A 72,089-nucleotide genomic window follows, 5' to 3' on the forward strand; every position below is an offset into this window, starting at 1 on the left:
GTAAGAAACAATTTGTAGTGGCACTATCAACTATAGAGGCAGAATACATGGCAACCACTCATGCAAGCAAGGAAGTAATTTGGTTGCAGAGATTGTTTTCAAGTATGGGGTTAATACAGGGAGCTATAAGGATAGACTGTGATAGACAAAGTGCAATTTTCTTGGCAAAGAACCCTGCATATCTTTCAAAGACAAAGAACATTGATGTTCAGTATCACTTTGTGAGGGATATGATAGAAGCCAAAAAGGTGTTACTGATAAAGGTGGACACTTTGAAGAATACCATAGATGCATTGACAAAATATGTGAGCTTTGAGAAGTTCTCTTGGTGTAGAAAGAAAATGGGCATTTCAGGGCTGGAAAAATGACTAAGCTCTCTTATGGCCCCCTGTGGAAAGAAAACAACAAGTGGGAGAATGTTGGGTTGTGTTATATTCTTTCCATGACTAGCCCACGTAGTTAATTGGGGGGTTAGAGGGGGGGCAGAGCCCTCCTTCATTGCGCTGATTGTGTAGCAGGGGGGGTCACAGGAAAATTTTGGCTTTGGACCCTATGTTAGAATGGGCAGACCCACCTATGGTTTTGTGCATGATTTTCACACATGTTTTTGGACGCGATGGTTTTCGGTCCATGGTATTGGACACAATGGTTTTTGGTCCATGGTATTGGATGCTTCAACATGTATAAATATGTATTGTAACATTGAAAGGAACATAATGAAAAGTCAACCTGGTAGTCTCAGTTTTGGGATCTAGGAGAAAGTCTCTCTGTATATGTGTTTTATGTGTTATGATTGATGAGCCCTGAATTGGGTAACTTATTGGGCTCATTTTGCCTAATTGTTCTTGATCAATCCACCTTTTTTCATAGTTTATGCATGTTTTTTGAGTATGTTTATGTTAGTTGAATGAATGAGGGTGGTCACTTTACCAATATGGCTAATACGTGGTTACTTCAGGTTTTTTGGACAAAGTTTAGAACAAAGCCAAGAAATTATGAGCCAGATGATAGCCAAGCATGAAGGAACAGGGTTGAGGATTCAGAGGGAGGTTGTCTCTTGCATTAAATGGCCCTTCCTTGAAATCTACACCCTCAACTCAGACCTCAGTAGGCCACCAAAATGAATCCTAAAGGCAACCGAGCAGCTTTGTGAAGAGTGACTGTTCACTGGAAGTTTGAATAGCCGAGTCCCTTGAGTTAAGGAGGGCTGTTGAAGACCCTCGTAGGCATAAATAGGAAGGCTTTCAGCCTTCATGGGTTACTCTTTGAACTGTTGTTTTTTCACTATAGTGCTATCATTTTCTTAGCTCATTTTCATAGCTGCTGTTTTATAACTTTCTTATGAACATGGTTATTTTTGAGTAATGTAAAGCAGCTTTATTTGGCATCAGTTCTGAGTTTCGTTAGGGGCCTGCAGCTCTTGGGGTTGGGCCCAACCCAAGTGCCTAGGCTTCTTTTGTGTACTGTTATTTATTTATTTTTTTTATGTCTTTGCAAAATAATTTCTGTTAAGTAGATTAACATCTTGCTGGTTACATAGGTCATGGTTGATGATTAGATAGGATTTTCATGTTCAGATTTAGTTGATAGGTTAATAATAGGGAAGATCTTCATAAAAAGGCTATCAAGCACCTCTGATCTCACCTCTCCCTCAGTGGGATCGTGAGCTGGGACAAAGGTGACATTGCTGCCAACAAAAACACTGTCTTTGCTCCCCATGCAATCATTAGTGTTAGATTTTCATTTGTAGAAATCGCTACCAATTGTGGTTATGTGTTTAGGTTCATGATCACTCAGTTGCATAGCTATTTCATGTGATTTCATTGCAATTAAACTTCTGTTCATTTCCTCTGTTGTTTCTTAGGTCATATTAGAATGAAGTATCTAGGTCATTGGTTTTCCAAGTCGTTTTTTGCTCAATTTGAGAAATAACTTGCAGAGCGCCTGTAATACCTATCCAGCTACCTGTAATCCATCAATCCCATCTGCTTCATCCCCTAACTTAGATTCTTGCTTCTCATTTGGTACGTTTTCACACTCTGCCCTAGTTCCTATACTCTCACACAACATTGCTTCTCTTATCTTTGAACCAACCCAATCGCCTTAGCCACTCTTCAGCCTCATTCACCAAGTCCTGGACATCCTCACACCCCTATCTCACCTCCATACCCACTCCTTCATCTTTCTTCCTCCATCCATCCTTCGAAATCCCATTTCTGAACATCCTGTAGAAAATTACAGACATCCTGTAGAATTTCCAGAACATCCTGTAGAACCCCTGCAGACTTCCTGTAGAAGCTTGCAAATGAGGTTTCTTGATAGCCAAACTCTGTGAAACTCTCTGGAAGGGTGTTAGGGACCCCTTAGGCCCTCTCTAAACCTTCTCGGCCTCCTCCAAGCATTTCCACTCGCCAATCCACCTCTGCACAGTCAAAATCAGTTAAATCGCATGCATGATAATTCTGACAACTTATTCAAAAATACAAAAAGATGTTTTTTTTCTTCAGATTTTACCATAGAATTAGCTTAGACACATGCATTTTACCTTCTTAGAAGACAATGGCATCTCTCCCAGTAGCTTGCATCCTCTTTCTTGCATCAGTAGGGCTAGTTGGTAAAATTAGGGTTTGCTAGGGTTTGTGTTTCCTTTCAGCTTTTCAGTTTCTTTCCGCAATCAGATTAGCTTCCTTCTAGTTAGCTTCCATCCATCGGTTAAAAAGCTTCTTCTAAGAACTCATAGAAGTTGGCTTGAGCCCCTAGCTGACTTGTGCTAGCTGACCAAGTGACAGCTGCGGCAAGAGCTAGTACTTGTGCATACAACATCGTCGCTTCCAAGTTTGTTACGAACTACCGGGTTGATAAGAGTAAAGAAGGGAGTCCCAGGAGTTGCAGCATTATTGCTGCAATACTAGAGCCCACCATCTTTTTGGCGCCGTTGCCGGGGAAGCGTCAGAGTATTTGTGATTGCTGCTTTTCTTCTATTTTTCTACTCCAACCTTCTGCTAAGTAGTTTATTTTAGTTCCATTTTGCAATTTCATTTCTGCAAAAGTAGATTAGACATTTCCTGCTTTAATAGATTAGCCTTTCAATTCTACAAGCATAGCCTAGCATTTCATTCCTGCAATTTTATTTCAGCAAAATAGATTAGTCCTTTCCTGCTTTCATTTCAATTCCGCATTTTCATTTCAGCAAGATAGCTTTTAGTTAGTTGCAACTCAATCTATTTTAGTTTTGTAGGTACAAGCAGAGGAAAAAAAACAATAGCAAGCAAAAATATTTCATTTCATGCCTCATAGGAATAGAGACAATACCAGAAAAATTTCTACCCAACACCCCCACCACATCACTGAGTCACCCTTCTCTCTTCTTTGGTGATAGTGATCCAGAAGAACCTATAGGTGAACCTCTTGAGATACACGAAGATCCTATAACAGAAGAAGAGCAAGAAAACATTCCTTTGGAGACCATGGATGAAACCAGAAATGGTAGATTAAATGAGGAGAGAATAGAAGGTGCCTTTCCCATCCGAGAGACCAACGAGGACATGAAGATGAGAAACATAAGTCCCTCAGCCTTACCTCACTTTCATGGATTGACCACTGAAGACCCTGATACCTTCCTGTTTGAGTTTGCTGTCCTTTGCCGAACTTATGACTATGCAGAAGACGAGAAAAAGTTGAAACTCTTTCCTTCTACCCTCAAGGATGCAGCACTACGCTGGTTCATGGGGCTACCTGGAAACAGTATCACCACTTGGGCTCAGATGTAGCAAGCCTTTAAAAACAAATACCGGGACTACTGTAGGTAAAAGGAAACAAAGGGAGAAATCTTTCGGATGACCATGGGAAGTGATGAGTCTTTAGAAGACTACGAGGAAAGGTTACAACTTAGTTATAAACGGGCCAGGTCCACACTTGACCCTGATTCTCTGAAGTTGGTTCTACTCCGAGGAGTCCCTGAAGACCTTTTAGATACCCTTCATTTGCTAGCTGGAGGGGACATCTACTAACTACCTTATGAGGATATAAAGATTGTGTTTAGAAACGATTCTAGGGCAGCCCGGAAAAGAGGTAGGGGGAATCCACTTTCAGCTAGTTCCACCTTCTCCAACCATGAGTTTGCTAACCAAATGGAAGACCTCAAGAGTGAGATGAGACACAACATTGCCATGCAACTGGATACCTTCCGAATCCAATAGAAGAAAGAGGAAGCTGAGAGGGCTTTGGCCATTTTTTGTCCCAGATGTACAAGGAAACATCCTCAGAATGAGTGTCCATTACACATAGTGGAGGTATGTTTCATTTGTGAGGAAGACCACCCCACAAACCAGTGCCAAACCTTACCTGGACTTAAAGCCATGTACCAAGGGACTGAAAGGGCCACTGAGCCACTCTACTTCCTTAACCAAAGGAGACCGCATGGATCTAGACCTTACCAGCAGGGGATGCAAGGGACATCCCAAACCTATTACAACCCCAACCAATCTGCTCATATGCCTTCTTGGGGCCCCCCCTGCTCATCCTTCCTGGTCTGCCCCTCCCCCATGGTCTTATTCACCTCAATACCATACTCAACCTACTGCTCATTCGTTTCACTCACATGTACAGCCACAACCTCAGTGGAATTCATCTTAACCAGGGTGGAGGCCCTAATACAACTCTCCTCCCACTATTTTGCCTCCACCTCCTACTCAACCACAACCATTGCCTCTTGCTCCTCCAAGACAACCCCAGATGCCTGCTCAACCGAACCCGATCCCCAACAATAGACAGGCCCAATAGCTATACATTGGGAGACAACATGCCCTACCTATGCTATGGAGATCTAGGAGATCAACCTGCGATCTGGTAAGGTCCTTCGAGAATGCCAACCTCCTCCCCCAGAGGATGAGGAAGAGAAATAGGAAAGTGAACCCAAAGCCATTCTACCTTTTCCTGAGCGACTAACAGTAACCACACAACCAAACCCAGAGGAGACTGAACCTCTGGGAGAACTTAAACAGTTGTGTGTGAAAATACCACTTCTCCAGGCCATAAAAGATGTACCAATATACAACAAATTTATTAAGGAGAAGTGTTTCAGGAACCCAAGCAAGCAAAAGAGTGATGCCTCAACTATCAATGTCATAGGACAATTGTCCGATCTAATGCTGGGGCAAGTAATCTGTCCAAAGTATTTGAACCCTGGGAGCCCTGTAGTTGATGTCCACATCAATGGCACCATAATCCCCCATACTTTGATTGATCTAGGGGCTGCCATTAATGTGATGACCAGGGACAATATGCTTAAACTCAACCTTCATAGTTCCTTAAGAAAGACCTCGATAGTATTTCAGTTAGTAGACCGCTCCACCGTGACTCCCGAAGGGATTGTGGAAGATGTCCTGGTCTCTGTTGACTCTTGGGAGTACCCTGCAAACTTCTTGGTCCTTCAGCTAGAGGAAAAACTCACTAGATACCCCCCCATCTTGGGAAGGCCTTGGTTAGCTACTGCAGATGCTTACATCAGTTGTCGAGCTAGGAGCATGACCATCAAGAATTGGCCTATGTCCAAACAGCTAGTCCTATACCCTCATGCCCAACCTCTACTAGAACATGACTTACCACTTTGGTTGGAAGAGGGAGATGAGGGTGAGGTCTACTCTGCACCATTGTGCATAGTAGAAGCCATGAGGGGAGGCCCTCAAACTGAGGATGACTTGATTGAGAATTTGATTCAAAATCCACCTCCCAGTGCGCTGTCATTAGAGGAGTTGGTGGAAGATACCCAAGTCAGTGCTTTGGTGGACCTCTACATGATTGATCCAACCTCTCCCAGAGTTAAGAATGTGGAATTTGGCTGTGAAATAACTCTGAAGATTAGCTCCTCCCTATCTCCCTCCTAGGAGAAGGAGCTGTGTAGCTTATTGAAAAATCATTTGGATGCTTTTGCTTGGAGCTATAAGGAGATGAAAGGAGTCCACCCTTCAGTATGTACCCATCACATTTACATTAAGGAGGATTATAAACCAGTCAGGTAGCCTCAGAGGAGAATGAATCCAGCCCTTAAGGAAAACGTTAAAGAAGAGTTGCAAAAGTTGTTGGATGCAGGATTCATCTACCCCATCTCAGGCAGCGAATGGGTTTCTCCTCTGGTGCTTGTACCCAAGAAAAATGGGAAGTGGATAATCTATGTAGATTATTAAGAACTTAACAAAGCCACCAAGAAAGACCATTTCCCTTTGCCTTTCATAGATCAAGTGTTGGATGGACTGGCTGGGAAGAAGTTCTTCTCTTTCCTAGATGGGTTCATCGAGTATAATTAGATCCAAATCAGCCCGGAGGACCAAGATAAGACTACCTTCACTTGTCCATGGGGTACCATTTCCTATAAAGTCCTTCCCTTTGGGCTATGCAACGCTCCTGCCACTTTCCAGAGAGCAATATTGAGCATATTTTCTGAGTTGGTTCACAATTCAGTGGAAATTTATATGGATGACTTTACTCCTTATGGGTCCAACTTCTAAGAAGCATTGACTAATCTGGGAAAAGTTTTGAACAAGTGTATTGAGATGAACCTATCCCTTAGTCTTGAAAAATGTGAATTCCTGATGACTGAAGGGACCGTGTTAGGTCATACCATTTCTCAGCAAGGATTACAGGTGGATCCTAATAAAATTGCTATCATCCAAAAGGTTCCACCTCCACAAAAGGTAAGAGATGTTTGGAGTTTTCTAGGCTTAGCAGGATATTATAGAAGATTCATCAAAGATTTCAGTAAGCTAGCCTTGCCATTGTTTGGCCTCTTAGGGAAAGATGTTGAGTTTAAATGGGCTGATGGCTGTCAAGGGGCTCTGGATGAGTTGAAAGATAAGCTGGTGTCCACCCCGATCTTGAGAGGTCCAAACTGGGCCCTACCTTTCCACATCCACACCAATGCCTCGAACAAAGCCATAGGGGCAGCCTTAGGACAAGTTGAGGAGAAACTTCCCTATGCCATATACTTTGTCAGCAAAAACTTGTCCAAGGCAGGGATGAACTATATTGTAACCGAGAAAGAGTTCATTGCTGTAGTCCATTCCCTAAACAAGTTTAGACACTACATCACTGGTTATCAAACATTTGTACACACTGATCATGCTGCGATTAGATATTTAATGAATAAGCCTGATGTAAATGCCCATATCATTAGATGGTTACTTTTGTTGCAACAATTCGATTTGACTATTGTCGACAACCAGGTAAGGAAAATGTTGTTGCTGACTTTTTGTCTAGATTGGATTTGCCTGCAGGTGAAGAAGGAACAGTGGATGACCAGATGCCAGACGAACACCTATTTTCTATTTCAGTACTCTCTCCATGGTTTGCTGATATAGCAAATTACTTGGTCTCAACACAGTTCCCTCCGCATCTATCCTCAAAGGAGAAGAGCAGAATTGTGAGGAAGAGTGCCCCATTCACTTGGATCAAGGGAAACCTGTTTAAACTTGGCCTAGATCAGATCTTAAGGCGTTGTGTTAGGGAGGAGGAAGTCTTTGACATCCTCCTAACCTGTCACGATGGACCCTGTAGAGGCACTTTGCAGCAAAGAGGACTGCCTTCAAAATTCTACAGGCAGGCTACTATTGGCCCACTCTCCATCAAGATGTTAGAAGATACATCAGCCAATGTGACCGATGTCAAAGGATGGGGAAACCGACTCCAAGGGATGAAATGCCCCTCCAACCTCAAGTGACCTTCGAGCCATTTAAGAAGTGGGGCATGGATTTTGTGGGTCCTATCAACCCTCATTCAAAGCAAAGGTCTTATATCATTGTGTACACAACTACCTGACAAAGTGGGCAGAAACAAAGGAAATCAAGGCAGTGACAGAAGAAAAGGTGGCTGAGTTCTTAAGGGAAAATATTTTCTACAAGTTTGGCTATCCAAGAGAGTTAGTCACTGATCAAGGAAGCCAATTCACCTCTAACCTAATTGAAGACCTGCTCGCTCATCACAAGATCAAGCACAGAACTTCCACCCCTTATCATCCGCAAGCTAATGGGCAGGTGGAAGTCACTAATAGAGCATTGGAAGGGATTTTGACTAAGGTGGTGAGCAGCAGCGGAAAGGATTGGGCAGATCGCCTGGTTGAGGCCACATGGGCCTACAACAAAACTTGGAAAACTACAACAGGTTTCACACCTTATGAGCTAGTCTACGAGAAGAAGGCTCTGCTATCCATAGAGTTCAAGTACAACACATTGAGGATGACAAATCATCTGGACCTAGATCTCAGCCATGCACAACGGGAAAGATTACTGCAGCTGAATGGATTAGATTGACAGAGAATGCAGGCCCTCCTCCACTCAGAAGTAGTTCAACTCCAGAGGAAGATATGGCACGACCGATACCTTAATGAAAAGCAATTCCAGCCAGGAGATTGGGTGCTGCTGTATGACTCAAGATACAAGGATTTCAAAGGGATGCTGAAGACAAGATGGTTAGGACCATATACAGTGGAGAAATGTAATGACAATGGTTCAGTCCTTATCAGGACCATTGATGAAGAAGCCATCCCCATGCTCGTCAATGGGCATCGATTGAAAATCTACAGGAAACCCTTTTCGAGGCAGGAGTTCATCGAAACTTTGGAAAAATCAGTGCTGGTAGTGGAGCAGGGCTCTTCCTCTATTCCACCCACACCTTGATCATCATCCAAAAAAAAAAAGGAATAAAAAGATCCTTGGGTGAAAACCTCTCTAAGGTGCCCAGGGCAAATAGCGAGGGTGAAAACCTCATGGAGGCACCCCGGTTGTCTCTCAAAAAAAAAAAAAGAGAGAGAAAAGAAAAAGAAACAAGACTAATCTCTGTAAAATAATTGCGGGTTGCAGGGAATACATGGCAGGTAAAGAGGAGCACGCAAAACGGGGACAGGGGTCTGTACCAGGCTACAGGACATCCTTACAGACACTCCCTCCATGGCCACTCGCCTTTCCTAAGATTTGAACACATTCGGGTCGAGATTCCACCCCCTACAGGAAGTTTTGGTCTTTCTACAGGAAGTTCTGTATTTCTACAGGAAACATCCTGTAGGACCTTCGGGTGAGCTAAATTTGATTTTAAAGGGGAATCTAAAAACTGGAGTTTTTTTGTTAGGTCTGTGGCCACCCCTCTATTCCATCCATCACCGTATGTCACCCTTTTTTCATCTCTTTCCACCTCCATTACATCCACCTGGTTATGTATTCCTGCACAGTCATACAAATAGCCCTGCTTTCCTCAGATTGAATTTTTTTTTTCCAAGTGACAAATCAAGCACACAAAGGCTCACACACTCTACCTATCAAAGCTCCATTAGGACTATTCACCAACGAATAAAACCTTGCTCGTTTAGCCTGCATCCCAGGAGGAGAAGCAGCTACAGGATATCCTACAGGAATCCTGTAGCAGCTGATCCGTCTGGAGCACAAACTGCAGAGTCAGTGGCAGCTGAAATCGACACAGAGGACATGTAAAAAGCTCCGCTTGGACGTGAACACATCCTCGACAGCTGAAACCAGACAGAACCTGTGCATGAAGTGTTTACAACCAAAGGATCGGGTTCCAAAGTCGTGCATACAACATCAGTGAATGAAAGAATGAATTCTAGCACCCGTGCAGGAGGCAGCAGCAAGCGAAGCAGTGATTCCAGGTCCCGAAGTCTAAATAAATGCGTCCACGGCCACGTAGGTAAGTGTCTAACCTCACTTGTCAATTGCATAAACAATATTTCGAAAACTGCATGTCTGTGAAAATGGTTTGGATTGAACAAATTCGGTGGCCAGTCAACTGGCCACTCACAGCCAGTCACATAGCTTCATGGGATCCGAACAGGCCCAGTTACATTCAAACTTTCCAACAAAATGTGTAGCCGACACGTGTGGAGTGTCCAGTCGGGGAAAATCGGTGGACTGGCAGTGGTGGTGGCGGTTAATGGCAGCGGGGATGTAATGGTGGCCAGGGACACATAGGGAAATGATGAACGTGACGTTTGCTAACGGATCGGTCCAGCCACCTCACCCCCTCGCCACGAATTGCGCCATAATTCAAAAATTCTTGGCTGAAGACTCGCATTACCCACTGATCATTTACACTTGCAACGTTCTCGGCGGAAGTACGCGTCCTCTGCTTCCACAATTGGTTAACCCATCGTCCTCCACCGAGCTTTTGGGCTTGTTTCAAAATTCTCCCATGTACCGAGCCTGTTCAGAAGCATAGTGACATCCTACAGAAGCCAGCCGAGCATTCTACAGGAAGCACAACATAGCCTCATGGAGCAGAGAAACCTAGCCTTTTTGCATTGAATTTGGAGTTCTAAGAGAGGTAGGCTCGAAAACACTCTTCCCTGCATGGTATATTTCAAAAGGTGGTGAATTGAACTGTCTGGAGTAGGAGAATTAGAGACAAGTCTGCCTGTGGGTCAAGAATAGTAGTTTGCCTGTGTGTTACACGGAATTTTTCAGTTGGTTCTGCGTCAAATTCTCCTCCATAGTTCCTATTAAGAAAATTCCTCCTGTAGAAACGATAAACCACTGTGAGGGCTAACCTGTGCATGAGGAATTTGAATTTTATGTGGTTGTATGCATGCTGGGGATGAAAATTGAGCTCTACACTCTGTTTGTGGAAGCCTAATTCTCCTTTTAACAGTCAAGTTTTGGGTAGTGAAAGCATTAGAACTAGGGAATTGGTGCAAGTTCAAATATAAAAACCTGTGAGGTCCTGTCTTGAAGTTAAAAGGAGAAACCATAAAATAGCAGTCCTTCTCTATTCATAAAACAAACCACTCTCATCATACCAGGAGGGTTTATCAGGAAGGAACCCTCGGATTCCAAAAAATTGTGTGGAACTCCCGAGGTGGTGAACCTATTCACCCGTGCTAATTGGATGACCTTTTGTGATAGAATTCAGGGGCATGACGATGAGATAACGAAGGAATTCTTGATGTCCTTGCATCCTAAATCAAAGACACTGGCCACTGTGAATTTTAGAGGGTTGACCTTAAAGCTTACCCCTGAACTCATTAGTCGAGTTACTGATCTGCCATTAGGGATACCTTGGAGCAAAGAGGAGAGGGCATTGGGCCAAAAAGCCAAGAAAGGATTCTTCCTACCCGAGGAACAGTTTGCAGAAGATAAAAACGGGGTCCGGAGAGCCAGCTTAACCCCTTTTTGGAGCGAAGTCAGCCTCCAAATCATGAAATACATTACCTGTGAGGGGTGGTTCAGTATTGTCTACGGCTATCATTTCCGGTTGCTGAGTGAACTCAGACATGGGATGGATTTACCCCCACAACAGAAGTTAAGCATCCCCTATTTTCTTTTGCAATAACTAATTGAGTGTGGCACAAAATTGAAGGAAGGGACACCGGATTAGTTAGCCCATGATGGGCTTATCAAGCTTCTAGTGGAAAATGCCCTCCATACCTACACTGTCCTCATCTCCTGGGAGATTTTCCAAACATATCCAGAGATGACGACATAAGAATTCTAGCCGAGGAACTCACCTCGTCCAGCAGTGAAGAAAGGGAACAGACTGAGGCAGGAAAGAAAGCCAGTGGTAAAGAAACACAGGTCAGACCACCACAGAAAGAACAAGAAGAGAAACGAGGAAAAGGCCAAGCTGCAAAGCCTAAAACTGTGGGAGGAACAATGGCACAAACACCCAGGGAGAAGAGATTGCAGAGCAGGGCAGAGAAGACTGAAAAATTCCAAACAAGTGAGGACACAACTAAGGCAACCACACCAAAATTAAAAGGAAAGACACCCCCAACAAAGCAGATGGAAACAGTGAAGACAGTTTCTATAGGAAGCCAGAAAATAGTTTCTACAAGAAGCATGGAAACGGGGCACCAAAAGGAAAAATCGCCTGAGATTTTAGCTAGGGAGGCAGCAGTTGTGCTAGCTACCCTAATCACATCTCCAAAGCAAAAAGGGATGTGAAAGAGGGAGCCTTCCATGTATTTTCAAGCAAGAAGGAGCATGCGGATAAAAACTGGCAGACCCCAGCCATAGTCAAAAGAGCCAATTACGATTGTAGACACCCCAGTTACACAAAAGGAGAGGTCTCCCTCAAGGGCATCCATCACCTATGAACGGGGAAGCCCGAAGACATCCGCCTGGAGAGAAAGAATGAAAATGTTGGACACAAAGGCCTCTTTATAGGATGATGAGATTGTTCTACAGGAAACACTGGCTAAGCTAAAGGAGACCGAAGGAATGGAAGGAGATGCAGCGAAATCACCACAGGAGGAAGAAAAGGTGGAGAACATTGTGGAACCTAGCCCCCAGCCCAGCTTGGGCTCCTACTATAACTTGTTAGAGGCCAGAAAGATCATTCCCCAAAAATTCGCAGTGCCACTTTTCCTTGCACTAGAAGAAGAGAGAGTGAGGACCCACACTTGGATGAAGATCGTCAAGTCCAAGGGTGTGGCAGATATAGGCACTCTATAGAAACAACTCAAGGAGTCAAGGGGAGAATTGGCCATGGTAAAGCATGTGGAGATCATTAGGTGGGCCATGCTATAGGAAGAAAATGAGATGCTTAAGCAGCAGCTACAGTTACAGCACCACACCTTGTGAGAACAGCGGCAATAGGAGGAGCCCAAAACAGACAAAGAAATCCCTGATGAACAGCAGAGAGGAGATGGGTTGCAGGCTGAAATTGAGACACCCACATGACAACTACATGAGAAGGACTTGCAAGCAGCACAGGAAATACAGTCCTTGAGATAGCAGGTGCAAGAAAAAGAGGCCCAACTGGCTTGCATGGCCAGCTGGGCGATGGAAGCTCTACAGTGTAAGAATCCTACCAAATCCTATGCCCTATACCTTAGGGATCAGTGGTTGCAGTTTTAGATCAACACCTTTGCCCCAAGGGGCATCATTCCATTCCAAAACTACCAACAATTCATGGCTTTATGTGACAACAACTCATCAGAGGACAAGGCCAAACTATCAGAGTTCTACCTACACAATTTGGCCCTTCCCAACATGAACTTGTGGGACCCCAACAATGTGGTAGGAGACATACAACTTATGGCCATGGCCTCTTGGCTAAATCATGAAGAAAACAGAGCAGCAGAGTTCAGAAATGTTATGGACCGAGAACTAAAGGAACCACTATTGATCAGAGCAGAGCCAGAGGATCCCACAACATTAATCTCCACCCACCAGCACTTGGACAATGACCCTCAGGCCCTACTAGATTACATGGATCAACAAGCTCAAGCCATAGCCCATTTGGAGGACATGGAAAGACTGTTGGGGGAGAACTGTGTTCATGCTTGCACACAAAGGTGGAACACACTGTCCCACAGCCTAAAAATTAGAGAATACCACACCCCAACTAGGATGAGGGAGGCCTTGGCACGAGTACCTCTCTACAAAAAATCCATGCATAATCTTCAGGCCAATTGGATCAGCCTCAAGTTAAGTCCTCCTTTGCTTTTGGGGCTGCTGGAAGGAGGCAAAGAAGAGGAGGAACATAGGCAGTGGGAAGAAGTGGAAAGAAAGGCCGGATTTCATGACAGTGAAGAAGATATCACCTCAGAGGCCTGGGATGTGAGAGAGGCAATCAAGGCAATCAAGGATGAGAAGCTGGACTAGTTGCTCAGAGGATGAGCAACCCATTTAGCAGGGGGGTGATGATGAGCCCCGAATTGGGTAACTTATTAGGCTTATTTTGCCTAATTGTTCTTGATCAATCCACCATTTTTCATAGTTTATGCATGTTTTTTTAGTATGTTTATGTTAGTTGAATGAATGAGGGTGGTCACTTTACCAAGATGGCTAATATGTGGTTATTTCAGGTTTTTTGGACAAATTTTGGAACAAAGCCAAGCAATTATGAGCCAGATGACAGCCAAGAATGAAGGAACAGGGGTGAGGATTCGTAGGGAGGTTTTCTCTTGCATTAAATGGCCCTTCCTCGAAATCTCCACCCTCAACTCGCAGCTCAGTAGGCCACCAAAACGAATCCTAAAGGCAGCCGAGCAACTTTGTGAAGAGTGACTGTTCACTGGCAGTTTGAACAGCCAAGTCCCTTGATTTAAGGAGGGATGTTGAAGACCCTCGTAAGCATAAATAGGAAGGCTTTCAACCTTCATAGGTTACTCTTTGAACTGTTGTTTTTGCACTATAGTGCTGTCATTTTCTCAGCTCATTTTCGTAGCTGTTGTTTTATAACTTTGTTACGAACATGGTTATTTTTCAGTAATGGAAAGTAGATTTATTTGGCATTAGTTCTGAGTTTCGTTAGGGGCCTGCAACTCTTGGGGTTGGGCCCAACCCAAGTGCCTAGGCTTCCTTTGTGTACTGTTATTTATTTATTATTTTATGTCTTTGCAAAATAATTTCTGTTAAGTAGATTAACATCTTGTTGGTTACATAGGTCATGGTTTATGATTAGATAGGTTTTTCATGTTTAGATTTAGTTGATAGGTTAATAAAAGGGAAGAACTTTAGAAAAAGGCTATCAAGCACCTCTGATCTCACCTCTCCCTCAGTGGGATCGTGAGCTGGGACAAAGGTGACATTGCTGCCAACAAAAACACTGTCTTTGCTCCCCATGCAATCATTAGTGTTAGATTTTCATTTGTAGAAATCACTACCAGTTGTGGTTACATGTTTAGGTTCATGATCACTCAGTTGCATAGATATTTCATGTGATTTCATTGCAATTAAAATTCTGTTCATTTCCTCTACTGTTTCTTAGGTCAGGTTAGAATGAAGTAGCTAGGTCATTGGTTTTCCAAGTCGTTGTTTGCTCAATTTGAGAAATAACTTGCAGAGCGCCTGTAATACCTATCCAGCTACCTGTACTCCATCAATCCCATCTGCTCCCTCCCCTAACTTAGATTCTTTCCTCTCATTTGGTACGTTTTCACACTCTGCCCTAGTTCCTATACTCTCACACAACATTGCTTCTCTTATCTTTGAACCAACCCAATCGCCTTAGCCACTCTTCAGCCTCATTCACCAAGTCCTGGACATCCTCACACCCCTATCTCACCTCCATACCCACTCCTTCATCTTTCTTCCTCTATCCATCCTCCAAAATCCCATTTCTGAACATCCTGTAGAAAATTACAGACATCCTGTAGAATTTCTAGAACATCCTGTAGAACCCCTGCAGACTTCCTGTAGAAGCTCACAAATGAGGTTTCTTGATAGAAAAACTCTGTGAAACTCTCTAGAAGGGTGTTAGGGACCCCTTAGGCCCTCTCTGAACCTTCCCAACCTCCTCCAAGCATTTCCTCTTGCCAATCCACCTCTGCACAGTCAAAATCAGTTAAATCACATGCATGATAATTCTGACAACTTATTCAAAAATACAAAAAGGTGTTTTTTTTCAGATTTTACCATAGAAGTAGCTTAGACACACACATTTTACCTTCTTAGAAGAAAATGGCATCTCTCCCAGTAGCTTGCATCCTCTTTCTTGCATCAGTAGGGCTAGCTGGTAAAATTAGGGTTTGCTAGGGTTTGTGTTTCCTTTCAGCTTTTCAGTTTCTTTCCACAAGTAGATTAGCTTCCTTCGAGTTAGCTTCCATCCATTGGTTAAGAAGCTTCTTCTCAAAACTCATAGAAGTTAGCTGACCAAGTGACAGTTGCGGCAAGATCTAGTACTTGTGCATACAACACTGTCGCTTCCAAGTTTGTTACGAACTGCCGGGTTGATAAGAGTAAAGAAGGGAGTCCCAGGAGTTGCAGCAATATTGCTGTAATACTGGAGCCCACCAATGATCTCGCTATTGTTTATTTTCTATGTTTTAGAATTCATATGCAGTTAATTTCTGTATGGGGTGAAAACCTACAGGTTGGTTAGTCCTCACCTCCGAGATGCGAACATGAAATTTCATATCAGAACCTCCACTCTGTCCATCCCATCACCTATCAGTTCACAAAAGAAGTCGATCTAATCCTAGGAATACAAGATCTTCCATACGCATCAAAAAACCAAAGACCACTCCCACATGAGTTGTTGTATCATCAGGGAAGAAGCAATTTTGGCCACACTCGAAGGTCTGGAAGAATATGTTGAGAACAGAGAGGAAACTCCAGTATTGCAACACGAAGAATGAGACACCCTCGTAATCTTGGCTTAGGTTCTGGTATAAGAGGCAGAGGGGAAGGTAGTGGAGGAGGCAGAGGTGGAGACAAACAAATAGACTCAGAGCCGGAACCATCAGATTCTGAAGAAGAGGAGGAGGACAAAGAAGAAGACATGGCTGACTAAAACTTGGAATGGATGACTCAGGGACCATTTGCTCTCCCGAGTGCTTTACATAGGATGCCAAAGTGTTCAGAGGGAAGCTCACAAAGTATGACCCTGACAGAGAAGTGAAGGCATAAGACCACTTGGACAACTTCTACCTACAATTGCAGACACTCAAAGTACGATACAATGATGTTGCATGAAAATTATTTCCATGTACCATGGATGGCCACGCAACTGTATGGTATCACAACCTTCCTATTGACTCCATCCACAACTGGGGTATGTTCAAATGGATGTTTCTAGAAAAATTTGTTGATGACAAGACCTTGGGCATGTTTCTCAAAGGGTTGGGAAACCTAAAGATGGAGGTGAATGAAAAGGTAAAATATTTTAATCAAATGTCTTTGCGCATATTGAACAAGTTCATAGCAGACACAAAACCTCATGACTCCATCACTGTCGACTACTACACGTTCATACTGCCAACCAGTATTGCACAACTCATCAAGAGAGCTGGGAAACCAATGTTAGTAGAAAATTGCAAAGAGGAAATCATTGTAGAGAAGGACCTTCGTGCGATTGGAGTCATCAAGGATGATGAACCAGCGAAGGACTCGAGAGATGCAACTAGGAAGCCCCAAGCTACGACAAGCAAGGGTAAAGACAAGGAATCAAGTGACATTGAACCCTTACTCGTCTTGTCAAGAACTTGACAACAAAGGTGTCTGAGCTGAAACAACGAACGATCGACACATATGCAAGCAGTCAGCTGCACAAACTACAGAAATGTAGCATGTCATTAGGCAACAACTGCTTCCCAGCTAAAACTGTGCAGAGCTCCAGTTTAGTGTTCCAGTTAGAATAGTGCACGAATGATTAATTTTTCTCATTCCATTAAGACGATCACCTGGAAGGGTCCTGTTTGGAATGGAAACGAGTTGCAACCTTAGTATGAAATTGCACACTAAACATAGTGAGCAGTATGTAGTGCTAGTTGAGAGACACAGACGATGACGAAGATGTTGCACTGAATGAGGCACCCAGCACTAGGTAGGTAATCAACATGTATCAGTGCTCGCAAGCAGCGCAGAAGAAAAAATGGTCAATAAAGTCTCAGAAGTCAAGTGGTTCCCCCTATGTTTGTGGAAATGTGAGAAAATATTGAACTACCAAGGAGGTTTGATCCACCAACTGTCCAAAATAAGGAAACACAAAGAAAACCTAGCAAGACAGCAACAAACAAGAGTACATCCATGAGCATCAAACTATAGAACACTCCGCTAGAAAATACGAACAAAAGTATGACCCCAGACATCATGGTGAGTCTACCCACTCTTAATTATAACATCATGGAAGACATGAATAAAACTTGTGCAAACATGAGTTTGTTCGAGTTGGCTAAGATTCATAGTTAGCGGGATATTTTGTTGCGCGCATTGGGGCAAACATCTATAGACAATGCAACCTCTACCAACAAGGGGGCAAGAACATATCTCGGTTCACTCACAACTATACTTAACACACTCTAGATGGAAGAAGTGAACTTTGTTTTCCCTCCATTCTTGCTCTCATTCGAAATATTTAACTACAATGTTCACAACCATTTGGTTGATTCTAGCACATCAGCTAACATCATGCCGCTATAAGAAGATCAATGCGTAATGGAGCAAGACATTTGTGTAGATCATCCAACTTGATCAAACATGCGTACCAACCATTGGTGAACTTTGGGATGTGATCATCTGACTATCTCACAATGATCGAGTTCAATAGTGCCTAAACATTGTTGTTGTCGACATATCGGAAGCTTATGGCTTACTTCTCAGCAGAGACTGGTCTAGAAATTTGAATGGGTACTTTTCTACGGACTGGTCATACTTGTGGCTTCCATATGAGGGAAAAATAAATCAAATCTAGGTGCTATCTGAGAGATATATGAGGCATAACATCACTCCCATCAATGGTGAGAACAAATCGTTGGCCTTCGTAGAGCTCATGTTCGACAACTGCCTCTTGGAAACAACGCTGAGGTGTTATCTCACATAGCCAACTCCAACCCCACCAGACATGCAGTTGGGTTTCCTTCCTTACCAAACTGATGGAAATGAAACTTGTACAACACATTGTAACACTACTAGCAGAAGGACTAGTACAAGTGCGTCAAACGGTCTGTTTACAGATGAGCTGTAGACCATGTATTTTGACGGATCAAAGACAAAGGATGGCTCTGGAGCTAGATGTGTCTTGATTGACCCAAAACACAAGAAAAATTTGATCTTGATCCGTTCAGAGTTCGAGTGCACAAACAACATTTTTGAATACAAAGCACTTGTGTTGGGATTACAAAAATCCATTAGCCTCAACATTGTTGTGCTCAAAGTGGTAGGTGATTAAGAAATAGTGGTACGTCAGGTACATAACACCATACACTATTTATCACCTCATCTCAAAAGTTACCAACAAGATCTATTGTGACTAATCTCTAACTTCCAAGCATTCAATATCACTGTTGTGCCAAGAACGCATAATGTAGCTGCCAATGCTTTAGCAAATGCAGCTCTAAGATGTCACCGCTTAGGGATATATTTACTGTTGAAATTCTATACAAACCTTCTATCCCTACTAACATAACTAATCTATGTGTTTTTGACGATGATCAATAGATATTGCAATTCATGCGAAACATTGATGTCTTCAAGGATGCAACGATTAACAAAGACAATCACAAGCATTCTTTGCAAGCTAGGGTTGATGACAAGAAATGAAACCTAATCCCCAAGGGTGTGGTATCTTTGGAAAATATCTATGACTTGCATAACCGCTTTTAGGGGCCAAGGAATAGTAAAACCCATGACTCCACCATGATGCATGAATAGATAAACTTGGGAATAGAACAACATCTAAAGTTCATCAATCTCAGTATGTGTTACAGACAATATGAGTGGCAAGCCTTTGTCTGCTTGTTCAAACAATACCGAGATGTGTTTCCGTGGACATGTGATGATATGAAAACATACAACAAAATAATAATCCAATATGTCATTCCAATAAAAGATGGGGTCAAGCTGTTTCAACAGAATCTGAGGAAAGTACATCTGTCACTTGAACCCCTCATAAAAAAATAGCTGACCAAGCTGTTGGATGCATGGATCATATATAGAGTTTGTCATTCCACATGGGTTTCTAACCTTGTTCCTGTACACAATTAGTCTAGGTAAATCCTCTTGTGCATTGATTTCCAAAACTTGAACCGTGCCTCAGACAAAGACAATTACCCAGTGCCATTTATGGAGCATATTTTACAGATAGTATCTGGGGTAGAGATGTTTTCCTTGACGGGTTTTCAGGATATAGTCAGGTCCTCGTAGTGGAACTTGATTGACTAAAAAATAGCTTTCATACCAAGTGGGGTACATTCGCATATAGACGAATGTTGTTTGGGCTCGTGAATGTAGGTGCAACCTTTCAGCACGCCATGGGCGTCTCCTTCCGTGGACTCATCGGATAGAATGTGGTGGTGTACCTTGATGACATGACTTTGTTTTACAAAAAATGGTCAGACCACATATGCCATCTGAAGAAAATATTTGAGCGACGCTGGAAATCCGGGATTTCCTTGAATCCCAAAAATAACATATCTATAGTGTCTGAGGGGAACCTCCTTGGGCACATCATTGCTAGAAGTAGGATCAAGGTTGATCGGGACCAATTCTAGACCATTACACAAATCCCTCACCCAACCAACAAGAAAGAAATTAAATCCTTCTTGGGAAAGATAAAATTCCTCCAGAATTTCATCTCGAACTATGCGTAGATAGTAAAACCAATGCAAGACATGATCAAGAAGGATGTAGTATACATCTGGGGCAAGAGGGAAAATAACGCATTCACCTATATCAAGCAGGCTATAGCAAAAGTGCTTGCACTTTATAACCCATATTTCAACAAAGATTTCCTAGTATACACCTTTGCCTCCGACAACTCGCTTGTTGTAGTACTCACTCATAAGGATGAGTTGAATGAAAAACGCCCCATCTCCTTCATGAGCACAATCATGCAAGGATCTGAACTCAAATACCGCGCCTTTGACAAACAAGCATACACAATATACATGGTGGTGAAACACTTTAGACTCTACTTGTTGAATAACCATTGCATAGTCTATGTGCCTCACATAGCAATCAACTATTTGCTTGTACAACAAGATTTGGGTGAACGACGTGTGAACTGGATGGTAGGCTTGCAAGAGTATGATCTTGACATCAAGCCAGTTCACATAGTTAAGGGTCATGGTCTATGCAGACTCGCAGCTGAGGTAGTCCACACATAGGAGGAAGCAGAATAGCTCTCTAGTTGGGAGCAGGAAATAGAAATATATGATGTAGAGAGAGCACCACACATTACATGCATAAACTCTTGGTACGAAGATGTGCACCATTACCTTGAGCATGGCACCATACCCTCTCACTTCTCCATGAGACAGAAGAGGGCACTTCACCTCAAAGATTTAATCTATTATTTGGTGCATGGAGTGATTTACAGAAAGCACAGTAATAGTGCTCAGGTGCCTGGAGGCATATGACTCAGAGAATGTCTTGCATGATTTGCATAACGGACCAGCCGGGGACCACTTCACAAGAAATACCACTGCGCAAAAATTTACGCAAGCTGGTTTCTACTGGCCCACATTGTTCAATGATACAAATGCTTATGCCTACAAGGGTCGAGTCTATCAGTGATGGTCCAACATAACATGAAGGTCGGCAACCCCACTACACCTTGTGACAGTGAGTGAATTTTTCCAACAATGGGGCCTGGACATAATTGGGGAGATTTTCCCACATTCATCAAAACAACATCGCTACATCTTGACAGCAACTGATTACTTCACATGGTGGACATAAATAGTTCCGCTCAAGAAAGTAAATGACCAGGAAGTCATCAACTTCCTCCAACAGAACGTCATGTCATGCTTTGGCGTTCTAGTATCACTTATGTTTGATAATCCAACTTATTTTTCATCTTTAAAGCTTTATTATTTTGCACTGAAACATGGTATTGTGCTAAAACACTCATCTAACTACTATTCACTGGGAAATGGTCTCGCAGAATCCACAAATAAAATCCTTATCTACATAATCAAGAAGACCATTTACTCTGAGTAGTGTAACTAGTACTCTGCCTTGACGAATGCCTTATGGGCTGATCGCGTATCACCCAAACCATCTCTGAACACCTTTCCATACTTCTTGGTTTATTGGAAACAAGCCATCCTACAGCCAAACATCTACTTGCTTGTGCTCCAATTGTCCCAAAAATCTCAAGGCAAGCTTTGTCTACTAGTTCAGCATAGGATGGATACCCTTCACAAACTGTAGGAAGAAAGGATGAAAGTAAAATAAAAATTTACACTATGCTAGAACCGTATCAAGAGATGGTTTGAAAAGAAGTATGCAGGGAACACTAACTTCGATGTTGGTGACTTGTTCTTGAAATGGGACAAATCCCATGAAGACAAAGAGAAACATATGAAGTTTCGGTCCCTGTGGATTTGTTCGTACACTGTCAATTAGAAGCTTGGACCTCACACATACCATCTGCATATCACTTTATGGAAGGATTGACAACTTTCCTGTGAATGGCCAAGATCTCAAACACTACTTTCAGTAAGCGAGGGTCACGCCCCGCACCATATACATAGTCTGTTTACTACTTGTTGTTTTTTTCGTTTTTATTACTATATTTGTTTCATTTTGTTTTGTTTGCTTAGTATAATGATATTTTTGGTTTTGTAAATAAGTGTTGCCCTCTATTGAGTTCTGGATTTTGAATGAGTATGGGGTTGAGATCTAAAGAGTCTTATGACACTACAACACTTAGCCAGTCTTGCGTCCATATTCTCTGTGCTTGGTTATAAACTTCAGTCAATGAAGTCTTGGTGGAAAATACAAGGTGTATTCAAGGTAAGCTTGGGTCCAACCATGAACCTTTGTCCACACTGGGAAACCCCATGCCTATACTCAACCTTCTATTCATTGTGTCAAGCTCATCCAACTAGTAGAAATAGAGAAGGGGAAAATCTAAACAAGAAAACCTATGTCAGAGGTCTTAGATGCTTCTTTGAAGGAACAACCTATTATTTTCTGAATAAGTTAGGATCCCTCTTTCGCCCAAAAAATAAATAAGTGCCTATGCACAGTCCTGTTAAAAAATACAAAGGCGAAATAAGAGAAAGGCTTCCTACGCAAAGAGATGAAGCATGAAACTACACATGGGTACTGGCCAGGCTCACTGGATATGGAGAAATTTGTGTGTTCCTGCATGACTCCACTAGGGTACTGTCCAGGCCCGTTGGCAGTGAGTAACACCAGAGATGAAAACTTATACTTTGAACTTTTTCAACTCACGAATCAAAATACCCTTCCTGATTTCGAAACATTATGATCAAGCTGCTTGTTGTTGTGTTTGACTGAGTTGATGAAAGGTGAACCATGTTTGTCCATGGGGTAAGTGGGGAAGCTAAATTAACCCGCACAATGACTCAATACTCCCTGGAAGACCAAGGCCCTGTGCTATTAATGGACCTAAACAGAGAAGTTGGAATTCAACCAGTTTGTCGCCAAGTGTTGTAATGGCTAAAAAACCCTCCAAAATTTTGGCCTGCATCTAATTTCAGAGCCTTCCTTGGGTTTTTCCTTGATGATTGCAAGCACTCAGTCTCATCTCGTGAGCTCGTGTGGAGTATTTTCACCCACCTCGCTTGACCGTTCATCGGAAATCATTTAACATGTTGGTCAGAATGTCATGCTTGCATCCATGTTCTGATTATGCACAAAGTCCCTCTTCATGTGTGTTATAGACAATTTTGTGCCTTACAGCAACAAGCATGAATTGTCAATAATCCAAGGGATCCAAAGTTCCCTAAACATGATGTTCCTACCCCTAGAGGAACAAGGTCAGCAAACCAACAGCTCTCAGATTAGTTCTCCACCTGAAAACACTCAAAAACAAGCAATCCTGAAATCAAAGCAGGTGCTCCACTAGGTTTCTGCACTGAAACTCAGTTGCTCCATGGTGTACCTGCGTTGCAAAGCAAGTGGAACAAAGGCCACCTGCGCTGAGCGAGATGGGACAAGTGGCACACTGAGTCATTGCTCTGGAATCTTCCAAAAATGACACTTGGATCAGGTATTTCGCCTTGTGATGAGTCAGAGGCTCTGTTTCTCCAAGTGGAAGCAAGGTTCTCCAAGTGGACTCAAGAACTGAAGATCAACTAAAGATTAACTAAAGAGAGAGAGGACACAAGGCAGCTACACATCAGTTGCAAGCTGACTCATCCTTTCTCAATTCATCTATATATTGAGCTCTCTCCTATGAGCTCAGGAGGCTGGAATTTTGTGCAAAGTAATGATATGCTGTTGGTTTCACTATAGAACTATTGGGTGATTGTTTGAGAGAGGTGAAGAGGAGAAATTCTTTCTGTTGGGAGGTGTTGCTGGGTTGGAGCCTTCAATGGTTGTAATACTCTCAGAACCTTTACTTCTTCATTAATAAAAGCTATTGAGGTTCTTCTACGTGCTCTTGTTTCAATAATATATTGTGATGATTGCATGTTTGGTTTACACTAATCCATGAACCAGTTATGATTGCATGCCTCTTTTAGTTTCCTTCTTTGTTATTTTGCAGGATCTCATTGTAGCTAGGCAAGCAAAAGAACAAGGAGCTAGGAGCAAGCGGCCAAAGAGAAGAGTTTGGATTCGACATTAAGCGCAAGGCAACGGTTAGTGCATTTCTCCATTCTCTTTTTCTTTCATAAAGAAGTAAACCTTAACTAGTTTGTTTTACAGTTGTTGCTAAGGAACTATCACCCTTAGAGTGGGATAGGGTCATCCGAGTCGGATACTTTTCCCTACAACAATGTGTACAAGTTGTATTCACTATGTAAACATCTGTCGCAGTCACACATGAAGTTGTATGCAATTTTGTGCAAGTTTCATCTCGGTTGTTCAACAATCTATCACAAGTGTCACGCTTGTTGCTCCCACCCATCAGTCAGTCACACTTAGCGCATGCTGTCTTGATGGTTCGAGGTGTCTTGTCATCAAGTCCTGTTGGGTGTGTGTCCACAAGGTGATGCATGTATGAAGTCACTTGTTCACACACTTGGTCATTTTTTTGAAACTCTATCGACTATACCACCCTCCAATAGTTAGACCTTCGTTGAGCTACATTATGCAGTCTCAGCCCTCAGTGAGGATATACTGTTGCCTAGAATTGCACAGAGCTTGAGGCTGCCTCCCAGGCAGTCTGCACTACGCAATCCTGGAATCGATTGGACTGAATGTCACCCAGAACAACATAGAAGTTTCTCAGTAAGCCATCTCAATGTGTGCTAGCCACAAGCAAAGCCATTAATCCTCCAGATGGTCAACCAAAGAGTTTGACCGGGCAGTGACCCTGGGCCTCACTCCAAAAAATTGCGCAGAAGCTACCAAACATGCCCGCTTCCACTGACTAATGAAACTACACAGACATGCCAAACAAACAACCATTTCCTATCATTGCATTGCCCTAAAGAATTGCACAGTTTTTTCAACCAGTCACCCTATTAGCTGACCTGCTTCTCCTCCTGAAAACTGCGTAGTTTTCATGGGTTGTCTCCCAGCTGCCTAACATCCCGCTTAGCCCAAAAAATTTGCAGGGATGTCCTGCATGCTAGCCTCCCAACTCTACGTAGTTTTGTCCAGCAGCCCCCCATAGCCCATTGCCAGCTCCCCGAATAATTTACACAGTTTTCACTGTTGGTGTCCCCTTGCTACATGCGCTATCTCCCTGGAAACATTACGTAGATATACCCTCTAGTCAAGCCAGATCCCGCAAAAATTCACTATTGATTCAGATTTCCCATCACAGCCTCCCAGTGGCCTCTGCACAAGTGTCATTGACAGTGTCTAAAACCCTCATCCTAGCTCGAAATAGGCTATGTGCAGTTTCAAAGCCTTGTCCTCTCTCCTGTTCACCTGCATCTAAAAGCAAAAGATAATGCATCATGGTAGACTAGGAAATTTATGTATTTGATGACATCTCATCACAAGTGATTGCAGATATAGGTACATGGATGACACATGGCACGATGATGAACGGGATGAACAAGGAGCACATGCAAGGATACTTGTCTATGAACAAACGAACACATGGAGCATGCCAAGTACAAGCGAAGGAGATACATGCACATGCAACATCAAGCGAACACCAAGACCATCGAAACCTCCACACACCTTGCCATGCGGAGGTGAAGATATGATACACCAAGAGCACATCCATCACTTAGCAGTGCTGTAACTCAACATGGACAGTACCAGCAACATGAACATACCAACTTCGTCATGTCGAGTCATGTCATGAGTCATCTCGGCCACATCACTACTGTGGGCCATACTATTGTAATCAATGAAATGTAACATGGAAGTTCAAGAGACCCACATGTAAAGTTGAAGAGTCATGTAAGTCAAACAGTCATGAGGGAAGTTGAACAGTCACAAGGGTCAGTTTCACCCTTGGCTATATATACCCCTCATTTGTACATGGAGAAGATGTTTCACCTTGGCTCCTCGCACATAGCCTTGAGAGCATGTAGTCTTTTCTTTGAGGAGCGAGCAGTGGCTCCAATTCCCCACTATCGGGGTTAGTGATGTAATGGTGTACTGATATGTCTTGGAACTATTGGGCATGGAATCCCCCCATAGCATGTTTTGGCACTCAAAGCCCAAGTTTTGGTCAAATGTATTGTATGACTCCATGAATTACGGCGTGAAACGTGAAGTATAGGTTAAGTCATAGGGATGTCTACCCTAAAGTATTGTAATCTAATGTAAAGTCATGTCAGCCTACCCATGGTCCGCGGACCATGGGATTGTATAAACAGAGCGAGGCTCTAAGTTGTAAAGATAGCGAATTGGAGAGAGGAATACGCATGGTTCAAGCATAGAGTAAGAGTCTAAGTGTATTAGGTCACAGTAGTAGGAATAGGCTCTAGAGCTAAGTACATAGAGGCCTAGTAGAGTCTGCAGCTGAGTGCGCAAACCCCTGCAGCTGAGTGTGCAAGGCGGTGTCGAGTTTGTAATCTTGATCAAAGAATAATAAAGAGAAGCTTATTCCCATTTTTTTTGTATCTGCTTGTGCATTGCCTTCTTTACATTTATATTGTTTTATTTATCGTGCGCACCGATATGATTGTTGGATATGCTATAATAATCACTAGTCTTACAAAAATGAGTTAATTAATTGGGTAATAACAGATCAAATAGCAAGGAACTTGGGTATAATACGGGTTACACCCTCAGTAGGGATACGTGGAAGCAGCATCACAGGTTGTGAAGGAATAACAAGTGCGCATAGCAACGTGCACGCAGGGTCAAACCGCGGACCTCCAGAAGCTCATCAGACATTCCTAGGGTGCGGAAACCTAGCTTTAGCACCCTCCCATACTACTTTAGGTGAGACCTCAGTCCATGCTCCGTAGACTGTTGTCAAAAGGGCTAGTAGTACCAGGATTTTCTTGGCTAAATCACCTCTAAACCTAGGTCAGGCCCATACAAGCCAACAAATGGTTCCATTGCCGGGATCAGGATCTACATAAGGGATGTCTGATTTCGTGCCACTAGAATCCAACAAAGAAAGAAATTGAAGAGTGGTTGGACAAGAATATTCATGAGTTCGCGACGCAAGAAAAAAGAAATCCGTGATTATCTAAGGAACAGTGGTTGGAGCGCTACTTATAGACAGAAATCCATGAAATTTTCTTTGCATCCTCTCCTTTTGAAGCTGTATGAGTGGATCGCGAAGTTAGTAGACAGCTAGGGAAGGTGTAGGCTGAACAAATCAATAGTGTGGACTCCAGAATTACTGCACATACTAGAAGCATCAGGAGATAAGATCGCGCAAGCTGTGGACCATTGGCTCGACCGAATTATAGGAGGATTTATCATTGAGTTTGCGATAGACATGACCGTCAGCTACAGTGAGGCAGAGTGACGTTTCCTCAAGGGACCACGAGGTAAGTATATTAAATCTTTGAACACTTGGATTAAGATGCTATTGTGTGAAAAGAAGGTTATGCAAATAAATTAATGTTTGGAGCTATGCGAAGTGGGAAGATCTATAGAAGCGGAGGTAGCGAAGAATTAGAAACCAGTCCCTTAATTTCACCTTGGTTGGAAATCAAGGAAGAGCTCGCGAATGTCTCTCCGAGAAGCATGGTCAGTTTGATAAGTGTTAAAATTGGCAACCAGGGCAAAACTTCATGTGGGTCATCTTATTCATGGCTAATAATATTTTTATTAGATTCCTCTCGTCGAGAGGTGTAGGATTGATATAAACATCATCCAATTCCGATAAGTATTCATGGAGATATGAATTTATTTTGATTATGGAATTATTATCAAGCCGACCTACAACTCATGTAGGCTCAAAAGCCCAACAGTCGCATCTATTCAACCACCAACGTTGTGTATAAATATAAGAAGACTTTTCCTCATTTAGACTCACTCATCTCATCACATCTCTCTCTCTCTACTGCGCAGATATGAGTCTCTTCTCTACTGCGTTGAAATGGGTCCTCTCTCTCACACATGTGAAGCCGGAAGCTGTTGAATTTGAAGCTGCAACTACAGAAGTAAAGATTGACTTGCGTGGCCTATAATATCTCCTCTTTGGAACCGTGTTGTAGGTTCATCTGAACCTCCTTTGAAAGCCGCAACTTTTGGTGGTGGAATGAAGTCAATCCGACGAACGGTTTGCAAGATATCGACTGCCCTAGTTTGAAGCCGGAAACTGCTGAAACTGAAGCTGCAACTACAGAAGTAAAGATTGACTTGCGTGGACTAGAATATATCCTCTTTGGAACTGCACTGTAGGTTCATCTGAACCTCCTTTGAAAGCCGCAACTTTTGGTGGTGGAATGAAGTCATTCCGACGAACGGTTTGCAAGATATCGACTGCCCTAGTTTGAAGCCGGAAACTGCTGAAATTGAAGCTGCAACTGCAGAAGCAAAGATTGACTTGCATGGCCTAGAAGATCTCCTCATCTGAACTACGCTGTAGGTTCATCTGAACCTCCTCTGGAATCCGAAACTTTTGGTGGTGGAATGAAGTCAATCTGACAGTCGGTTTGTGAGATATGGTCTGCCCTAGTTTGATAATGAAGCCACTAATGCTGATGCTACTGATCTAGGGTTTTCTACTGCTGATATGAATCAAATTTATTGAACTATTTCTCTCTGCTGAATTATTGAAGATAAAAGAAGATTTTATCAAAGGGTTTCCCCACACATTGTGGGGTTTGTCCCTGGCTAGCCGCCACATCTTGTGTCTCTTGTCTTGGCTTGTTTTCTATCGATCGTTTAATGTTCTATCTGCACTTTACTTTATGTACATGTGATTGCTAATCGGTGGAATATAATAAGAAAAAGAAGTAAACTGTTATAAGCATAGAACATACCATAACTTAACATCGTATCGGAGCTGAGGTGAAGACAAAGCCCGAGCAAGAGCAAGAGCAACCATCGAAGAGAATATTGGCAAGGTTATCCTAAAAGAACTATGGGGTCCTCAACACTCTTTCCTGCTGAAGACAAGCTCCGTGAGAAAGCTGACTATCATGGATGGAAGATGTCTATCGATCTAACCCTTGAGAATCAAGGAGTGTTGGATCATGTGAGAGGCAATATTGTTGAGCCTCCATCAAATGCATCTACTGCTGCCTGGAACAAATGAAAAAATGGAGAAGTCAAAACAATAGAAGATCATCCGGGACTCTATCGACAAGCACTTGGTGGCCTACATCTCTGAACTGGACACGTCCAAGGAAATCTACGATAAACTGGTGAGTTTATTTAAAGTTAATGATGGCAGCAAATCAAGTTTTGTTTCTTAGAAATAAGCTGAGGGAAATCAAGAAGGGTAAAGATGAAAGTATGCAAGCATACTTCTTAAGAATCATCGAGATCAAGAACGATCTCCTATCTATTGGGGAAACCATTACTGACAGAGAAATAACACTCACAACTCTCGGAGGATTACTATCTGAATGGTATGTGTTCAGGACTACTCTTCTGAACAATAATGTAATTCCTAGTTTCAAGGAATTAATGGCTAGATGCATTCAAGAAGAAACAAGGGAAGAAGTGCAAGAAATGCCCATGCCTAAAGGTCCTCCTGCTGCCTTTTCTTCTCATGCAAAGAAAAGAAATAATTCCGGGACTAAATCAAAAGGAAAGGCTAGACCTAAGGCTAGAAGAAAATGACGATGTTACATTTGCGATAAAGCAAGTCACTATGTATGAGATCATGAGCATCATGATGAATGAGATCATGGACATAAAGGGAAACATGAGATCATGGACATATAGGAAAGCATGATGATGATGCACACTAGTTTGCGCAGCATTATGATGGATAAAATCATGGATATGGGCAGCATGATGATAATCATGATTAGAAAAGCATGGTACAATATGCAGTGGTGCAACTCGAAATCCCTTTGATGGCAATCAAACGAATGACAAATTCAACAGCAAAGGTAAGAGGAGAGCTGGGAATCAAGGAAGAGGACAAGCATTCAAGAAGGCTAGAAATTCTAGGATGTATTAAATGCACCTGACCTCAAAAGGAACCTAGTGTCCATCTTGGCAATGGAAGACAGAGGCTACAAGGTAACCTTCAGTAATGGCAAGATATGTATATGGAAAAATAATGTTAAAGATGACTTTACTCTTGGGTTTAGTGTTGATTCATTATATCAGGTCGATGGAAGTCCGCTAGGTGTCATGTCTTGTGACACAACTCTTTAGTCCGAACTTTTGCATTGGATGTTTGCCCACCTTCATTACAAAGCTTTACCCAATGTAAGACAGATGGTAATAGGGATGCCCGAATTCCAAGTAGAGAAAGAAGGTGTATGTCCGGGATGTGCCAAAGGAAAGCTCAAAAGGGGACCATTCCCCTCAAGCCAAAGCAAGACCTCCGATATATTACAATTGGTTTAATCAGGCATACCTGAGGTTGGCATTAAGAGGGAGACTACTACACCACATACACCTAAGCAGAATGGTGTGGTGGGAAGGAAGAACCACACGATGATGGAAGCTGTCCGGGCCATGCTACATGATCAAAGACCTCCAAAGATTCTATGGGCTGAAGCTGCAAACACTGTCGTATATGTACAAAATCGATGCCCTCATCAAGCATTGGGTTCCAAGACTCCTGAAGAAAAATTCACCGGTAAGAAACCTGATGTTTCTCATTTTAAAATTTTTGGAAGCCCTGTATACTTTCATGTGCCGAAAGAGAAAAGAAATAAATTGGGAGCATTTGGAAAGAAGGGAAATTTTCCTATCTCAAGGAAAATATGTGGTAAATATATTGGAAAGATTCGGTATGATGGACTGCAAGCCTGTGACTACCTCGAGGATCTTAACTTTTAGAAGTTATATGGTAGTGATGCCGGACCAGTCTTGGGAAATGCCTCTGAGTTTCAAAAACTCATTCGCATTGATGTTCTTGGTGAACCTTTGTCCGAACATATGTTTTGCAGTTAGCATTGTGAGCTCATATTTGGTTGAGCCTCACTGGATTGATGCCAGGAATCTTCTGAGATGTCTTCAGGACACAATCTCTCATGGATTAAGATACACTGTCGGAGATGTGAGACTACTTGGATATACTGATGTTGATTGGGCAGGAAGTGTGGTGGACCGTAAGAGCACTTCCGGGTACTGTTTCACCTTGGGAACTGCTTCGATGAGCAGGAAGCAGAAGTCGGTGGCTTTGAGCACCGCCGAAGCAGGATATATTGTTGCTAGCATAACCTCATGTGAGGCATTCTGGTTGGGAAAGCTCTTCAGTGAGCTGTTTGGATTTACATTGGATACCATTGTGATTCTCTGTAACAACCAGAGGTGGGATTTGATTATTCAGGAATCCCATATTCGTCAATTGCTCCAGCAGATAGACATCATCTGGGATATGGTAAGTTGATGAGCAAGGAAGCTCCATCACATTAAGATGATGTACAGGTTGATACACCTTGTCAAAGCCCCGAGGAAAGATCTAATCTGTGATTTTCCCAAACGACTTGGAGTCGGCAAGAACCCCTTGTACAAGGGTCCTGCATGTTGCATACATTGAGCTCTGGGAGCTCTGAGGGCTTGCGGTTCCTACTGGAGCAACATATGACCACAGGGTGACTCACCCTCCCCTGGTGGTGCACACTGGAACAAGATGATTTGCTCTCTTGTGGGACAAGATGATTCACTCTCTTGTGGAACAGGATGATTCGCTCTCCTGTGTAGCAGGATGATTTGTTCTCCTGTGAGGCCTGGATTGATGTGTTATCCATGGCAGCCTGGATTGATGTGTTCTCCATGGCAATTGTAGCAGGATTGATGTGTTCTCCTGTGAGGCCTGGATTGATGTGTTCTCCATGGAAATTGTAGCAAGATTGATGTGTTCTCCTGTGAGGAAAGGATTGATTAGTTCTCCTGTCGTGGCATCCTACCCATGCAGTCTGGGACTCATGGGAAGTACCTCTCATCTGATCAATGAGCAGGGAAATGAAGTTAGGGACCATAGTAGTACCGATGGACGCATCATTGTATCTACTATACTCCCTACACTAGGATGACCTCCATTGATCTGGGATCAATGATACTGGTCTAGGACCAGTGGTAGGAGTTGTACCATACTATGATGAATGAAGACCAGGAGTTGTACCAACCTGCTGAAATTACAAAACAATTTAAACTATCTAGTGTTCATATAAACTATCTAGTGTTCGCCTCAAGCTGTAAAGGGGCTGAGGCGTGCCAAGAGGCACGTTTGTCAAAACTGTCCCGATGATGTTTACCGAGTACACATCCGGAACAAACACCATCTCTGCAAGATACCATAGGAAGACCTGTCACCATATTTTCTTTACATAGATGCTGAAGGGAGCGATAGTTTAAGTGACCAAATCGCTCATGCCAAAGTTTGCTCACTTCATCATTATGAGCAACAAATACTGAGGGAAGATTTGATGACCCAAAGTTGTGAAACTTATACAACCTTGTGGAATCATCAGCAAGACCAGTAGCTAGAATTTGTTTAGGATCTTTTAGATCCTTGATTACAACATCATGAGGTGAAAATTCAACAATTTTACCTTCACCTGAATGAGTTATCTGATAGACAGATAGAAGGTTGCAGGATAAGGTTGGAACACATAATACATCATTAAACTGACCATTGTCTAGATGAACAGTTCCAGTCCCTACAACATTAAGAGATCTATCATCACCAACATATATATTTTTGGTGTTACAATCATTTAAAGAAGAAAACATGGCTTGGTTTTTGGCCATGTGATAAGAGGCTCCAGAATCAATGAGCCACTCATGAGAATGAGAAGAAGAAGAAGATACATTTAATGCATAACCAGACTGAGATGATTGACAACGACATGCAGAAAGTGCCATTCCGGAAGTTGAAGTTGAAGTTGAAGTAGGCTCCACATGGATGTTATGTTTCTTCATTGCGGCTTCCAAGGCTTCCATCTTCTTAAAGCATTTAGATTCTAAGTGGCCATCTCGATTACAAAAGTTACAATGTCTATCAGTCTTCTTCCATTTGTTTTTATTGGTCTTATCATTTTGCTGAAATGATCTTTCATCTTGAGGCTGAGTTGGTTTAGGACCATTCTTTTGAGGATATGACTTCTTAGGATTCTTTGAATTTGGTTGCTGCTGGGCGGCTAACGCTTTCGAGGAAGAGTTTCCAAGATTAAGAAGACCAAGGTGTAAGAGTTTTTCTTGTTCTCTTATTAAGGAATCACAAAAGGAGTCAAAGTAAGGGGGCTTGTAGTCTTTGCCTTGACAAATGAAAGCTTCCCTTGTAGAATGGAAAGTGGAAACAAATACAGAGTAGACTGGTCCCAACTTAGTAAGGATGGAATAAATAAGGTTACCATCTTATTTCTTAACTTTAACACCTTCCAAGAGATATCTAAGGGTCTTGAATTTGGACAAGAAATCTTCAATGCAAGAAAAATTATTAGGATCCAAAGTAAGCAACTCATTCTCAAGTTGATGGGCTCTAATTTCATTTTTAATCCCAAAAACTTTAGTGAGTTTTTCTAATGCTTCATGAGGAGTTTCAAGTTCTGCAATGTGGAATCTAAGATCAGGAGAAATAGACATTCCTATCAAACCACGTGCTTGATCTTTTCTATTTTCCCATTTTTCAGCCTTGTCTTCATCTTTTGGTTTCTTCTCTTGGTCTGTGGCTATTATGAAGAGACCTTTACTTCTAAGTAAATCTCCCATGTAGGCTACCCATTGGAAGTAGTTAGTGCTGTCAAGAATGACTTGGCATGGACTTTCCATTTTTTTGAAAAAAACTGAAGCTGAAGATGCTGAAAGTAAGTGGTCCAATGGATAGATCTCGAAAGAATAGGCAGTTTAAAAAAAAACGGCTCTGAAAAAGGCTTCCGGATGAAGAAGTTATGGCTTTTTGAAAAAAAATTGTTGACGTTGCCGGCAAAGTGCGCGAATGTGCGGGAATGAAAAAATCCGCCCCCACAAAATGGAGACTTGAACCCAAGACCTCTACTCTCTTAAAATAGCTTTGAACCAATTGATCTATACAAAAAGTTTGAGCGAGAGAGAGAGAGAGAGAGAGAGAGAGCGGGGGGGGGGGGGGGGCCTTGATTTGCGTGCTTGCCTTGAGAAAGCTCTTTTTCCCTACAAAACACAAAACACAAAACCCAACACGAATATGCAAAGAAAAACGAACCTTGCGGCTCGAAGTTAGCTTTAGCCAAAAAACTAGAAATTTAAAAAAAAAAATCTCAAAGTTAGCTTTAGCCGAAAAACTAAATATTTTTCTCAATGTTTCTGATTTTCCGAGATCACACTAAGGTGCAGGGAAAAGAGCATACACATGAGAAAAATCCTTCCTTTCTGTTTCTGATTTGCCCAGATCGCATAGATTCGCAGGGCAAAGAGCATACGCAGAAATGAAAGGTATAAATCCGGTTAAAAAAAAGGCTAAATAAACCGAAACCGAAATAAGCAGAGAGAAAATAACAGTAAACTGCAAAAAACACTGTATACCTCCCGATCTGAAAAATGACGCAGCAGGGCGGGCTACCAGAAACCTTTTCGCGTGAAACGAAAGGGGTTCCTCACTAAAACAGATGCTCCGAACGCAACAGAGCAGTCCTCTCGGCCCGAAAGCAGTCAGAAACAGCAGATCTAGGAAACAACAGCCGCATGCAGTTCTACCGGCTTCAGATTTGGATCACCAACGGACGCGGCCCTCAAATAGCTCCGATACCATGTAGGAATTTACAGGGTAAGTTCCTCAGAAAGAATACCAAAAGGACACCGCTCACAACCAGATCTCAAATCAATACACCAGTATTTTTGACGTGGTTAAAACCCTCAGAGTGCAAGGAGGGAAACAGTCCACGGCCTGTCCCAACGTGGGTACTACAGGCAATTTATTAATCAAAGAATGAAAATTTACATAAGCTTCTCTCATGCACGGATTACCCGAACAATGACCCTCCATGCGCTTTAAATAGAACTCATGGACCAATCGGGTGTCAAGCCACGGATCAAGTGTCGGTAATACCGAGGTGAGAGTGAACCGTCGGATCACTACATATCGTGACCGTCGGATTGTAAGTTACAATATGTACAACGGTAAAGAAACACACTTTACCTAACTCTATACCTAACTCTAAACTAGACCAAGTTGAACTTAACTATATCCTATGTGTCGGAATATCCTAATAGTTGGTAGGCCATGATGAATGCCCCTACTGAAGCTACGAACTAATGATGGATCGGACTCCTGCCCACAGGGTGTAGACCAAAACACAAGCCATTGACCCAAATCTAGGGATGGCATGTGCTGGATTTCAGGGGCGCGGTCGAGGTTGAGGTGGAATGGGACCAGGAAGGGGTCACAGACAACTAATTTGTTACAATTGTAGAGGGCCAGGGCACTATGCCCGCGATTGTACAAACACGACAAGGACATCATGTTGGTACTATACTATGTTTTATGACGAGGAAAAATATTGCCCTTCCCTGATAGCGAGGATGCACGAAAAAGAGGTACTCCAGCCCCCTCCGACTCAGAATTTGCAGATGATGAGGTCTGAGTCGTGCGAAGAAGACCCAAATGTAAACATGATGCTTAGGAGTGGTATGACCATGGGTGATGATAAAGTGAAGTAGCCAGAAGAAAGTGCATTGTTTCACAAGGCTCCTACAAAGGAACCCGAGTTTGATTTAGAATGCGTGAAGGAGACATTCATGGAAGCTAAGAAGAGCTTCACGGAGGCCTCCACTTCAGGTAGTAAGGATCAACTAGAACTAGGGATGGATCCTTCAATGCTCACTACCTTTCTAGAGACATTCATGAAACTGCTACATGATATAAAGGTAGTCAAAGGACTACAGGAACTTATCACTAGGTGCGCAGGGTTAGGAGAACCGCGCGTGGTCCAGAAACATGGAAAGCATGCATTGCACACAGGAATGGAAATGAGGTTGACTACACAAATTGGTGAGTATGAAATGGATCAGGTAATCTTAGATCTCAGATCAGAAGCGAATGTATTGTCAAAACAAACATGGGAACGCATGCGTAGACCCACGCTACAGTGGTCTCCAGTTCAATTATGAATGGTGAACCAACAGAAGATCTTGCCGATGGGAAGATTGCAAGGGGTAATAGTGGATATTGAAGGTGCGAGCGCACACGAGAATTTTGAAGTGATAGAGATTTTCGATGACAGTAATCCCTATCCCACACTACTAGGAATAGACTGGGCCAACGATATGAATGCAGTCATAAATCTGAAGGAGCACAAAATGATCTTTGAGAAAAATTCACCACGCGTAGTAGTACCACTAGCTCTAGCCGAAGGCGCGCAATACACTGAACCGGTGCGCGACGATGATAGTGATGACAATCTCAATTGTATCTACAATATAACTGCGTGAGAAGAGGATTGGGTGAATCCGACTGCAGATGGAAGGATTTCATGGGAGCATGAAAGCTCCTGCACTTCGGATTCAGATGAAGAGATAGAGCGATGGAAGAATTGGCTGCATGAAGCAATAATGCTTAATTACAACATGATGGTTAGATCACTGTGCTGTGTGACAATAGAAGCAAGGGATCTGCCGACATATGATGGATTGTCAATAGCGGATGAATTCCTGAGCAAATTTGAAAGTGTAGTACCAGAACAGCAGCGGTTCAATGTGTTGAAGTGGGCACTGCACATGACGCCTGCATGATGGTGGGGTACGCATCAAAGAAATTTTTAGGACTGGCGTGGATGAAAAAGGATGATGCGCCTACATTTTGGAAAACCCAAGCTTCGAACAAGAGCCAGTCAATAGGGGCGGAACAACTTGTGCGCCCACCTTTCCCGATGGGTATAAACATATGCTATACAGCCCACACAAGTGCACACCACCCCCAGAATAGAGAATCAAAACAAACTGTAGCAGCATGAAAGGTGACGTGCACTACCAATTATCCACGACGAAGCATTCGATAGGGTGTGCAGAGTAATGAACAAGGTTCACTAGGTAGGACGCACTGATTGGGACCAGCATGGACCAGTGGTTCAATGGGCCTATAGGACCATGTGCAAAACCCTGACCACAGAAAAGATTTTGAAGGTGAAAAACATAGTAGGGACCATAATTTCTGAAGAGAATGCAACTAGGGATTTGCACATAATAGCTCCCGTAGTTGTGACAGTACACGAAGACCAGGACGAAGAAATCACACGACTATGCGAGGTCGAACACATAGAGATTTAGGAAGCCATTCGGCGAGGGAACCTTAGACTTCACGAACTCGAAAAGGACCGGGTATGACTGCAGAAGAAAAGCATTTTGATGGACACCGAGATCAAAAGGCTAGAAAACGAGATCAAGCAAGCAAGTCTCATCGATCAACCAAGGATAACAAGACAAGGTGCGGATGATCATACCACTGGATTAGAAGATTGTCACCGGGAATTTATGACTTTGCTGCCATGGCTACGATCGCACATCACCAAACGCAGTAACCAGGGGAGTGCACTACATACAGTAGAACGTGCGGTGCCGACTGTCGTGAAGGAAATTTAGGAGTTTTAGTATACTAAACTAAGCGAGTTGAAGTCTCGCACAGGTGATACGACCACCTGACTAGCCATAGGGAGCGTAGTCTCAGCGCTCCAGGCTATTGAAAGAGAGAGTGGGACTATAAAAGAGTCTGTTTGGGAGCTATGTGATGAGGGAGGTACGTGCAGAAACAACATGTCACAAGGGTCACGAAAGGATCTGGCGCAGCAGCAGACTAAGCTCCCCTTCATCACCACTGATGATGCAATTTTTACAGTGTTAGAATCATGGCCTCCGAGGTGGCATGCCCCGGATTTGGTGGAATTTGATAGGACCACAACATAGAAAAGAAAGGATGAGGCCAAGTTGCGCGTCACGCAACTAGCTGAGAAGAGTCACAATGAAAAAGCAGTCATGGAGGTAAGGGCTATCTGCGAGGCAGCAAGGGCAGCCGTAGACCAAGCAAAGGCTGCTGAAGTAGAAGCAGTAGCACAGGCAACAGGGGCCACCACAATGTAGGATGAGGAGGGCCAGGACTTGTCCACAGGATAAGAAGCAGAGAACACAAACCTCACAGAAGAAGGCATGGACCCAAGCACAACTTCCACCCAACTGAAAAGGCCAAATGTCACAGAGAGATCAGGTCCATGAAAAAAGGCCAAGGCATCCAAATTGGCCATCGACCTAATCATGTTAACAGAAGGTGACCTCTATGACACGGTTCACGAGGTCACCAAGGAAGCGCTCCAGGAAGCCATGTTAAAGAAGCAGATTATGTTGGGGGCCCTTAGGGTGCAGCTGCAGGAACCACAGGTGCGGTCCCCACAGGAAGGAACCGTAGCCACCTACAGCGCAATAGGCACATCAGTAGTGGAGTAGCTGCTACGCGCAAAGATGGCCAACACGATAGTGCTACCGAAGGGAGTGCTAACAGTAGAGAAAGAGGAAAATAGAGACGTGATGGGCAGGATCAAGGGACTTGGCCTTAATTTGGATGCCCTTCCACAAGACACATACCAACTGCAGGATGGCATAACAGCAGAGCTCCGTGCCAGGGAGGTCTGCGTGATTCAGGTGATGAGTGAGAAAAAGATCAACATCGAATAGCTCAGCCTACAGCATGACGAACTGGTGTCACAGAAGCAGTATATTGTGAAAACAATTGATGAAGCATGTCGGCAAGTCCTAGAGTTGTCCATCACTGCAGACCTACCAACAAAGACACGGATCCACAATCTGGAAAGTGGAGGCCAAAACGTGTGCAAAGAAACAACATGTGTGCAGTTGGAGCTGAATCTCCAAATTGCTGAGCTGCGGTTGAAGGTGCAACCTTCCACTCCTCCGAAAGTTAGAGAGCAGTGTGCTAGCACTATTTGAAAAGGATTGGAAGAAATTGGACAGGCAGTGTAGGACTGTACCAGCATGTTGGACCAAGCCTTTGGCATCCTCACATCCTTGCAGGAGGACTCCAACATATAGCGCTTGGAAACCAAGGTGCGCGAGATTAAGGAGAAGTATGGTAAAGTAAGGGGAACTGAGCAGACAGTCATCCTCACCCAACAACTAGCAAAGATGCAACAAGCAAGGGCACTGAAAGAGCAGGTGGGTGCGGCAAGACAGAAAGAGGCACCTCTTAAAGTGTGCATCACCCCATGGATTAATGAGGCCTTCACCATTACGAAATATTGTTCGGCCCCTATACTACTAACGTAACCCCTTATTGTTATTATTACAACCCCCTTGTTATATTGTTGTACCCATGTAGTCCCCATATTGTTACTGTTGTGCCCCATAAAAGCTGACTATTGTTATTATTGTGCCCTTAGCATTATTATTGTTATGTCAGCTCTGATTGTGTATTATGACTCCTTGGACTCCTATATATAGAAAGGAGGTCTTGTCATTTGTATCATCGAAGAATTTTTCATTTGTGTAATGTAGAGGAGGTTGCCCCCTCAAAGAGGTTGAATTATAAGGCGTTGATCTATCTTTTCTATCTTTTTGTGAGCTGGTTTCATAACATTTGGTATCAGAGCTTTCGATTCTAGGGTTTCCCTACTCTAAACAGGTCATCGTGGCATTTGCGCTATAAATTTTTTTCTATGACATTTTAGACGCTAATAAAAAAACCCATTTGGGTTGAAATAGAGCTTTTGGTGCTATATTTGCAGAGATATGATCTGAGGAAGTTGGCCCTTTTGCAGACTCTCAAATTACATTCCAAACAGGTGACCTGGGGAAAATAATCATAACTTTTGTTTTGAGCATCAGATTGAAATTTCGTAAGAAGTTACAGGATAAGGACAGATTGTAGTTTCTTGTATACATTTTTTAGATCCAAAGGTCGAAACAGTGACACTTGGCGTGTTGCACAATTTCGCTCTACTGAACTAGTCTATAATCATGTCACCATGGGAGATTTGACATAACTCTTCCTTGGAGAATCCAATTTGGATCAGACTGGTGGCATTGGAAAGAGGACACAGAGGGCTACTGCAGGTCGCAATTTCAGAACTGGAAGAACCGAAATTACAGAGTTATAGTCATTTCAAGATCGAGCTCCTAAAATCAAGAAAATATGATATGAGGAAGTTTGATGGCAAGGATCCAGTAAATTGGATACTTTAGATGGAGCAATATTTTGATCTACATGGTGTACCACTGTTACAAAAGGTATGTATTTCATCTTCATATTTAGAACCGGATCAATTTTTATGGTATAAAGGGCTTTGTTCTCGTAAACAACTTGTTACATGGTCAATTTTCACGGAGGAAATGATAGCACATTATGAGGATACAAAGAGCAACACCACAACAATTGGAAAGAGTAAAAGAGTTTTGTTACATAGTGGAAAGTAAAATTATGGCAACAAGAAAGTCTACCCCTCACAACTATAGTAATGGAAGTTTTGTTTCTCCTAGCCTTCCACAACCTACAAGGTTTACACCACAACAATTGCAAGAGAAAAGAGAAAAAGGGCTTTGTTACAATTGTGATAGAAAATGCACTAAAGGTCATAAGTGTGATAAGAAGAAATTATTTTACATAGATTATGAAGAGGAGGAAGAAAAGGATCAAGAAACATCGAAAGAAGAGTATATACACTAGGAACCAACCCCAGAGAAAGAAGAAATTAATCCGACCATATCTTGTAAAGCATTGGCAAGAATTACCACTCCTCAAACTATCAAGATAGAAGGACATATCAAGAAGAAAAAGGTTTAAGGAGTGAAAGATTACATCAAGAAAGAAGAAATGAATCCAACCATATCTTGTAATGCATTGGCTGGAATTACCACTCCTCAAATTATCAAGATAGGAGGACATATCAAGAAGAAAAATGTTCAAGAAGCGAAAGATCACATCAAGCATCAAGAAATGAATCCGACCATATCTTGTAAAGCATTGGAAGAAATTACCACTCCTCAAACTCTCAAGATAGAAGGACATATCAAGAAGAAAAAGGTTTAACCAGTGAAAGGTCACATCGAGCATCAACAACAAGTTGTCCAACTTTTAAAGGATAATGCCACTTTGGTGCAAAATTGAATGAAACAATAGGTAGATCAACATTGTAGTGAAAAATGTTTTGATGTAGGTGATTCAGTATTTTTACTGCTATATCTCAAGCAAGCTATTTATGAGAAGGAAATGTTGGAAATACTACATGCACTTAAGAAATGGCGACCTTATCGAATGGGAAGACACTTCAAGGTAAAAATGGATCATGATAGTCTTAAATACTTTTTAGAACAAATATTATCTATAGAACAACAGAAAAAATGGGTCACAAATATATTGGGTTATGAGTTTGACATCATCTATAGAAAAGGGAAGCAAAATTTTGTTGCAGATGCACTCTCAAGAAAGGATGAGGATGTGGAAGCATTGTTTTGTGCTATTTCTATTATCCAACCAGATTGGATAAACGAAGCAAGGGATGAATGGAAGAAGGATGAAGAAGTGTGGCCACTCATTCAAAAGTTGCAGAAGATCCCAATTCAAACAATATTGCCAAAACTTGAAGAGGAAGGAAAAATCATATTGGAACCTGGAGCAGTCACAGAAACAAGAACTCGACAGCTACGAAATTGATCAATTTCAGATTATCTCAACATGTGGAAGAACTTACCTGCTGAAGATTCCACATGGGAGGACAAGAATATTCTACAGAAGCATCAAGAACTACTCAAGCGTTGAGGACAACACTTTTTGAAGGACAGGGGCATGTTAGGCCTCTATACTACTAGTGTAACCCCTTATTGTTATTAGTATAGCCCCCTTATTATATTTTTGTACCCATGTAGTCCCCATATTGTTACTATTGTGCCCCATAGAAGCCCACTATTGTTATTATTGTTCCCTTACATTATTATTGTTATGTCAGCTCTGATTGTATATTATGACTCCTTAGACTCCTATATATAGAAAGGAGGTTTTGTCATTTGTATCATCAAGAATTGTTCATTTGTGTAATGTAAAGGAGGTTGCCCCCTCGAAAAGGCTGAATTCTAAGTCGTTGATCTATCTTTTCTATCTTTTTGTGAGTTGGTTTCATAATAGATAATGTAAGGGGAACTACACAGACAGTCGTCCTCACCCAACAACTGGCAAAGATGCAGCAAGCAAGGGCACTGAAAGAGCAGGTGGATGCCACAAGACAGAAAGAGGCACTTCTCAAAGTGTGCATCCAACCATGGATTAGTGAGGCCTTCACCATTACGGCAGATATTGAGGGCAAGCTCACACAGATGTAGGGACTCTATGCGCTAAGGTAGGCAGTTGATCCTAACAAAAAATCATCGGAAGAGTACATGCAGCAGGTCCAGTAAACTATAGAACAATGCGTCACGGACCTCTGAGCAGTACGGGATCAGTTAGAGGGGCTCCGTGCCAAGATCGTCACACCCATAGAGTGACTTGGGACGAGTCACGATGATTGTGTTGGGGGCCTGTTGGGCATGGAATCCCCCCACAACATGTTTTGGGGCTCAAAGCCCAAGTTTTGGTCAAATGTATTGTATGACTTTGCGAATTGTGGGCGTGGAGCGCGAAGTATAGGTTAAGTCATAAGGTTGTCTGCCATAAAGTATAGTAATGTAATGTAAAGTCATGTCTGCCTACCCATGGTCTGTGGACCATGGGATTGTATAAATAGAGCGAGGCTCTAAATTGTAAAGATAGTAAATTGGAGAGAGGAATATGCATGGTTCAAGCATAGAGTAAGAGTCTAAGTGTATTGGGTCGTAGTAGTAAGAAGAGGCTCTGCAGCTGAGTGCACAGAGGCCTAGTAGAGTCCGCAACTGAGTGCGTAGACCACTACAACTAAGTGCGCAGGGTGGTGTCGAGTCTGTAATCTTAATCGAAGAATAATAAAGAGAAGCTTATTCCCATTTCTGTGTATCTGCTTGTGCATTGCCTTCTTTACATTTATATTGTTTTATTTATCGTGTGCATTGATATGATTGCTGGATATGTTGTAATAATCACTAGTCTTACACAAATGAGTTAAGTAATCGGGTAATAAAAGATCAAATAGCAAGGTACTTGGGTAAAATACAGGTTGCGCCCCGAGTAGGGCTGTGTGGAAGTAGCATCACAGGTTGTGAAGGAATAACAAGTACACATAGCAACATGCACACAGGGTCAAACTGTGGACCTTCAAAAGCTCATCAGAAATTCCTAGGGTGTGGAGACCTGGTTCTAACACCCTCCCATACTACTTCGGGTGAGACCTTAGTCCGCGCTCCATGAACTGTTGCCGAAAGGGCCAGTAGTACCGGGATTTGCTTGGCTAAATCACCTCTGAACTTGGGTTAGGCCCATACAAGCCAACAAGAACTTTTACTTAATTCAAAAGCTTGATAATAGACCAACACATTTTCACACATGTATTGTATTTGTTTGTAAGACTATTCTTTGGACATTTGTAATGCATGTTCCTTTAACCTGTATTAAGACAAATTAATTATTTTGGTTGCTCTAATACATATGATTATGAGAATGTGTTGTATACGGTGTTAACATTGTCTTTCCCATGTGGGCTATCCCGCCGGAAACTCAACAAAACCATTCTCATAATATTGTTATAACGACCGTCACACTCATGTGAACTATTTCGTTGGGTGTTGTACATGTTATCCATTCACTGTGTGTTTGTGACTTACGCATCCATGTGGACTACTCCGTGAGAAGCTGTGCATGTCGTGCTATGTTGTGTGTCACTCGCAGAGTTGTGACTATTCCCTTTTGACTTGAGACTCACTTCCACCCTCTCCCTCTTTGGTGAAATAACCTTGACACAAGTAACACTAAGCACTCACTAGGCAGGCGAACCTCACTATTCAAAGACGAAGATAACCACTCTCATGTGCTGACAATTAATACTAAGGTAAACCTTTAAGACAATGGAAACTGGGCCATCATACCAAATGGGACTCCTACACCAAACACTATGAGGTATAGTTGGGACTTCATACCAAGGAGATCCCCTGAATGTTGGTGGGTCTAGCACCGTGAACATAGTCCTAGTCAATCAAGTAATAGTGCAACCACTAGATATCATCATCAAAGGAAGAGTAGAAAGACTCCCATTCAAGAATAATTCAAGAAGGAAAAACCCCCAAAATTTGATGGAGAGGTAAAGAAATAAAAGCATGCAGAAGCTAGGATTTTGGGAATAAAGAACTACTTCAAGCTGCATGATTGTACTAGGAAAATGAAGGCTAGGATGGCTATTTTTAGTCTAAAAGGAAAGGATGATATATGGTTAGAGGATTTCAAGATTATAAAAGGTATCATGGGAGGAGAGATGAAAAGTTTGAAAAGTAATTTTGAGTGAAGTACCTATCTGAAAGATATTCTGACAATATGAACAAATACTTTTATGAGCATAAAATTGGGAAACTAACGCTTGAGGAGTATATTATAAAATTCTTGGAACTACCAAGGTAACTACCTTACATCAAGGATGAAAACATGAAAATCCAAATGTATGTCAGTGGGTTACCGTATGCATACCCGGACAGAATAGAGTTGGATGAACCTAAAAATAGTCTAAGAATAAGACCTAGGGTAGACAGAATAGAAAAATAAAGTAAAATGGAGAGGACATAAAACCTTGAGATATGGGCAAGGGGGAAAGGGTGGAAGTTTTAATAACGTGACCAAATGTGAACATCATAAAAAATTAATAGTCAGCAAAAATGAACCTCATAAATCATGAAATGAAAATATGGAAGGGCCTAGGAAAGGAGCCTATAAGTGATGGGAGTGTGGAGAAAATGAGTTGAGAAAAGACTTCCCCAAGCTACAGAAGTCATGTGCAAAGCTACACAACATACAAGAGGAATAAACCATGAAGGATGTGGCCCAAAGCATCCACAAAATATACAATGCATTATATGATAGGTATGAAGACTAACAAGTAGCAATTATTCAAATGGAAGGTATGGTACAAGATGCTTTGGTTTCAATTTTAATTGACCTAGGATCTAATTTCGACTATATTATCCCAAAGATTGTGGAAAAATGTGAATTTCCAAATAAAATCCATGAAGAACCATGGATTGTTTAGATGGCCACTAGGACAAAGAGTGGGATATCAGAGATGATTGAGTATTTCCTTGTACAAATCAAGGGAATCACTACAATATTTAAATTGAATTTTATACCATTAGGATCATATGACATTCTAATTTGCATGGATTGGATATCATTAAATAGAACCATGCTCGATTGCTACAATATGGTGTTGAAATGTCTTAGGGAGGGTGACCCAATAACGCAATTGTTGACGGTGTTGGACCCACCAACATCATGGGGTCTCCCTGGTATGAAGTCCCAAGTAGACCTCACACCGTTTGGTGTAGAAGTCCCATCCGGTATGATGGCTCAGTTTCCATTATCTTAAAGATCTACCTCAAATCTTGCTTGTCAAAACATGACAGTGGTTTGCTTTGTCTCCAAGAAGTGAGGTTCACGTGCCTGGTGAGTGTAAGTGTCACTTGTGTCAATTGTTCTTTCACTGTCGAGGAAGAGGGTAAGAGTGATTTCCAGGTCGACTGGGAGTAGTCCCAATACTGTTAGGAACACACAACACAATAGGACATGCACAACTTCCAGATGAGCAGTCCACATGGATACAAAAGTCACATTGTACAAGGTAAGATAACACGTACAACACTCAACAGACCAGTCTGAACGAGTGCAAAAGTTGTTACAACAAGCTTCATGTGAAAGGTTTGTTTGATGTTTGGGAGAGTAGTCTACACGGGTAAGACAACGTTAACAACATATACAACACATTTCCATTAATAGATTATGAATTACAACAAATGAAACAATTTATATGTAGAACATAGGTTAAAGAAACATGCATTACAAGTGTTAAAGATGAGTCTTACAACAAATAGAATACATGTGTGAAAATGTGTTGTCCTGTTAGCAGGATTCTGAATTAAGTGAAAGTTCCAAGACACATCATTACACCATATATCACTAACCCCGAGTGCAGGTTGTTAGAGCCACTACTTACTCCTAAAATAAGATATTACAAACTCTCATGGCTATGTGGGAGGAGTTGAGGTGAAAAATTTCTTTGCATGTACAAATGAGGGGGTATTTATAGCCAAGGGTGAAACTGACCCTTGTGGCTATTCGACTACCCTCATAACCATTTTGCTTCCATGACTTTTCAACTTACTGACTCTTTGTTCAACAAGCGAGTCTCTTGGAATTCCATGTTACATCACATTAATCACTAGTCTTACACAAATGAGTTAAGTAATCAAGTAATAACAGATCAAATAGCAAGGAACTTGGGTATAATACGGGTTGCGCCCCAAGTAGGGTTGTGTGGAAGAAGCATCACAGGTTGTGAAGGAATAACAAGTACGCGTAGCAACGTGCATGCAGGGTCAAATTGCGGACCTTCGGAAGCTCATCAAAAATTCCCAAGGTGTGGAAACCTGGTTCAAACACCCTCCCATACTACCTCGGGTGAGACCTTAGTCTACGCTTCGCGGACTGTTGCCGAAAGGGCCAGTAGTACCGGGATTTGCTTGGCTAAATCACCTCTAAACCTGGGTCAGGCCCATACAAGACAACAAGAACTTTCGCTTAATTCAGAAGCTTGATAACAAACCAACACGTTTTCACACATGTATTGTATTTTTTTGTAAGACTATTCTTTGGACATTTGTAATGCATGTTGCTTTAACCTGTATTAAGACAAATTAACTATTTTGGTTGCTCTAATACATATGATTATGAGAATGTGTTGTATACGGTGTTAACATTGTCTTTCCCATGTGGGCTATCCCACCGGAAACTCGACAAAACCATTCGCATAATATTGTTATAATGACCGTCGCACTCATGTGAACTATTCCGTTGGGTGTTGTACATGTTATCCGTTCACTGTGTTTGTGACTTATGCATCCATGTGGACTACTCCGCTAGAAGTTGCGCATGTCGTCCTATGTTGTGTGTCTCTCATAGAGTTGGACTATTCCCTTTTGACTTGAGACTCACTTCCACCCTCTCCCTCTGTGGTGAAATAACCTTGACACAAGTAACACTAAGCACTCACTAGGCAGGCGAACCTCTCTGTTCAAAGACGAACAAAAATACTCTCATGTGCTGACAAGTAAGAGCTAAGGTAAAACTTTAGGACAATGGAAACTGGGCCATCATACCAGATGGGACTCCTACACCAAACACTATGAGGTCTAGTTGGGACTTCATACCAAGGAGATCCCCTGATGTTGGTGGGTCTAGCACCGTCAACACAGTCCTAGCAATCAACTAATAGTGCAACCACTAGATATCATCATCAAAGGAAGAGTAGAAGGACTCCCATTCAAGAATAATTCAAGAAGGAAAAATCCCCAACATTTGATGGAGAGGTAAAGAAATAAAAGGATGCAGAAGCTTGGATTTTGGGAATAAAGAACTACTACAAGTTGCATGACTGTACTAAGAACATAAAGGCTAGGATAGTTATTTTTAGTCTAAAAGGAAAGGATGATTATATGGTCAGAGGATTTAAAGATTATAAAATGTATCATGGAAAGAGAGATGACATGGAGAAAGTTTGAAAAGTAATTATGAGTGAAGTACCTATCTAAAAGATATTCTAACAATATGACCAAGGACTTTTATGAGCATAAAATTGGGAAACTAACACTTGAGGAGTATACTATAAAATTCTTGGAACTACTAAGGTAACTACCTTACATCAAGGATGAAAACATAAAAATCCAAAGGTATGTTAGTGGGTTACCGTATGCATACCAAGATATAATAGAGTTTGATGAACCTAAAAATAGTCTAAGCATAAGACCTAGGGTAGACAGAATAGAAAAAGAAAGGAAAATGGAGAGGACATAAAACCTTGAGATATGGGCAAGGGGGAAAGGGTGGAAGGTTTAATAACCTGACCAAATGTGAACATAATAAAAAATTAATAGTCAGCAAAAATGAACCTCATAAATCAGGAAATGAAAAGATGAAAGGGCCTAGGAAAGGAGCCTATAAGTGATGGGAGTGTGGAGAAAACTAGTTGAGCAAAGCTTTCCCCAAGCTACAGAAGTCATGTGCAAAGCAACACAACATACAAGAGGAATAAACCATGAAGGATGTGGCCCAAAGCATCCACAGAATATACGATGCATTATATCATAGGTAGGAAGACTAACAAGTAGCAATTATTCAAATGGATGGTATGGTACAAAATGCTTTGGTTTCAATTTTAATTGACCTAGGATCTAATTTCGACTATATTATCCCAAAGATTGTGGAAAAATGTGAATTTCCAAATAAAATCCATGAAGAACCATGGATTGTTTAGATGGCCACTGGGACAAATAGTGGGATATCAGAGATGATTGAGTATTTCCTTCTACAAATCAAGGGAATCACTACAATATTTAAATTGAATTTTATACCATTAGGATCATATGACATTTTGATTTGCATGGATTGGATATCATTAAATAGAACCATGCTCGACTGCTACAATATGGTGTTGAAATGTCTCAGGAATGAGGGTGACCCAATAAGACGACTGTTGACGGTGCTGGACCCGCCAACATCATGGGGTCTCCCTGGTATGAAGTCCCAAGTAGACCTCACACCGTTTGGTGTAGGAGTCCATCCGGTATGATGTCTCGGTTGCCATTATCTTAAAGATCTACCTCAAATATTGCTTTTCAGAACATGAGAGTGGTTTGCTTTGAATCCAAGAAGTGAGGTTCACGTGCCTGGTGAGTTCAAGTGTCACTTGTGTCAATTGTTCTTTCACTGTCGAGGGAGAGGGTGAGAGTGATTTCTAGGTCGATTGGGAGTAGTCCCAACACTGTTAGGAACACAGAACACAATAGGACATGCACAACTTCCAGATGAGCAGTCCACACGGATACAAAATTCATAATGTAGAAGGTAAGATAACACGTACAACACTCATTGGACCAGTCTGAACGAGTGCAACAACTGTCACAACAAGCTTCATGTGAAAGGTCTGTCTGATGTTTGGGAGAGTAGTCTACATGGGTGAGACAATGTTAACAACATATACAACACATTTCCATTAATATATTATGCATTAAAACAAATGAAATAGTTTAGATGTAGGACATAGGTTAAAGAAACATGCATTACAAGTGTTAAAGATGAGTCTTACAACAAATACAATACATGTGTGAAAACGTGTTGGCCAGTTAGCAGGCTTCTGAATTAAGTGAAAGTTCCAAGACACATCATTACACCATATATCACTAGCCCCGAGTGCGGGGCGTTAGAGCCACTACTTACTCCTCAAATAAAATATTACAAACTCTCTTGGCTATGTGGGAGGAGTTGAGGTGAAAAATTTCTTTGCATGTACAAATGAGGGGGTATTTATAGCCAAGGGTGAAACTGACCCTTGTGGCTATTCGACTACCCTCATGACCGTTTGGCTTCAATGAATTTTCGACTTACTGACTCTTTGTTCAACAAGCGAGTCTCTTGGAATTCCATGTTACATCACATTGATTGACAACATAGCCCATAGTGGAGATGTGGGCGACATGACTCAACAAGACTTGACATAACAGTGTTGGTACATTCGTGTTGCTACTGGAGAGCATGTCGAGCTACAATGTTGTTTGGTGATGGATGTCCTCATAGTGTATCATGGCTTCACCTCCACATGGCAAAGTGCACGAAGTCTTTGATGGTCCTTGTTTCACTTGATAAAGCTTTACAATGTTTTTCCTTGCTTGCATGCTAGAAGGCTTGACAGGCTCATATGTTTGTGAAGGTGCATGTTCTTCACGTTCATCTACTTCGCATGCTTCATTCATTCATCTGTTGGTTAAACTGTCCTTCTGCATGTGCTCCGTTTGTTCATCCCATTTATTGTCTTGCCATGTTTTTTGGTGTACTTGTACCTGCAATCAGTCATGATGAGACAACATCAAATCCAAAACCTCCTAGTCTACCATTGAAAATGATCATTTCAGATGCAGGTGACCAGGAGAGTTTGTATGGCTATGAAGTGGGATGATGGCTCTGAGTACTACTAATGAAAACTGTGCAAGAGTCAGTGAGTGATAAATATGGGTGATTTGAGTCAATAGTGACTGCGTGCGAGGGTGAGCTTGACTGGGAAGCAAAATTGGGAAAATTTTGGAAGGGACAGTCTCGGCTACAGGAAGGCAAGGCAAGCATGCTCTGTACATTTTTTAGAATGAACAGATAGTGGGGGATGGACAGCTAGATTTCTGCAATTTTCTAGAGGAATGGGTCGGGCTCCATGAAGGTTCAGCAAGCAGAAATTGCATAGTTTTTGGGAGGATCTACCCAAGAGACTAGCAGCCAAAAATGTACAATTCCTAGAGGGAACTGCCAGTTAGCTGCTGCAGTCACTGGAAGCCAAAACTACTCAATTCTTAGAGGGAATTGGTAGTTGGATGCTCAGTCACTGGCAGCAGAAACTATGCAATTCCTGGAGGGAATTGGTAGTTTGTTACTAGGCGCTGCTGGCGGGGAAATTGCACTAAAGTTGGGAAGCCGACTTGCTGATCATCTATACGTAATTTCTAAGCTAAGCTGACTTCTCAATAGTAGAAGGCCTACTCATGAAAATTGCACAATTTCTTGGATGAGTAGCTGGTCATCTATTCGGATGACCGACTAGGAAAACTGTGCAATTTTCTGAAGGAGACAGGGAAGGGAACTTGGTGTCTATCCCGCCTATCTATGCAATTTCCTTTGTCCATTGAGCGAGCGAGGTCAGTGGCCTCTGCGCAATTTTTGAAGGGAGTCAGTCCCAGGGTGACTATCAAGTTTGACTTTCCAGGTGGTCAACATGGAAATTGGTTGAAATGCTTGCAAGAAGTGCATCTTGAAAAGACTAGCTTGGTGCTTATGTGTTGTTCCGGTTGATGGTCGATCGATTCGATGGCGAGGTGATATTCCACATATCATAGGGGAGTTTGGTCGTCAAGACTTCAGAAAAAAATGACTAAGTGTGTGAACAATCTAAAGATGCATAGGTGATCATGAAAACACAGACTCATATGAATTGATGATGAAACGAATCAAACCATTCAGACAAACATGATCAACATGAACGACCGACGGCACAAGTGACAAGCACAACACTTGTGATTGACCATTCATTGATTGAGAAGACGCTTGTGCGATAGTGGATGTGACTTTGTGTGTGAGTGCGACAGATGCTTTCATAGTGAACACAATAAGCACATACAAAGCAAAGACTTTGAGCATAATCAGATCATGGTTGCAAGCATGAACTAGACACCAGCATGCAGAAACTTAAATGAAATAAACAATCAAGGAAGATGCGAGGACTCACATGAGCTCACGGAGCGAACCCGTGTGTGTGCAATGATCAAGTGAAACTCTCAAGGGAGGCTCCGAAATTGGTGCAAGCCAAAATTTTGGAGGGTTCATGTAGCCGCTACAACAACAACATATAATCAAAAGGGTGATAACACTTAGAGTGACCTTATCTATGAAAGTAAATAATTGTAGTAGGAAGGGTTGTTCCCTTTATGCAATCCAAATCTCAAAGGAGAAGGAGGGAAGTGCATATCCATTTGCAAATTATCTAGTAGTGAATCAATATAGAGAAGTATTTCCAGAAGAAGTTGTAGTACTACCACCCAACAGGGATATTGACTTCATAATTGAGTTGATTCTAAGAACAAAACCAGCACCAAAATCTCCCTATCGCACGAGCATGACTAAGTTCATGGAATCAAATTTGAATATAAATGAATTAATGGAAAATGGTAGATATAGCCCAACGTTTCAGCGGCGGGAGCCCCTACACTTTTTGCTAAGAAGAAGGATGGAATGCTACATCTGTGCATCGACTACATGAAATAAAACAAAGGCATTGTGAAGAATAAATACTCACTTCCTAGGATTCATGGTTTATTTGATCAATTGAGAGGTGTTGCAATGTCTTCCACGATAGAGTTAAGGTTAGGTTACCGCCAGGTTATAATCAAGGAAGAGGACATTCACATGACTACATTCAGAATGAGGTATGGCCACTATGAATTCAATGTAGTTCCATTCATGCTTACAAATTCTCCAACAACCTTTATGTTCCTTAAGAAAAATGTTCTTATGCCATAAGTTGATAAATTTGTGTTAGTATTTGTGGGCAATATCCTAGTATTCAAAGAATAAAAAGGAGCATGAAGACCACATTAGAGATATTCTACAACAGCTCAAAGAGAATAAAATATATGTGAATCTTAGCAAGTGGGAGTTATTTCAAACTCAAGTTCACTACTTGGGTCATGTAATCTCAAAAGAATGAGTGGTTGTGGATCCTAAAAAGATCAAAGCGATAATAGATTGGCCCACACCATAGAATCTGATAGAGGTCAAATCATTTATGGGGTTGGTTGGTTAATATTGAAGGTTCATCCAAAAATTCTCAAAAAATCAACATCCCATCATTGCACTACAAAGAAAAGGAGTGAAATTTAGTGGGTTCTTGAATGTGCAACTAGTTTTGAATAGTTGAAAAATTTACTCAGCTTTGCACCTATGTTAGGAATAATTGACCCAAAAAAGGATTTTGTTGTTTGAACTGATGCTTATAAGGAAGGACTTGGTAGAGTACTAATGCAGGAAGGCAATGAAATCTACTATGAATCTAGGAAGTTGAATAACCATGAAAGGAATTATGTCACTCAGGACTTGGATCTTGCAAAAATTGTTCACATACTAAAAATGTGGAGGAATTACCTATTGGCAAGGAGGTTTTTGTTAATGAATGATCAAATTTGTCTGAATACTTGTTTGACCATCTCAAGTTGAATGCTAGACAAGCCAGGTGGTTGGCTTTGATTAGTGAATTTAACCTCAAAATTAATCACATCAAAGGAAAAGAGAATAGGGTGGTAGATTCTCTTAGTATAAGTTTCCAAGAGGTTGACCTAGTACCCATAAGCACTTACTCCTTTGAAATTAAGGAGAGAATTAAATAAGGGATGATAAATGATGAAAATTACCAACATGTGAAAAATTAAGGAAAAGCCATATGGGTTAGTAAGTGGAACCTAACAATTCAATGATGATGGAATACTAATATTCAAGAAAAAGATATATGTGCCCAATTCCAAGGATTTAAGGAAGCTTATCATGGATGAATTCCATATTGGATATCAAAATATGATGACAACCATAAAGAGGACATATTTTTGGCCTCGAATGAAGGAAAATATATTTTAATGCCTTGTAAAGTGTTTGGAATGTCAACAAATAAAGGTGAAGTGCAGGCACCCAACTAGGCTTCCATTACCAATACCAATTTTAGAATGGAAAATTGAGGTAATATCAATGGACTTCATTATATCTCTACCCAAAACAACTAAACAAAATGATGCCATCATGGTGGTAGTGGATAACTTGATCAAGGTGGCTCAATTTGTAACAGTTAAAAGTACTCTAAAAGTAATTGGTATAGCCCAGATTTTCATGAAAGAGATATTTAGGTTGGATGGGATACCTAAAAAGATAATATGAGACAAGGATGCTAAGATCACTTCAAACTTTTGGAAATCCTTGTTTTCTTGTTTTGGAACTTAGTTGGCCTTCAACCCTACATACCACCCTCAGATTGATGGTTAAACAGAGAGAGTACATAGAATCTTGGAAGACATGCTGAGGATGTATATGATGCACCAGTCGAGAAAATGGGAATACTACCTTCCATTATTAGAATTTGCATACAATAATGTTTATGAAGATTCATTGGGAATGAGTGCCGTTGAGGCACTTTATGGGAAAAAATGCAAGACCCCTATCATTTGGGATGATAAACTAAGTAGAGAAATTGTTGGGTCAGATTTTCTAAAAGGATTGGAATAGGAAACAATAAAGATTAGGAAAGAGTTAAAGGAAACAAAAGATAGGTATCAAAGTTATGAAAACCAGTAGAGAACTCACAAATAATTTCAAGTGGGAGAGCATGTTTATATATGTATTAAACGAAATAAAATCACATTAAAAATGTGCCCATGTGCCAAGATGGTGCCCAAATATAGCAAACCAATTCAAATCTTGGAAAGAGTGGGGCTAGTGTCTTGTAGATTGGCCTAGACACCCAAAGTGAAAGCTCACAATTTTTATCATATTTCCTTGCTTAAGAAATATTTTCATGATGCTAATTATGTTGTTCACTGGTTTGTACGAAAATTGGAACGAGAAGGAGATTTCCAACCATAACCACTACGCATCTTAGATTGGAGAAAAATTACACTCTCAAATAGAATAATAAAGTAGATTAAGGTGTAATGGAAGCACATCGGACCTAACAAAGCTACATGAGATATGGGTCAGAAAATAAAGGCACAATACCAAAATTTTGTTTGCTGAAAAAAATGTAAGAGTTGTGTATAAAGCTAATGTTTTTCTTCTTGCCATTCTAATAAGAATATCGAGGATGGTGGTTCCTTTAAGGGGTGGAATTTGTGGCATCCATCATACATTTCCCTTAATTTTTTAAATTTTATGATGTAATTTCCTGAAGTGTGGGACAACAGATCCATGATCTAAGAGGGAAGAGGAAAGATAAACCCATGTGGGGTTATTTGGCAGCTTAAATTAATTTTATGGTACAAATAATGACAAAAAGAGGAGGAGGAGTCCAATATGAGCATCAAGAGGTAGCTGCAAAAATGATAAAAAGGAAAATACACAACAATGTGGGGAATGCACCTCTTGTTAGTGGAGCTCATGAGTAAATCTAGAAAGAGCTATGAGTTGAGGGAATGGGATTCCTTGAAAGAGAAAATTGTGACTAGAAGAGCAAGAGGAAGAAAATGAAATAGAATAAGTGCTTTCCAATGGACTAGTTGAGAAACCAAACAAAGTGCTTGCTAGGGTTGATAGGCCACTTGAAGAAGGGTGACTGTTCTGGGATAATAAACCACTCATTGGGTGATTTACACAACTGATAAACCACTTAGGGTTCTTGTTGGGGGTCGATAAACCAATCATAGAGCACTTGACCCAATTGATAAACCACCCATTACTATCAATTCTATTGAGCTTAACTAGTTGACAAACCACCTACTGTCATATGATTCCTATCCTCTCTACAATGAAGATGACTTCTTGCTAAGACTTCTCAAAGGAAATATTTTTCTTAGATTGTGGATTCGGCTTGCAGGTGACTGTTGTAAGTAATTCTAGCTACAATAGGCATATGGTTTGGTGGAAAATTGAAGTCTCACATTCGTTTTGCCCTATTTCTGAATTGTAAATGAAATGATCTAAGCTAAGAATTGTGGAATTAGATAAATTCTTTGTGACTGTATGTAACTCTGAATAATGTTGCATTGTAGTATGATGTTGGTGCATGAATGTTATTGACTAAACTCTTGATTATTTTATGGCTCTGTTTATGAACTCCTGCATTGCAACTGTAAATTAAATTCCTGGTAATTTCTTTATATTGTCTATAGAAGGTAATTTGAGTTTTTTATGTGGATAAATGGCTTGAATATTAACAAGGGATGTCCCCTTTCCTATGTGGAAGTGAGAGGATGAGTCCCTGGATAATCCTTCCCAACATTTGGGTGGTTTTTCTATTCCTTTTGAGCATGTAACTAGTCTTGATGACCTGAGTATGAAGGAGACAAATAGATCTATGAAATGAATTTGTAGGCTAAGCCTATATGTCTACATTTTGGCCATTAGGCCCTAATTTATGAATTGAAAGTTCATGAGAGATGGTGATGGGTGTTGATATATATATAGGCCACAGGTTGAGTTGGGCCAAGGAAGAGTGAAAGGTTAGGAGGGATAGCTTGGAGAAGCCAAAAGAAAATGTTATGGCTCCAGAGGCCTTGGAAAAGACTCTATATATACAAATATATTAACAACTATTGAACATGTAGGAGTAGAAAAACCTTGAGTTCACAGGAATTTAGGCTTGCACCTCATACACCCATTTGGTCAGGTGCCATGACTGAAGGCTAAAGTGATGTGATTAGACTCATTCATATCCTTGTGAATTTCTATCGTTGGATGATCTTGGAGGTATGGTACTGTGGAGGTTTTAAGTGGAGCATAGGTGTAAAGATATAGGATTTTACACCTAGGATGATGTGGACTCGAGGACCCCAAGAATTGAGTGCTTGACACTTGTCACTGAACCATTGGTCAAAGGTTGTGATGGGGTTGGTGACATCACCCCATATATTTATGAATGAGGATTACACTCAAACTTCCAGGGACTATTGGGCAACGTATCCCCCCTATAGTATGTTTTTGGGGCTTGAAGCTCGAGTTTTGGTAAAAGTGTAATGTAAATACCCCGTGAAATGCAGTCGTGGACCATGAGAGTCTAGGGTTGTCCGCCCTAAAACAATATAATTTAATGTATGGTATGTCAGCCTACCCATGGTCTGCGGACCATGGGATTGTATAAATAGAGCGAGGCTCTAAGGGTAAAGGGAGGTTAGCTTGGAGAAGTCATATGGGTTTTCGGATGATGAATTAACTCTGAGTCTGTAAGTCCGAGTCTTGGGTTGTAGTAGTAAGAGGCTCTGCAGCTGAGTGCGCAGAGGCCTGGTAGAGTCTGCAACTATGTGCGCGGACCCCTGCAGCTAAGTGTGCAGGGCGGAGTTGGGATTGTATCTGAACAGAGGATTAATAAAAGATAAGTTGATTCTGAAATACTATGTGTTTATGCTTCTATTATGTTTATGCATCTCTTTACAGTTTTATGATTGCGTGCACTTGCTATGAATGTTGAATGATTAATGAGGACATTGGGTACTCATAATTAAGTTAAGATCTATAATAATAGCACAGTGAGGATAAAGGATCTAGACAACACCTCTTCACGCTCTTTACAGAGCTGCACAGACACATTCACACAAGTTGCGAAGTACATACGGCTGTGCAGAGCAGCACAGGTGCACGAGTTTGGTTTGCAAACTTCCTAGACTTCATCAAGACATCCCTAGGGTGCAGAAACCTAGTTCCAGCACCCTCCCATACTACCTCAGGTGAGACCTCAGTCTGCGCACCGCAGACTGTTGCCAAAAGGGCCGGTAGTCTCAGGATTTGTTTGGCTAAATCACTTCTGAACCTGGGTCAGGCCCCAACAAGCCAACAAATGGTTCTATTTCTGGGACTGGGATCTGCCTAAGTGATGTCTGATGTCATGCGATTGGAACCCTACAAAGGAGGAAATTGAAAAGTGGTTGGAAAAGAAGCTTCACGAGTTCGTGACACAGGAAAACAGAACTCCACAGATATCTGAGAAGAGGTGGCTAGATCGCTACGTATATACAAAAATCCATGAGATCTTCTTCACATCCTTCCGTTCTAAACTATATGAGTGGATCGCGAGGTTAGCCAATAGCCAGGGAAGGTATAAGATTGATCAACCAATAGTGTGGACTCGAAAATTAGTACCCTGGTGTACCTCAAATATTTTTGGACGAGTGCAAAGGAGAAATTCTCAGATTAAAATGCCATGGTGATGTAGGGGTTGAGAAAGGGCCTATGCAATGTTGCATGAAGATGATAGGAGGGAGAAGGAAGTGGTACCATCCATTTAACCCCAGGGTTGTTAGAGAAGGCATACCCCAAACCATTTTAAATGTGCCAAAATCAAAATCCCCATGGTTTTTACTTCCGGGGTGTGGTGGTAGCAGTGGGGATCATGTGCTTTGTGTTATATATTTATAAATATAATAAGGTGAGGATTGTAATGTATGTGATTACATACACACACACACACACAATAATATATATATATATATATATATATAATATATATATATATATATATATATATATATATATATATATATATTATTACCATGAATGGGTCGACAACTAACATGTGGGTTGTGACTTGGATGTCGACATGGGTAGCATGTGGAGGCCAAGTGGGTGCCAAATGGTGGGAAAGAATGGCTTGACATAAGTTAATGGGCCAAATATTTGAAGGCTTCTATCTTTTGATAGAGATGTTAGATTGAGATGAAATTCATATTGTTGGAAATATCTAGACAAGATGAATGCAATGGTATTTTCCTTTTTGTCTTTATAAGAATATGAAAATTGTTGAATATTTAGACCCAATCTCCATAACTAGAACCTTGGAGGTCAGGTTAGCATACTAATTGCCTCATCCTACCCCTAGAAGGTGCTAGAGATAGAATAGGTGTATTACACATATGATGAAAAAGTTGTTCAGTGGCACGCAAGAGACAGATTGTCAAGATGAAGAACAATATTCCTTGTTTACATTGATCATAAGCCTTAATGTTGGATGTTTTTCTAAGGGTTCATTGTCGAGGATGAAAAATTTTTTCTGGCGTTGAGTGATGTTAGGCCTTCATACTATGTATGTATCTTCCATTATGTTGTGTCTTAGAGAGAGAATGACAGACAACTTAGAGAGAGGTCTCACTTTGTGTGTAATACATGATTGTGATGATATTTGTGACGTTTGGCAAACTTTAGTGGATGAAATTGGACATTGAATCACGTCGGAGATGAAGTGAGCACTTGTTTCATGTGTGCCTCACTATCCCCCAAGCTATACATGTCATTTCATCACTTGGCACATTCACCATTTTGGAATAAATTTGCATAGATGGTCATAAGGTGGACCAAGACCACTTAGGTTGGACAAGTGTACACATATTAAAGTACCTACGGATGACTATGAGTGATTTGGGTCAGATCAAATGTGAATGGGGAGACATCTAGTTGCCACACCTTGAACTTTCACCCCATAGGTTGCATGCATAGGTCAACTAGGGTGGACAAGTGAAGAGATGCTACCCTTCACCACCCATTACCCATAAGACAATTATAAATACAATCAGACAAATGGGATTTGAGGAGCATCTTGGAAGGAAGTTTGGGCCTGTTCCTACATTTATAGCATAGGTTGATACTAAAGCTAGAAAATCCATATATTGGAAACACAACCTACCTACTGGTGAGGTAGGGTGGAGGAAGAACTAAGAGGATGGGGGGTTTCTAAACAAAATTTAGGTGCACCAGTGAAATATGACATGTACATGGGTTAACAGATGTATGGAAGGGTGAAATCAGATTGTAGGTATGAGCGCAAGTCCAAAAATAGGGGTTGGGTGACTTTGCGACCCACTAGGGTGGACAATTAGGGTGGCAATGAACCTAACCACCAATTTTAGGATGATTTGTTATCCGATTTTATATACAATTGCGAGGAAGGGTTGAAGAAGGCCTACCACACCTATTTGTAGTAGGAGTAGAGGTTTATTAGATATCCTAGAGGGCTAGGTGTAGAATCCTTTCCCAAAGCTAAGGGTACTCTCCTAGTGGCTATAGGATTTTGGGGGTATTTTTCCATTATATTGGGAGGTTAGGATTAGGAATCTAGACATAGGATGCTTGGAGGCTTTGGCCATTATTGTGCTTTGTATTATTGTAGAAATATCATTTTTTATATTAATATGTTTGGGTGGACCAGGAGAGTCTACTCCCACACACATTATTGGTGTACATTTTAAATGGATGTTTGTATGTAACATTGTGACATTGTATTGCGACATTTTTTATTGTAGCACACTTGAACATGTGGGTAATACATGATGTTGATGGGTGAATATTTGGCATTATACTTCTGTTAATATTGCATGTTAATTCTGCAAACAATAACATATCTAACACATGAGAGAATTATAAGGGATACAAATGTTGTCCAAGAGTGAAGTACTTGTAATTTGGTCACTTCCATTATGAGGAACCTTAGTAGTGTCATATGCTTAGAGGACTAGATGTGCCTTCATTCAAGGGACGCTCTGCAGGCGTGACACATGACCACATGTCGGGATAACACAACACTATTCATCGATCAAGAATGGCTCTAGTTATGTTGCACTCTCGCTCCCCACCTCTACATTTTGGAGTCTACTCTTCTCCTTCTTTTTTACATTTAATAGTGGACAACTACTAGATGTCAACTTCCAAAAGGCCCTGCTGTGTGGGAAATTTGTGGTTCTCTTCTAATTTTTGTTGCGCATAGCTCTCGTGGAGAAAAACATTCCATACAAGACAAATAGATCGCCATACTGTCCCAAGGGACACCACCATGACTAACAACATCCTCTGTGTATTACAAGTCAATTATAAAAACCAAAACAAAATCACAAGTGAAAATAAAAACCAAATTGACACCCGTAGACATAGAAAAGTAAAATAGAACATAGTTGTTGTGGTAAAACACACCTACAAATTAGAAGCGTTGTTTCAGGATAGGCACAGTTCTAGTTATTAAAATGAAAAATCAACTATTATTCACAATTTTATTTAAATTATTTTAGATTAATATAATTATAAATATTATAAATTAGAAATGATATAATAAAATTGTATGAGGAATATTTAAAATATGAATAAATTTTTACATTAAAAATAATTTTTTTTTTCAAAAATTATATTATTTTAAAATATCATTTTATCATATTTAAATATTACCTAAAAAATTTAAAACAACATAATGACTTTTTATATTCTATTAGACCATATTTAAAGATTAAAAATCCTACATTAAATATTGAAATACTTTATGGTTTGTTCTTGTAATTGAACCCAAATAAGTTGACTATTAAGAAACCAAAAGATTATTTTGTGAAAGCACTTTTCCAGATAAATAGGTATTTGGTTTATCTAATCCGTAGCTTATATAACTTATCTACAACCACATAGTTCTCTGCAAGAGATCACTGATATCTTTTGAAAATTATCCATCACGGGAACATGGTTTTCCTTTCCACAAGAGAAGATTTGGTCGATGTAACGAGGGAAAGCATCACTTGATGAGAGAAATTAATGGGGCAGAGGAGAGGAGTCTTTCCTCAATGCTTCAGTTGTGGCGAGCAAATCACACTTCAAAGAAAACTTTAAAAGCAAAAGAATTTAATGTAGAGTGGAATAAAGTAAAACACAATAGTTGCGGTAAAAATTAGACATGAAATTTTAAAACCATATTGCAACAAATTATACTTTAGATTATACTTCAAAACATATGAAAATACATTCGCATAATAGAATAGAGGTTGCAGCTCCTTCACCAAGTAAAACAAATTCTTATTACACTTCACCAGGGGTTGGAAAGTAACTCTCTATAAAACTCAGTAACAAACTATTTTCACGCGGCCACCAAAAAATTGCTCCATGATTTTCTCATCTTCACATCTCAGACTTAGATCCACTCAAATTAACTAAATACATCCTCAGATGTATATTTAAAACATACATTTCGACACAATGATTTATGACAAACTCAATTTATTAAGACATATTATGGGCACTTGTACAAAATAAATGATTTTCTGAACTTGTAGATGTTGCAGACTGCAAGTAAGAACTGCAGAATAAATGTTCAAACATACATTTCACCAACTCTGTATTAAATATTCATTTGACTTTAATTATCTGATGTGTGTTGTGGAATGGAGAACTTGTACTCCTACTCAAAACTTTTATCCTCTAGCCTGCAAACAAAATCCACAACCTACAAAAAATCTACTTGGCAAGTATGGTTGCTGTCAATTTACTAAACGCAGTGGTTGGGAGTAATTTTCCAACACTTCCCTTTAATCACAACTGCCACCATTAACAATTACGAAACAATCCCTGATATAAATAAAATTTCCACATGTGAATGGCTTTGTGAAAATGTCAGCAAACTGTTCCTATGACCTATAGTACTGCAACATGATTTCACCATTGTTAATCAACTCTCTAATAAAATGATATTTAGCGTCAATGCATTTGGCCCTCTTGTGAAAAATCATAATTATTTGATAATGCAATTGCATAATTATTGTCGCAGAAAATAGTTATTGTTCCCTCTTGGTTGTGGCAGAAATCCCTCAACATTCTTCTCATCCAAACTGCTTGACATGTTGTTGCTATTGTGGTGACATTGTTATAGACATATTTGGGCATTGCAACCCCAATCACATATGTCCATAAACCAAGGACTCTCAAACCCCTAAAAGTGTTGTTTCATACCCTAAAGGATCAAGGTCAACTGATTACATCATTTCCCAGAAGTTCTCCCTGAAAATACTGCTCAGAACCGGTCAAAACTGGGCCATACAGACTGCTCCATGTTGAGGGTGCGATGCATATTAAAAAGCCCTTCTATAGGGTGCAATGAGCGAGAGCAGACAAATGGCAGAGGCAGTTTTCTAGGTGGAAACTCAAATAATCTTCTAGAAACTGCTCATATGACACTTGCCTCTCTGAATTCGCCCAGGGATGAGTAAGAGATCATGAAATCTCCAAGTGGAACCAAGAAATATCAGTGAAATGACACTAATCAAAATCACAGAAGCTGTCTCACTCTCCTGCAAACATTTATATATGGATCCCTCATCCTAGAGATCCAAAGGCTGGAATTTTGTAATTTCTAAGGAAGTGCTATTGGTTTCTCTTTGAGACATTATATTGTTGGGTGATCTTGCTTTTTATGAGGTCAAGAGGGCTTTCATGCTGGGAGGATGATGCTGGATCAGATAGCTTGGTTGTAATCCTCTCTTCTACTACTTATATCAATAAAGCTATTTGAGTTTTCCTCCATATATTTGTATATCTCTGAATCTTGTATTTGTATATGCATTTGTATGGTTAATGTACATCTAATCCTATATTGTTTATGGCTATAGATCTCTATGCTTTGATGGTATTTTGCTGCTTTGACTCTACAAGTGTTCTTTGAAGCGGAACAAGTGAGTAAGGAGTGGCGAAGCTCTATCAAGGGAGAGAGGAAACAAGCAAGGAGACTAGCGAAAGACTGAGGTTGGTACTCTCTGCTTCTCTCTCATTTATCTCTCATTTATCGTCTTAGTGGGACTAGCAGCTCTGAATGGACACTAGTTTTCCCAATAACGAATGGTGACTCCACTCGGGAGCAAATAGTTTGTTTTTTTTGTTACTATTATTTGCTTTATAAACTACAGACATCGCCTGAAGTTAAGCCAACTAGCCTTCGTACTTCTTTTTCTATGCAACTGCAAAGTAGATTAATGCTGCTTTAGTCAATCTCCGGGTGGTTTATGAACTGAACATCTGACTTGCAAACATCCTAAGTTCCCTGGTAGTAGCTCAAATAACCTCATTAGATCAGACCCTATACTTTGTGTTTACTTTCTATCATTAACTCAGCCTAAATCCCTAAACTTAGCTGCAAACTATGAGTGAAAACCAAGCTCAGTCTCGTCCCTAGACCATTGCACTATCTCTCATTGACAACCTGGATACATCACACCTCCCGTGTGTTGTAGGTGAGATGCATCCCTGTTTCCCTGTGTTACAGCTGTGATGATTGAGTAAGACTGTTTTTGCCTCCAGATTTTGGTTTTTCTTCATTTTCTTCAGCTTTATTCAGTAGTTTTGTTGTCTATGATCAATATATCATTGTTGAAACCTTCTTCCTTTACATTTTTCAGCCTCCATTGATAAATAATTGTGAATGTTTTTTTATGTATTTTTCATCATTTACAGTTCTCCTTTGCAAAAAGTAGCTTAATCAAATTGTCGTCTTTTGATTTGAAAGTGTCACAACTGTCGTTTTCAGTCAAGAAAAAGAGTGTCGTAAAGTCTTCCTCTTTTAGATAGTCGATTACACTTTTTCCATTGTACTTGATTTGAAATTATTAGTATTTCAAGTGTCAAAAGAAATTTTAAATTCGAAATCGCAAAGTGTCATCTTAATCTTCCTTTCGTTTTTTGAAGAAAAAATTGTTAGTACTGTCGCCTTGAAAGAAGATAGTTCAGATATGTACTTAGTTTTCTTTTTGTCATTCTCGCGTTAAGGAAACTAGAAAACAAATACATGCATGTGCATTTTCATTTAGACTGCATACGGAAATTGATTTCGGAAAAGTGCATCTAGTGTGTGCTCTTTCCTCTATGTTAAAAGAATTTTATTTCTCTTTCCTTAGTAGCTAGGATTTGCATTGCTAAAAGAAAGTAAACGACTGTTTATCATCTTAGATTGCATGTTTAGGAATTGTATACCTACATCATGCGGTGAACCTTAAAGGCAAACTTCTTAAAAAAGATCAACTGTAAAATAAACCTCAATGAACATAAAAACGCTTTGGAGCCTAACGCGCAACATATAGAAGTCTAGGCTAGAGATGTATTCTGATGTCCTAAAGCCTGGTAACTATCGTTTTCATCATAGGTTGGGTGATTCCTCCTCTCTGATATGACAAGTACTAGTACGGACTTGTGCTCCCACGTACCATCAAGTATATATTGGGAGACCACAATAGGCTGATATCCTTTATCCTTAGGAAGCTGTGTCTGCCACCCTATCGATTGCAATGCACTGAACACAGCATTTGGGAAGAGGACTGCCATACCATAAAAGGTATTCTGCAGTTTTGTGATTGGTTTGGTAATCCCTCTGTCTAAAATTCCAGAGTAGTCACTTTCGTTCCTTTTCAGACTCCTTAAAAGAAAAGGTCCATCTGAGCACTTGTCACTTCAGGCTCATTAAAAATCGAAGGCAGCTAGAGTCATCTTTAGATTTTTCTCGACTCTTAAAAATTGAAAAAGAAAGTTGTGTCAAAGCGTCATAAAATTTATTTTAATCGGAATCCACCAATCAAGGATTTCCCCTTGGGGGGAATCCTAGTCCTTTCTCTTCTTGGGGAGATGTTGGTGCTCCACACATGGCTACATTGTCCTTTCCAGGACTCATAATTGGCCTGCCAGTATGGCTTATCTCGACCTCTGTCATTCAAAACACCGCAATTCCTCAACGACCAAATCAGAAACCAGATGATCTTGAAGTCGCTCCCCCACCTTCTACTTCGTTTGTTTCTCCCTATCCTTCTTCCTCTTCGCTTGGTGAAACTAGTAACACTAAAAACCGAGTAGCTGAGAAGAAGAAGAAAGGGAAGGAGGAGAAGAAGAAGAAGCCAACAACGAAAGGGGGCAACCATGCATCGTCTGGTGAAAATCCACACACTTCACCTTCCAAACCTAAATCTCCATGTGTCATTTGCAAGGGATACCACTGTCATCGAGATTGTCCCTGCATCCCACGGATCTTGAGGGACTGGTCTCCCCGCTTGCACAATCCGGTGTCTTCAACCTCTAACGATCATGTTGAGAGCACACCATCAACTATTGAAAATGAAGTCAATGGAAAGAAAGGAAGATCTAAATTTCCTTGTAGGCTGCATGAAGGCAATCATGCCCTCCACCGTTGTCTCTTCTTAGACGAAGCTAAAAGAGTCTTGGATAACCGTCCTGCTTCACCATAGCGACTTCCTCCTGGATATAAGAAACTCTTGCCAAGTCCATCACTAGTTGAAATTCCGACTGATACACCTCTATTGTTGGTCAAAGCATCTATCATTGAAGATAAACCCTCTAAGTCCACACCGGACCAAAGCCAACAGGTCGAGACGGCAGTCGACCCAGTCTTGTCTTCAGAAGGTCCACCTTCAGATGATATAGTCACCAAAGAGAACGATAATGACACCATTCAAATTCTTTTTGTTAACATAGAATCCGATGAACATTGGGGCAATCCACCCATTCCTTTACCACAGGAAGGAAGTTCGTTAGAGATTCATCCGGCCATTTATTTAGTCCCTCCTCCAAGCAATCTAGTCATTTCCTTCGATTGGAATCTACTAGGGAGACCCTGCCTACTATCTAATGTACCATTCCGAATCATAGTACAAGCTTACAGAATGATCATGGCTGGTACTATCATAGATGAAGGGGCTTTTGTGAGTATCCTTTCCTCAACTGCTTGGAAAGCACTTGGTTCACCATCGCTTCTACCTGAGATTAGAAATCTGTCAGGCTTCAACAAAGGAACTAGTCAACCATTAGGGATCCTTCCAAATTTGCCTATAACTTTGACAAGGAAAACCGTTCATCTAAACATGATGGTAGTCTAAGGGCCTCTAGATTACAATCTAATCCTTAGGCATGACTACATTTACAGCATGGGAGCTATTGTTTCCTCACTCTTTCAAGTGATGTGTTTTCCGTATGAAGGCAGAATGGTCCAACTAGTTGACCAGCTTTCATTCCCTGGTTCAAACACAACTACTAGTCAAATGCCATCCCTAAATGGTCTTTTTGCACAAGGAATGTCTCATCAATCTCTAGTCCATCCACCGGATGAGTGCGAGTGATTCGGTGAATGTGACTAAACCCAGGAGGCATGCGCCCTGGTCTGCTTTGGTAGGAAAACCCCAGATATAAGGTAGATTTCCATGTAGAATATATGACTAGTCTGACACCCCTGTCTGTTTAGGAAAATGGGATTAGACTGGAAAACAATTCCCCCGTCAAAGGTTATGTGATTGGAAATTCCCACCATTCAGCTTTGTCTATTCCTGACAGATCCAAGGAAGTGTTTTGTCTACAAATGCAGATGAAACAATCTCTCTAATGCAAGAAATTTGTACGGTAACCTAGAAACTTTACTCTTCTTTATACCTGGGGGCATGCAAACCTTTTTTCATGCAAGTGAAAAACGACCTTTTATTTTCTTAGTTTGTAGGCTTATTTTCTTAGTTTGTAGGCTGTCAACCCTTTAACCTCATAGTTGGTCATTCCTAGCTTGCATACAAAAGGCTCCAGAGAAAAGTTTCACATGGGGCAAGCTCCCTAAAAAATGAACCTACTAATGAGAGACATCCTTATTATACGACTGGCATGAGCAGGTTTATGCGAAGTTCAAGCTCATTAAAAAAATAAACCTAACAATGAGCATATGTTCCCCCAGAGTTCAAACTCATTAAAAAATGAACCCACCTTCAGTAAATAATCTTTGCAATCACATAGCTATCAACTTTTTAACCTTGGTCGTGTTCTTACCATCACCTCCACTCTTTTTTAGCTGATAATATGCCTCCATTTGATTGTTTACCCTTTTGAGGAACAGCTGTGACGAGTGATTCTATTAGCCACCTTCTTTACACTACCGTGATTAAAAAGTTCCAAATCTTACCTGGAACCAGTTGTTATCCAAAAACATCACTCGTTCCTCGAAAAATGAGTCTCCTTTAAGCTCTTTTTAGACTCGTAAAATATGAAAAGATTGCTGAGAAATTGACCTCTCTAGCTCGTTAAAGTGATTGGAAGTGCCATCCCTCCTCTATATTTTAATCTTTTTGGACCTGAGGGATCATTACACAAAAAGATCGAGCACTTGTCTTGTTCGGCTCGTTAAAACTATCGAAAAGTCATCCCTTTCGTATTATTTTATACTTTTTTTGACTTAAGGGATTATATTACGAAAATGGACTACTGGAGTTTCCTTTCTGTCTCTTTTTAGACTCTCTAAAATTGAAAAGCACTGAGTTATATTTGTCGTTAAACTCGTTAAAACAATAGCGACAAGCTTGTCCATGAAGATAAGAGCGAGTTTCACTGCCACTAGGCTCATTAAAACATAGCGACAGGTTTTCCCAAAGGGAAAATTATAGAACAAGCACATGTTATCCTCCTCAAGCTTGAAAAAAATAAATAGGTACTGGTCAGCAATGACTGTGGAAAAAGGGAAGAAAACTTGAATAACTTCATTGGTAGCAGGTCACTCTTGAACATGACACTTTCACTCTATCACCATGATTGAGTCAGGTTGGGTTATTCCGTTCACTGGTCATATCACCATTGGTCCTCCATACCATCCATTTTGGGGTTAATGCTACCAATCCATTTTAGTGTCGTGGATATGTTCAAGAGAAGTTGCTCAGAGAATTCACCAACCCAGCTAACGCCTCATCTACTGCAATACCTTCACTCTCCGTTTTTCATGACGCCACCCTAAACCTTGTATCATCAGATCATTTTCACCTCCACAAAATAATTTGCTTTGTTCTGTGTTGTAGATGTGGGATTCATTAAGGGCCTCCTACGACGAGTCACTTCTTGTCAACATCAGCTCATTATCCAAGAAGTTGACTTAGGAACAACCCTTTCAATACTTTGAAGCTTGCATGCCTCAATGGCAAGTTTCTCACTTCTGGCGACAGTTTTACATCAATGGCCTTCGACCGAAAGATTTTGCATGGTGTTCGACATCGACTCATGTATTCACACCAAGTGAATTGTACTACAATACCTTGAGGGTCATCATCATTATCGGTGATACCTCTCGTGCCTATTAATAGCTTACATCATTGGCTGGTAATCAAGTGATGTCTTTCCATGTTCGACATCAGAACATCTTTTCACATGGATCGACTTGTACTTTGGACGAAAATTGAACGAGTTTGAAGACCCTGGATCTAGTTTCATCCATCCGGGCTGCAATATATTCAGGAAAATAAAAACATCAAATGTACATCATAGCTGCACAGATAATCATCCAAGCTAAGGGATGATGGCTCTACCAGAATCATTAGTCTGCCACACAGACGATTGTCTGTTCTATGTATATAAAAATGAATTTATAAAGCTGAGCATGGGAATGCCCACCTCAGCTAGATCATGAAAATATTATAAAGATAATGTATTGTATTGTATCTTATTACAGTTCACCTTCCTATTCGAAAAACCTTAGATCCTCATGATAAAGCATTTCACCCGACATCAGAAGATTTACGACCTCATGCTTTAGGGGGCATCTCTTATAGACATATTTGGGCACTGCAACCCCAATCACATATGTCCATAAACCAAGGGCTCTCAAACCCCTAAAAGTTTTGTTTCATACCTTAAAGGATCAAGGTCAACTGATTACATCATTTCCCAGAAGTTCTCCCTAAAAAAATTGCTCAGAACTAGTCAAAACTGGACCATACAGACTGCTCCATGTTGAGGGTGCGATGCATCTCACCTGATACACACAAAGAGTGCGATGCATACTGAAAAACCCTTCTGTGGGGTGCGATGAGCGAGAGCAGACAAATGGCAGAGGCAATTTGCTAGGTGGAAACTCAAAGAATCTTCTAGAAACTACTCATATGACACTTGCCTCTCTGAATTCGCTCAGGGATGATTAAGAGATCATGAAATCTCCAAGTGGAACCAAGAACTATCAGTGAAATGACACTAATCAAAATCCCATAAGCTAACTCACTCTCCTGCAAACATCTATATATGGATCCCTCATCCTGGAGATCCAAAGGCTGGAATTTTGTAATTTGTAAGGAAGTGTTGTTGGTTTCTCTTTGAGACATTGTATTGTTGGGTGATCTTGATTTTTATGAGGTGAAGAGGGCTTTCATGCTGGGAGAATGATGTTGGATCAGATAGCTTGGTTGTAATCCTCTCTTCTACTACTTCTATCAGTAAAGCCATTTGAGTTTTCCTCCATATACTTGTATATCTCTAAATCTTGTATTTGTATATGCATTTGTATGGTTAATGTACATTTGATCCTATATTGTTTCTGGTTATAGATCTCTATGCTTTGATGGTATTTTGTTGCTTTGACTCTACAGGTGTTCTTTGAAGTGGGACAAGTGAGTAAGGAGTGGCGAAGCTCTATCAAGGAAGAGAGGAAACAAGCAAGGAGACTAGCAAAAGACTGAGGTTGGTACTCTCTACTTCTCTCTCATCTATCTCTCATAAAGGAAAACAGAAGTAGCTTTGGTTTGTTTGTTTCTAAGATAGCTACCTGTCTTAGTGGGACTAGCAGCTCTGAATGGACACTAGTTTTCCCGATAACAAACATATTTAGCTTCTGCAGTTGACAATGACACTATCAACTGCTTCTTAGAGGCCCATGAAATGGCTCCCAAACCCAAATGAAAAACATATGTTGATGTGCTCTTTCTATCACCAACACTTCCTTCCCATTCACTATCATTATAACCAACCAGCCTAAAATAATTTTTAGCGGTGTATAAAATACTATACTCCTTTGTCCCATTGACATACCTTAAAATCCTTTTGTCTACTTGCCAATGTGTCTCCTTGGGTGTCTCCATAAACCTTGACACTAGGCTTACTGCATACATTATATCAGGCCTAGTGGTGGTCAAATACATCAAGCTGCCCACCATACTTTTGTATAATGTCAGTTTGACATTGTTGTTGCAATGTTCTTTGCTCAACTTCAACCCCATGACATTTGAAGTTGGTTAGGGATTGTTTTTTTCATATTAAACCCCTCCAAAATGTCTGCTACATACTTTGCTTGGGAAATAAAAATACAATTTTATGCTTGCTTCACTTCTATGCCCAAAAAATACCTCAACAACCCCAAGTTACTTATTTCAAACTCAGTTTTCATGACTTCTTTGAAATCAATGATGAGGAAATCATCACTGCATGTAAAAATCAAATCATCTACACATAGGACAATAATAAGAATTTTACCATCACTCTCTTTGATGTAGAGAGTAGGCTCATAGTCACATTTGTCGAAGCCATTGTCCAACAAGTAAGTAGCTATCCTACTATACCATGCATGTGTTGCTTGCTTCAGCCCATAAAGATATTTCCTTAAACTATACACCTTTCCTTCTTGGCCTTCTAACTCATAACTAGGTGGTTGCACAACATATACTTCCTCTTTCAACACACCATTCAAGAATGCTGATTTTACGTCCATTTGATACACTTTCCATTTATGTTGCGCCGAAATTGACACCATTATACACATTGTCTCCATCCTTGCAACTGGCGCAAATGTCTTCACATAAGCTCTTCCATGTTGCTGCTTGTATCCTTTGACAACTAGCCTTTCTTTATGCCTTTCAATCTTCCCCTCAACATTGCTCTTGGTCTTATAGACCCTCTTTGCTCTAATGACTTTTTTTCCTTGTGGAAGGTCCACTAAATCCCATGTGTCATTCTTTTCTATTGCTTCTATTTCTTCCTCCATTGTCGCAACCTATTTTTCTTCTTTGACTGCATCCTCAAGATGGATTGGGTCATCTATATGACAAAACAATGCAAATAAGGGATTCAAACCAACGTTATTATCAACTTCATTTTGCTCATATATTTCACTTAAATATCTGAATTTTGGTCTTCTTATGCTTACAGAATATGGGCTTGACATGTCACTTGATGTTGCACTTGAAATAGATGACGTTGTGGATCTTTGCGATGTGCTTCATTGCACCTGTTGACTCCTTTGTTGAGCTTTAATAGGAGTAGACAGAGTCACTGTTGAGGAATTACCTGCTGCGGTCAATTCATCTTTGTCCTCATATGGTATACATGTTTTCACATTGAGTGTCTTCTCTAAACTTCCATCCCATGCTTCCTCTTCTATGAACTGCACAACTCTGTTGATTATGACCTTCTTGGTTGATGGTCTGTAGAGCTTGTATGCCCTCGATTCATCACTATATCCAATAAATATATATTTCCCCCCATTTTTGTCCAACTTTTTCCTCAACTCATCTCAGACATGTGTATACGCAAAACATCCAAACACTCTCATGTGAGTGACACCATGCTTTCTTCCATTCCACGCCTCTTCAGGAACTACATCCTTGACACTTTTGGTTGGACACCTATTAATGATATATGTTGCAAAAGAGACAGTGTCATCCCAATAATCATTTGAAAAATGTTTTTCCTTCAACATACTCCTTGCCATTTCCACAATGGTCATGTTCTTCCTTTCTGCGACACCATTTTATTGAGGTTTCTACCTTGTTGTAAATTTCTTGTGAATTCCATGCTCCCTACAGAAATGTAGGAAATCATATGAGATGTATTCACCACCTTTATTAGTCTTTAAGGCTTTGATGTAGTGTCCACTTTACTTCTCAACAAGAGATTTGTATTAGCAGAAGCACTCAAACACTTCACTTTTCTGTTTTAGGAAGTAGACCCATGTCTCCCTTGCATAATCATCTATGAAGGTCAAGAAATAGTAGATGCCACCAATTGATGGTGTCTGCATTGGTCCACACAAATATGAATGGACAATCTCCAAATGTTCCTTTTCCCTTATTGAATTTCCTGTTGGAAATGTCTCTCTATCTTGTTTTCCTAAGATGCATCCTTCACATACGTTGTGTGGTTTTTCTATGAGCGGCAACCCCTTCACCATGCCTTTCCTATTCAACAAATTCAAACCTCCAAAGTTGAGATGACCAAATCTCAAATGCCATAACCAATTTTCATCTTTGACTTCTGCCTGAAAGTTTACTTGTGTGACAGTTGCAACTTTTCTTTCATCTTCT

This window comes from Pinus tabuliformis, chromosome 5_2, assembly GCF_031772625.1.
Source record: "Pinus tabuliformis cultivar Carrire ecotype Pingquan chromosome 5_2, CPIR1, whole genome shotgun sequence".
NCBI classification, from domain to species: domain Eukaryota; kingdom Viridiplantae; phylum Streptophyta; class Pinopsida; order Pinales; family Pinaceae; genus Pinus; species Pinus tabuliformis.